The following is a 70,101-nucleotide window of genomic DNA, read 5'->3' on the forward strand; positions in this document are numbered from 1 at the left end:
CACCTGAAATACTAGTCGAACCATTTAGAGTAGCAACTCCTACTAGTAAGACAATCGAAACACATAGAGTGCACCGACAGTGTAAAATCTGTATCCATGAGCACCTATTCCAAGCAGAATTGATACAACTGAACATGGTAGAATTCGACATCATCTTAGGAATGGATTGGTTAGCAAGAAACAATGCGATGGTAGATTGCAAGGAAAAGAGTGTTAGGCTCCGAACCCCGAGCCAAAAAGAAGTCGTGTATCATGGCAAATCCAAGGAACGGAAGTCACTTCTTTCCGCATCCCAAGCATGGAAAGCCATGAAATCTGGAGAAGATATCTATCTAGCAATGGTTAATGTAGTGAAGGAGGAGATTGAACTTAAACCAGAGGACATCCCTATCGTGCGAGAATTCCAAGACGTCTTTCCAGAGGAACTACCAGGGACAATCCCGGATCGTGAAATTGAGTTCGAAATCAACTTAGTGCCGGAAGCGGCACCCATCTCCAAGGCACCGTACAGAATGGCACCAGCTGAACTTAAGGAGCTAAAGGAGCAACTTCAAGAATTGCTAGACAAAAAGCAGATTCGACCAAGTGCGTCTCCATGGGGAGCTCCAGTACTTTTTGTCAAGAAGAAAGATGGGAGCATGAGGCTGTGCATTGACTATAGAGAATTGAATAAGATCACTATCAAGAACAAATACCCTCTTCCGAGAATAGACGACCTGTTTGATCAGCTTAAGGGAGCCACAGTGTTTTCCAAATTGGATTTGAGAACGGGCTACCACCAATTGAAGGTCAGGACTGGAGACATCCCAAAGACGGCCTTTCGGACAAGGTATGGACACTACGAATTCACAGTGATGCCCTTTGGTCTGACAAACGCACCAGCAGCCTTTATGGACCTAATGAACAGAGTATTCAAGCCGTTCCTGGATCGTTTCATAGTGGTATTCATTGATGACATCCTTGTCTACTCTCCTAGCAAAGAAGATCACGAAGAGCATCTCCGCCTCACTCTACAAACTTTAAGGGAGAAAGAACTCTACGCCAAGTTCAAGAAATGCGAATTCTGGCTGAACAGTGTGTCCTTTTTAGGGCATGTGATATCGGAAGCAGGAGTATCAGTAGATCCAAAGAAAGTGGAGTCAATTCTAGATTGGCCGAAACCGGGAAACGCCACAGACATTAGAAGCTTTCTCGGACTGGCAGGCTATTACAGGAAATTCGTCGAAGGATTCTCTTCCATAGCCGTGCCATTAACAAGACTCACTCAAAAGAATTCTAAATTCATTTGGGATGGCAACTGCGAGAAAAGTTTTCAGACATTGAAAGAAAAGCTCGCGTCTACACCAGTGTTAGTCTTGCCCACTGAAGATAAGGATTTCACCATCTACAGTGACGCATCGAAGGAAGGGTTGGGATGTGTACTCATGCAAGAAGGAAGAGTGATTGCCTATGCATCAAGGCAGTTGAAGCCGTATGAACGAAATTATCCCACTCACGACCTCGAACTGGCAGCAGTCGTCTTTGCTTTGAAGATATGGAGACATTATCTCTATGGCTCCAAGTGCGAAATCTTCACAGATCACCAGAGCCTCAAATACTTGTTCACCCAAAAGGAATTAAATATGAGGCAAAGACGATGGATTGAGCTGTTGAAGGATTACGACTTGACTATAAGCTACCATCCAGGTAAGGCAAACAAGGTGGCTGATGCTTTGAGTCGGAGGAATATGAGTAAGGTTACCTTAGCTGCACTCTCCGCTCAACCATGTCTGCGAGAAATCGTCAAGTTGAACCAGGATCGAGACCCAGTTCTAGTAAAACTTAAGGAACATGAACAAGCTAGAGAAGCAAAGTCTCAAGATACTCAGATCGACGACAAAGGAGTCCTTTGGATGAAAGGACGATTGTGCGTACCGGACATCGATCACCTTCGACAAGAAGTAATGTCAGAAAGCACATAAGTCGAAATTTTCAGTCCATCCTGGCAGTACCAAGATGTACAGAGACCTAAAGAAGAATTTCTGGTGGAGCGGAATGAAAAAAGATGTTGCGATATTTGTTTCCAAATGTCTTGTGTGCCAACAGGTCAAAGCAGAGCACCAAAGACCTGGAGGACTTCTTCAACCTCTAGAGATTCCAGAATGGAAATGGGAACATATCTCCATGGACTTTGTGGTCGGGTTACCAAAGTCTAGACAAAGCCATGATGGCATCTGGGTAATCGTAGATAGACTCACAAAATCTGCGCATTTCTTACCAGTCCGCATGAACTACAATTTGGACAAGCTAGCCACATTGTACATGAACAATATCGTACGATTACATGGAGTTCCAGCCAGCATATTGTCAGACAGAGACCCGAGGTTTGTATCTCGTTTTTGGAAGAGTTTTCAACAAGCCATGGGAACTAAGGTCACCCTCAGTACGGCCTATCATCCTCAGACCGATGGCCAAACAGAGAGGACAATTCAAACTTTAGAAGACATGCTGAGAGCATGTGCTCTAGACTTTAGCGGTAATTGGAGTGAACATTTGCCTTTGATTGAGTTTGCTTACAACAATAGTTATCATAGCAGCATCGGAATGGCGCCGTATGAAGCTCTGTATGGGCGAAAATGCCGGTCACCACTATATTGGGATGAAGTAGGAGAAAAGGCCATCACTGGACCCGAATTGATCCAAGAAACAGTGGATAAAATCGCTATAATCAAGGAGAGACTTAAAGTGGCACAAGATCGACAGAAAAGTTGGGCTGATTTGAAAAGAAGACAAGTGGAATTCATAGCGGGAGATAAAGCATACTTGAAAGTATCACCAATGAAAGGTGTGGTTCGATTCAACAAACCCGGGAAACTGAACCCTAGATATGTTGGACCTTTTGAAATCCTGGAGAAAGTGGGAACACTCGCTTACAGACTGGCACTCCCACCGAGTATGTCTAGAATCCATAATGTCTTCCATGTTTCACAACTAAGAAGATATGTTTCAGACCCAAGCCACATCCTTGAAGCTGAACCACTCTTAGTCGAGGGAAACTTGAATGAAGGCCTTACATATAAAGAAGTCCCGATCAGAATCGTGGATGCAAAGGACCAAGTACTAAGGAGACGAACTATTCCCTACGTCAAGGTACAATGGTCTAATCATACCGAAAGAGAGGCCACTTGGGAACTCGAAGAGAAAATAAAAGATCTATATCCCTACCTATTTGAAGGGCAAGTTAGTCTAAGTTTCGAGGACGAAACTTAAAATAAGGAGGGGAGAATGTGAAGACCGTGCAAATGGAAGGCACCAATTTTGGGAGAAATTCTTGCAACCGTTACCTTGCAATTTAAGGAAATCAAAAATCACTCCATTGCAAGCACAAGTCTGGGACGTAAACTTGAACCAAGAAAAGGGCCACATTCAACTTGGAAGAGGGAAGTGTAATCACCGTTGACTAAGCTATCAGCAGAAATCTTGGAGTGATAGGAGCTTGCCTTGGAGCTGATCATTCAAGCCTATAAATATAGGTGAACCGAAGGGATACTACATACTGTAAGCTCCATCCCCGTACCTACAGAATTCGGTAATATAGCTGCTGGAAAAATAGCTTTCTCGAGTCAATTTCTTGGCCAAATTCGAAGTCTTGTATTAGTGTTTCGATGCCCAGTTGCTATCTTTGTTAATACCCCAGCCGTAACCGAGTTCCTGCTCATTCTTTCGAGCCAAGTTGCTGCCCGAAGTTGGTCCAGAAATAGCCGAGGATTTTGATCAAACAAGCCATCCAAAATCTCGAGAATTCCGCAACGGTTCGAAGCAAAGTTGCTGCCCTTCTTCCAGACTTAGTTTCGGTCCATTTCCAAAGGTGATAACAACCTATCTCGATCAAGATTCAAGCCGGAATTCAGCCCCAAGTTCGAAGCTTTGCCGCAGCGGTTTGAATTATTGATTTTCCCCACTTCCGAAGCCTTCCACAGCAAGTGTTTGTCCCTGGTCCAGTAGCCATTTGGAGCCACAAAATCTTCCCCACAAGCTCATCATTTCTCGGTCATCTTAATTGGAGTGGAGCCAACCGAGAGTGAGACTAGGAGCCAACCATATTTCTCGGTCATCTTATTGATTTCCTACACCCTCTATCACGTTTTAAGCCAAACAAAATCGGTAAGTGGGTTTCTTTTATTTGTTTTATAAAAATTTGCACAAATATGATTATTTTAAGCAATTATTAGTATTGATAAATATGATTCATTATTTAATTGTTTTAAGGTAGATTTTTGAAAATATATAGTATTATATAAAAGATTTGGGCACAATAAACCCTTTTATTTTTGTGAGCATGATATATGTAGGAAATAATTTAAATACAACTTTAAAAATTCGATCGGCATAATTTATTCATTTCCACTCGGTATAAAATCCCTTGAACTATTCGTTATCGGTTATAATATTTGAAAGCATGTTGAATTATTTAAATGCACTGAAATGATTTGATTTAGAAATGGTAAAGGAAATTCCGAACTTTGATATGCTTTGTTTAGGCCCTGATGCGGTGGGTTATAATAACCGTTCCTTTGGCCTCGCCCCTTAGAGGAGTAACATATAGGGGACTGATCAGTAAAAACCATAGAAAATGAGATGATTTTCAGTGCTATATTCGTATTTTTGGTTATTATTTGATTCAACATGCTTCATAATCAAATTACGATAATTTAATTGTATGTATATCCTCGATATTTGTTATGCACGATCGGCCCCCATTTACTGAGTATTTCCCCAAAATACTCACCCCTTACATTCCCACCCAGATAAGAACGAGGAACAAATCGAGGGTGAAGAGCAAGATTACTTTTGGGGATGGTGATGAAGCAGATCCCATTTGAGACTAGTCGAATTTATTCTGTCTTTAATTTTATTATCATGTATTCCGCTTCCGCATTTTATTTCTATCGCATTGTAAAGACGATTATTTGTTATGAAAAAGACTGGTTATTTTGATTTACTACGAGGCTTGTTGTTTTGCAATTATGTGATTGTGAGACAACGCCGGTGTCAACTAACCCCGGTCTCGGGGCGTGACACAATGAAAATACAAGCATGATAAATGTTTTGGATTTCAAGATACGAACACACAAGTACAGGCTTAAGTATAAAATAAATCAAATGATGAGAAAAGTTTGAAATGGTCTATTTAAATTTATAGTTATATACATCCAAACAAGGTTAGTTGAGTTCAGCTACCTTAAGGCATTTCGTTTATCTAGTAATTCACATTTATTCTTTTTTCGATCGCAAAACTTTTAATATTATTGAGATTAAGAAATATCTTTGGTTATAAAATCTAAAAACCAAAAAGAAAAATCCTCGAGATTCCAAACAAAAGAAGTTAGGTGAGAAATAGCAAAAGATGCCACTGAATCTGCAATAGTTTTCGTCTTGCGCAGAATGTGGTTTAAAATGATTTCGCCACATTTATTCTTATATATGTGAGTTTCATTGTTTTATGTGCGTATGAAAATAATGATAATTGGATAAATCTTAAGATAATACCCTAATTGTAACAAAAATCATAATAAAAATAATAATAATAATAATAATAGTAATGATAAATATTGGAGTAATAACAACACGTGTGTTGTTCATAATTATTATAACAAAAATAATAACAATAAGAATATATTTTTTAAGAATCAATTTTTGTTCATCCACGTGCAGTAGATGAGGGCAGACTGAAGATAAACTGTCGAGTATTACAGAAACTTGAACCTCTTTATTTTTTTCTGTGCGAACCTCGAATATATCTTGTTCTGAATCTTTTACATATTTCATTGAATAAATTTATCTTATCAAAATATATGTGATAAACATATACTTATTGCGTAATACATAGGTGAATTTTATCTATTCAGTAGTTGGATTGAAGTGTAGATTTTCATTGATTTCAAGGCTTGGCCTGCCGAACTTCTTGGCCGGCATAGGAACAGCACCAGCATCCGTAATAGCCATAATAAAGACCACAGCAGCCATACACGCAACCATTAAAAAACCCAGCTCCTTCAATTCGACATATGAACAACACGTGCATTTGTAAGGGAAAAAAATTAGTTGTGAGCATATAATTTGACATGTTTTTTTGTTAGGAACAATTTTTTTTTTAATGACATGTATTTTCGTTTTTAAAGATAGGGAAAAATGACAAAATTGATCCTAGAGTAAATCTAATTGTGATATTGATCCGATTACTTGGCAAACTATCGTATCAATCCAATAATTAGCTGAGAAAACTAATATCAGTGTTTATATTTTATTCGAAAGTTTGGGATTGGCCAACAAATTTTTAAAATAAAAAAAGAAAAAATAGCTAATTTAGTAATCTACTTTGTCATGTTTGTTTTTGATCTTCTAACTCGCCAAAGTTGTGTTTACAAGCTTGAACTTTGCGTATTTTTTATATTTAGTCTTATTTCATCGGAATGAAGATATTGCACTGGAAAATGATGTGACACTGAAAAATAAAGATGTGATAACAATAAAATAATTTAAAGTAAATTAAAAGTATCGAGTAGTAGCTAAATTATTTTCAGATACTAACATATAATTTATTGGTGATCAATTATTAAAAACGGAAAAAGGATAATATATTAATCTGATAATATAGATTTTTTTAGAATAATGAGTATAATTCCGCATAAAATGTATTTAAGTTTTGGATACAATATTGAAAATTAAATTTCCTTTTTAAAATAAAAACAAAGAAAGAAATACCACAATTAAGTCCAAAAACCATATTTTTTAAATATGACATTTTTTTTAACTCGGTCAAAACATTAGTAATGATTTTTTAAAATAAGTGCTTCTAGGGGAAAAAACATTTTAATTTGATTTTTCACATGTGTTTTCTATTATATTATTATCTATAGATATCTATTAATACATAAATATTATTTATATATTAAAAATTGTATGAGTCTTTAGATTCGAGAAATAATTCAAAATTTTGATATTCAATTTTTTTATTCTAAGTTCATAGCAGTTGTCTCTCGTCATCGTCAATTTTTAACAATTTTAAAATTTCACAATATTTCTTTTGACGATATATTATCAACTATTTGTTTTATATCGTTTTCATACACACACACGCACGCACGCACGCACGCACGCACACACACAAAACTGATTATCCTTTTAATTCTTAATAATTGATCATAAATAAGTTATACTTTAGACAATGAAAATCCATTTTATTACATAATTCGTTTAATGGCTTATTTTAATTGACAAAATTGGCCGTTTGATTTTGATAATTTGAGGAAAGATTCAACTGAAAATAATAATAAAAAAAGGTGAAATTAAAATGATTGTTTTAGTTTGATTTGAGGGTGGAGTTTGCCCAAAAAATAATTTAATTGTAGAACGTACCGAAATGATTATATCAAATAGTTGGAGTTGTCAAATATCCTAACAAAATAGTATACACATTCAAAGTAAATATTCTTACGTTCATCCTTGGTAATGGGAGTCTCAGCCAATTCCCTTGCAGCTACTTCGGAGGAAAAGAGAAGAAATCTGGCAATTAAAATGCCAAGAGGTAGAAGTGCCTTCAACCACATATTCGGTTTGATTTTGAATAAGAATTGATGTAGGCATATTCAAGCCTCTGATTTATATACATAGATAACAAAATTTTGATATTATGCGTAGGCCCTTGTTTATTTGGCTGTTGGGATAATGTCTTTAATTAGCTTTGTATGCTTCTAATTTCGTTTGATTAACGAAAATAACTTGCACCTACACAAATTGTTCACTTCGCCAATTGGTGCACGCCAGCCTGTAATATTCGATATTATTTTGTTCGTTTTTTTATGACATGAGAATTTGTAGCTACTATTAATCTATTCTTATTTAATCCACTCAACCAAACGAAGCTTAAGTAAACTCTTAGTCACTCTATAGTTTTCAATCCATTTGGTGGCCCTCTAACACCACTTCTTGCAGCAGAAACTTCTAAACCTAGTACCAGAAACAAGATCAAAACTACGGAACGAAGAAATCAGATTTTTTTTTACCAATTTCAGGTTTTAAACAACGTCATTATTGATTGAAAATGGTGGTGCTATATACGATACTTCGAGTGCTTTGGTGTATGAATTGTCCTACTTTGTTTTTTTTAGGTTTCGAGTATTAACTTTATTGATTATTGGCCAACATTGAGACAAGTGTATAAAGAGGCCATCAAGATTGAGTCATAATAAATAAATGAATCATATTAAACGTGTCCTGATTATGGCTTCCACTAATTTATTTGATTGAACTATGAAATATAGGACTGTTACAAAATGTTGTATCTCAATGATCCGCTCACTTATTGTTGTGAATACTACCACAACTTAGACTCTTTATTACCACAAAATTGATCGCAAAATGTGCAGTGGGATTATAAACTAGTTGGATTATCACAAATTCAAGAAATGCGAAATCAAATAACATGCATCACAAGATAACATCATAAGGAATTATGTGGTTCGATCTATTTTTCCTGTGGATTGATTCTTTCTTGATGAGCCTGATGAGAAATAATCTTGTCTTTAACTGCCCAGCTCAGTCGGTTATATACATGCATGCTTTTTCTTGTTTTGTTCTTTGCACTCTCTGATGAGTCAGCCGGAAAATGCCTAACATATATTGGTGCTGACTGGACTTTATGCCACTTCAGCACACTGTATTGATTAACACCTCACAAATCTCCACCTTGTTATCAATCCTCATTCTACCCTAGCACATTGCTCCTCCCTCATGGCCTCATCTTCGAGGCTCTACTTATGCCTCAGCTTTTAAATTGGTTATGTTCAAGCAGTGTTGCAACTTGTCAATCGGGAGCACCTTTGTGAACATGTCCGCTGGATTATCAAGTCTGCTAATCTTCATCACTTGTATCCTTCCGGTCTCAGTTACTTCTCGAACAAAGAGTGTAGCTTAACATCTATGTGTTTTGATCGTTCAAGAAAAACTTGATATTTAGACAAGTGCACATATTCCCATCTTATATATATAAGATTATAGGTATTCCATATAATTTCCCCTTTCTTGCTTATCACATCAACCAAAAATTATGTCAGTTTGCAACACATTCTTATCATTAATGCTAGAGAATAATGTAAATGATGAGGTTTGCAACAACTTTTACAATTCAATCAGAAAATGAAGGGCATAATTAGAAGCGATCTATATATCTGCATCCGATCCAAGTCAACAAAGTTAGTCATTGTTTGTAACAATATGATCGTCGTTCCAGAAAAAATTGACCCACTCACGCAGGGACGGATCCAGGAATAGAAGTTGGGGGGCTTGAACTCAATATGATAAGTTATATATTATTAAAAAAAATTTACATTATATCGTTCAACGAAGTTGTGCTCTACGAGATTTTAAAACATAAAATTCATCAGAATTTACATCAATATGTTTAGGTAAATCTCGTTCAATATAGAGTGTCAAACAATCGGCAAGAAAGTCATCCTCCATTTTATTGCGAAGTACCGTCTTCACATGCTTCATTGCTGAAAAAGCCCGCTCAGTAGTGGCAGTAAACACAGGTAATGTCAAAACAAGATTAATGTTCCATTTTGAAATAGTTCAAGTTATAATCCTAAACAAGAATAAAATAATTATTAAACAAATAAACAAGTAATAGTCAATCAACAACTCAACAACAAAATTTCAAGAAACCACAAATCACGCACAGAGAAGCTATAAAAAACAAAATAAAAAATGTATAGCCGATTCTTACCTGGATTGTTGCCTTGCCGATGAGCAATTCGATTTCTTCGGGAGTCCGCAATTCTATTTTTGTCGCTAAAGGGCTTGGGACTAAGGAGAGAAATTTTGTAGAATTGAGGTGGGGCGGATCAGAGGATATAGGATGAATTTGGTCTCATCCTTGTAAATGGACGGGACTTGATTGGACTAAGACATTGATGTACGACGGTTTTTGAAACAACCGTCGCTATTAACAACGGTTTTTCAAAAAACAGTCGCTAATAGCGACTGTTTCAATTCAAACCGTCGCCGATCCACATCGGCGACGGCTTTATTAAAACCGTCGCAAATATTAGCGACGGTTTCTAAAAAACCGTCGCTAAAAAAAAGTGGGCGTCTCTGCACTCACGTGGCTGCTAATGTCTAGGATGGGTTGTATTAATGTTATGGAAAAAACAAGCTTTGCCCACAGAAATTTAATTTTGAAAATAATATCATTACACACACACTAACATATATATATATATATATATATATATAGTCAAAATGCAACATCTACTCGTTTTAAAATGCGGAACTATTTTTTTTAAAAGCTCTCATTGTGAAAACAAACATTTAAATAAATTGCAAACATGCAGTCCCACTTAAAAACATATTTTAAAAATCATCATAAGAAGATACCAAAAAAATATATAACGGAGTAAAAGAAAAGAGTAAAATCCTATTATCCAACAGTAAAATAGAACAGTGTATAAAATACTCGTATCCTCTCAATACATGAAATCATAAAAGTGCGGAAAATCGTAAGGTCTTTGGGTCGTGTCGCTCACAGGCCCGCTGACTCAGAGTCCAGCACCTCCAGTCTCTTCGACGTCGAACTCACCTGCACCACACACGCCTAGTGAGTCTAAAGACTCAACACACTTGTACCATAAATAACAAATACTTATACATAGCACACAACAGTGAAAAATATTATATTCAAATAACTTTCATAAACTTTAAAAGCTTAACATAAACGTGATAGAGAAGACTTCTATTGTATAGAAGACTTGAGATATGTACAAATAAGCTTTCACTAGATTCGGGAATGAAAATGGGTGGTACCTCAATTAAGCATCTATGAATTGAGGTAAACAAATAAATAAAAAACACATGTAACTGGGAATAATTCGGTTTAAAACAGAAATAGATTGTAAATTAGAGGTAAGTTAAACTAGTATGTTAAAAAAAAAAATTATTGTTATATATTTTTATAAAGTAATGTTAGATGTATATCTAAATTAACACACAAGATGACATTTTTCTTTTTCAAGGGTAATATAAAATAACAAAAATAAAATAGATTTAATTGAATTTAATGTTATTTTTGTAATTTATTATGCAAAATATAAGTCTGAGTATAACTTTAAGTATACACACACAATTTTTCATTTTCATATAAAGCTATAAAAATTATGTTGAAAATATTTGTAATTATTTGGGATAGTTTATAGTTGTTGTTCAGATTATATATGATCACTCATTTTGGAGAATAAGTTGTACGTCGAAGTCTTTTCATATAAATTTGACAGAACCTTTATATTTCCACAATTAATTTCTTCTTTTCAAATGTTTTGTAACTCGTTAACCACTGATACTTGTCTATCAAGCATATCCTCTGGTTTCTTCCACTCAAGTGGTAGATGCAACTTTTAATTGTACATATAGTTGTCGATCTGTATTATCTGGAATGAAAAATTCTGCCATCAAATTTCACAATTTCATGTGTCGAACCTTCTTTGCTAGTCATCACTTTCAAATTCAACTTATCGTTATGACACTAGTTGTTTGAATAAATTATCGATTTTAATTAAGAAAATATATTAAAATTTGTAAAAATAAAATAAGTACAAGAATACAAAAGATTCGATAGTATTTCACCCAAAGTTACGTTCACTTGACACCAATGCAAATTTTCACTATATTCAAATCAATAATACAATAAGAATTGCAAGAGTATCAAATATATGAGAATTATTTTTCTGCTCTATCTGTGTATGACCAATCGAATAAATTCTTTTTTTTTTTGAATGCGAATAGTTATTTTTTCCGGCTGAAATTGAATATTTTTTAAATAGGGAACTGATTTTAATAAGGATGATCAAATGCTATATAAAATTTTCAAAATAAGAATGAAATAACGGTAAGTATTCTTCAGATTTTTCGATTTCGAAAAATTCAATGAAAATACAAACATGATAAATGTTTTGGATTTCAAGATAAGAACACACAAGTACAGGCAAAAATTAAATATAAAATAAATCAAGTGATGAGAAAAACTTTGAAATGGTCTATTTACCTCCATTTATATTTATATAGCAAAAATTAAATATAAAATAAATCAAGTGATGAGAAAAACTTTGAAATGGTCTATTTACCTCCATTTATATTTATATATAAGCATCCAAACATTGGTAAGTTGAGTTCAACTACCCTTAAGGCATTGCGTTTATCCAACGATTCAATTTTTTTTTTACGCAAAACTTGTAATATTATTGAGATTAAGAAATATAATTGGTTACAAGATTTACAAACCAATAAAAAAAAATCTCCGGGCTTCCAAACAAAAGAAGTTGAGTGAGAAAAAGCAAAAGATGTCAGTGAATCTGCAACAGCGTTTGCCGTACGTCGAATGTGGTTTAAAGTGGTTTCACCACATTTATTCTTATATATATGAGTTTCATTGTTTTTCCGTGCATACGAAAATAATGATAGTTGGTTAAATCTTAAGATAATACCCTAATGCCAACAACAATCATAATAATAGTAATAGTAATGATAACGGTATGAGTAATGATAACTGTGTGATGTTTATAATTATTATAAGAAAAATAATACAAATAAGAATATATTTTTTAAGAATCAATTTGTGGCCATCCATAATAGATGAGGGTAAACTCAAGATAAATTGTTAAGTATTACAGAAACTTGAACCTCCTTATTTTTTTTCTATGCGAACCTCGAATATATCTTGTTCTGAATCTTTTACATATTTCATTGAATGAATTCTGTCATGTATCTTATCAAAAGATATGTGATAAACATATACTTAATGCGTACGTAGTACATATGTGAATTTATCCATTCAATAGTCGGATTGAAGTGTAGATTTTCATTGATTTCAAGGCTGGGCCTGCCGACCTTCTTGGCCGGCATAGGAACAGCACCAGCATCCGTAATAGCCATAACCACAGCGACCAAACCAACCACCTCCAATTCGACATATGAACAGCACGTGCATTTGTTAAAAAAAAAAAATAGTTGTGAGCATAAGATTTGACGTGTTTTTTTGTTAGGAACAATTTTTTGTTAAAAAAAATTGACATGTATTTTTTTTTAAATAGGGAAAAATAACAAAATTGATTCTGGAGTAAATCTAATTGTTATATTGATCCGATTACTTGGCAAACTGCCGTATCAATCCAATAATTAGCCAATAAAAATAATATCATTCTTTATATTTTGGCCAACAAATTTTTAAAATAAAAAAGAAAAAATAGCTAATTTAATCATCTATGGTGTCATGCTTATTTTTTGATCTTCTAACTCGCCAAAGTTGTGTATTAATCCCTGAACTTTGTGTATTTTTTATTTTTATTCTTATTTCACCGGAATGAAGATATGACATCGGAAAATGTTGATGTGACACTAGAAAATACAGACATAACATCAATAAAAAAATTTAAAAGTAAATAAAATAATAGATTAGTAATTAAATTATTTTCAGATACTAACATATAATTTATTTGTTATCAATTATTAAAAACTGAAAAAGATAATATATTAATTTGGTAATATAGATTTTTTTAGAATAATGACTATAATTCAGCATAAAATATTTTTTATTTTTGGATACGATATTGAAAATTAAATTTCTTTTTAAAATAAAAACAAAGAAATAAATACCACAATTAAGTCCAAAAACCATATTTTTAAAATATGATTTTTTTTTTTAACTCGGTCTAAACCTTATTAATGATTTTTTAAACTAAGTGCTTCTAGGGAAAAAAAACATTTTAATTTGATTTTTCACATGTGTTTCTATTATATTATTATCTATTGATATCTATTAATAGATAAATTTCATTTATATATTAAATATTATATGAATCATTAGATTCGAGAAATAATTCAAAATTTTGATATTCAATTTTTTTATTCTAAGTTCATAGCAATTGTCTCTCGTCATCGTCAATATTTAACAATTTTAAAATTTCACAATATTTCTTTTGACGATATATTATCAAAATCAAAACGGCCAATTTTGTCAATTAAAATAAACCATTAAACGAATTATGAATTTTCATTGTATAAACTATAAAGAATAACTTATTTGTGATCAATTATTTAAAAATTAAAAGGATAATCAGTTTGTGTGAGTTCAAGATACAAGATACACCAACCGCAACACACACCCTCACAAGAACATATTGTTCACTCTTGAAGAATCACTTGTTGATTGTAAAACCCTGGATTTTGTCGTATCGTGATCTCATCATATTAATATTAGATTAAAATTTGATTATACTAAGATGATATAATCTTGGATGTTAATATTTAAATCATTCAGAATATAAGATATTTTTGGGTATCAATCTAATGATTTATTAAGGAATTTCGAAAATTCCTGTGCAAGCAATCCTAGCTATTCGCGTTTTTTTTTCTTCAAGAATTCAAGGTAAGTGGGCTGTTTTAAATGTGAAATTTTCGGTTTTTTTCGGTCAAGCACCGTCGTTTGTCTATGCGTTTTTATGAAAAGTTGGTACGTTTAAAAAATTTATGCTCTGTGAGGATTCCTTGAAAATGGGTGGAATTCCAACATATGGCCCTTGGCGGTGGGATAGAACCGTTTTATGGCCCTGCCCCCTTAGAGGATTAAAACTTAGGGACTGACGTCAGTAAACCGTTGAAAGGTGAAAAATCGCAGTGTTATCACGTTATGAAATTGATTATGAAAAGCATGCTATGTTGTGATTCGAAATTGTTATAAAATTTTATGTGGTATTCAAATTTCCCCCACTTGCTGAGTATTCCCAAAATACTCACCCCTTACACCCTTCCCCAGATAAATCCGAAGAACAGGTAGAGGAAGAAGAATCTGAGCAATTTTGGAGCTGGTGATTTATTTAATTTTCGGCATTGGTAGAAAAGGGATTTTTTTGAATTTTAGTGTTCTAAATTTTATGTAAGACGTTTCCGCAAATTTATTTTATTTCAGTTGTAAAGACAGTTGTTTTTTTGAGAAATTATGAATAATAAACTGGTTTTCGGTTTATACTATGCTACGAGGCTGGTTGTTTAAATTGTGTGATTGTTAAACAACGTCGGTGTCAAATCCCGAGTTTCGGGGCGTGACATTGATAGTCGGGTATTTTTCCAGTGGATTGATTCTTTCTTGGTGAGCCTAATGAGAGATAATCTTTTTATGTCTTTAACTACTCAGCTCAGTAGGTTATATACATGCATATGTTTTTTTTGTTTTGATCTTTACAGTCAACCAGAAAACGCCTCACATATTATAGAGTGAGTCTCATGTGAGACCGTCTCATGGGTCATAATCCGTGAGACAGGTCAACCCTATCCATATTCACAATAAAAAGTAATACTCTTAGCATAAAAAGTAATACTTTTTCATGGGTGACCCAAATAAGAGAACCGTCCCACAAATTTGACCCGTGAGACTGTCTCACACAAGTTTTTGCCCATATTATATTGGTGCTGACTGGTTTTGATGTCACTCTACCACACTGGATTGATTAACACCTCACACTTATAATTATGTTCGTTGTTGCAAGAAACATTATAGGTGGAATTTGAGATTATACGGGAGGAAAATACTTTAATCAAGGTGTAATACTCTTGTCCTATATTAAAAAAAAAAAAAAAAAGTTTATAATGAGATAAAATTGACTCATAAATCAATTTAGACTAACTATTTTCGTAAAATAATGACGGATTCGAAGTAGTTGTTATAAGGGTTCACGTGTTTGTGTGGGTCTGGGCCCGGAGCGTTATAGAAGGTGTTACGAAGTAATGAATTAACTAAATTAAATTGAGATTTCAAACATAATATCTAGATGCAATAGAGACATCATGTCATCTCAATTAATCACGCGATTCACATCAAAGCTCCAGTAAAGAATTAGTTTTAATGGATTTATCTAGTTTTTTCTCTCGTGAAAAGCGAAATCAATCTTTTTATTTGAGAGAGGGAATGAATATAAAACTGATGATGCTAAAAAATTCTCGTATCTAAGGTTCGGTCTGGCGAGCTAAATTCACCAAATGATAGTATCCGACCGTGTAGAAATCCCCTTGTCGGGATGTAGCAGAACTGAATCCTGCGTAGATGAACAAACGTTAGATGGCGTCGGAAGTGTTTACGACGTGGCTTCTCCAATGCTTAAGTCAGTCCAAAAAGCAAACTTAAGTAATGAAAATATATTAGTGTTTGTGTAAAACAATGAGTGAATGAAATGAAGGGTGGTACTTGGTATGTCTAGAGCAGGGAAAGGCAAGTGGGGAAAACTCTAAGTAGAGTAAATTAACTTAAATAAGGGATTTGGTCTGATCTTATCTCATCTTTGGTAATTTGTAGTTTGAATGATATAACTCTATTTTTTTGGGATTATGGCAGAGGACTTTGCCCACCGCCTTATGGCCATGAGTTTAAATCCGGATCCACTTAGGTCAGCTGTTCGGACATGCCGTGTTGAACTCCTCCACAATCGCCATACTGAGGAGTGATTCTCGAGCCAAGGAGAATTGAGCTCAGGTTGGGTACAAGTCGATTTTACCATTTTCAAGTCAGGTAGGATTTCCGGAGGTTTCAAAAACCATGAAAAAATTATCAAATTTAGAAGAGCATAAAACATGAAATGTGTTAAAATATGAGTTAAGAGACCAAGTAAAAATTAATAACCTTTGGCCAAAATCGGAGTAGTTCTCCTACTCGACTTCACATTATTTATCATCTTCAAAGATTGACCTAATTTTGTCACACTTTCGGCGGTCAATTCCAATAATTAATTCGTTGATGATTTATATAAATTTATTGAGTGAAAATAAAACTATACTTTTTATTTAGATTGCGTAAAAGGATATATATATATTGGAAAATATTTAATTCGTAGATGATTTATATAAATTTATTGTGTTGAAAAAAAAACTATACTTATTATTTAGATTGCTTAAAAGTACCGAAAACAGCTTACTTTCCGGGCAGACCGGGACGATTGATGGTTTGTTCTCAACTTAAAATAATTTAAAAATTAATGTTTCACTAGACGGAGCGTTCTAAAAAGGCAGAAAGTGATATCGGTTTATTTGGTGGGAACGAATGATTTTCGAAATATTTAATATTATAATATCTGAAAGTGAATTATGCTTTAATTTGGATATTGGGGGTTTTATAATTTGAATTTCTGGCCCTACCCGAGCCGACTCGACCGAGCCGGCTGAGCCGAGCCGAATATGCCATTTTTCATACCCAAAGGATTGCCAGTAAACAAAAATGGACTAAAAATTATTACGTGCCATTGGTTGTCAAGTTCACATTTAGTTTGCAACCTAAACTTTGGATGGGTTAAGGTATCCCATTCGGATCAAGTAGTTTCTTGATGACACATATTAGGCGAGCCCCTAGCCGAGCTGGCTGAGCCTACCGAAGATGGCTTTTTTCATATTAGTCAGCAAAAATTTTGGTAAAGTGTACACACCAGATCTTGATTAAAAATAATCTTACATGCCGTCATGTAACACGGATTCCGGAAGAACTTTGTATGGGTTAAGTATCCCATTCGGATCAAGTAGTTTCTTGATGGCACACATTAACTGCACCTGCAGATGGGAAAAATCATTTCAAATATCACTAGGGGGTTAAAAATCGAGCAGACAGAAATTTAAAACTCGCACTAATGAAACCAATATAAATAAACCGATGCAACAAATGAGGAGGAGAGATATATGCTTACAGTTTCAGCAGACTTGCTGTAATGAATTTTACTCGCTTTCATCAATCCAAGGCCATGTTCAGCACTTATGCTACCATGGTGCTTAGATGTCCATTCGTACACAAAGGGTTCGATTTTTGATAATATCTGTAATAACTGCCCATTAAAGCGAGTTATTTCAAATGGCAAAATGTACCAGGGAAAAGGTCATTACAGTCTCAGTGTATTGTTCGGCTGAAATATTAAGATGTAAGTTGCCATCCCCAAGGTGGCCATAAGCTACAACATTTGCTGCAGAACCTGGAAAACAGAACACGCGACTTGGTGAAAGCACAAAGATTATTTTAAGATTCTCCAACTGACAGCTGCTACGATAGTGTATTTTTGTGTTCATCATCACAAAAAGGTATTTCAGTCCAGTTTGCGAGAAATGCGTGAAAAATTCTGAATGATTTAAGATCGTGTGATTACCAAGACGCACCCGCATTTCCTCAACAAGAGCGTACATTTTTTCTGGAGGCAGAGACAAATCATATTTATATACAGCCCCAGCCTTCATCAAAGCTTCGGGTACTCCCTGTAAACTTAAAGGATTTAATGTGATTATTCTTTAAGAAAAGAAATAATATGGTTATTTGGTGCTGCTTTTAAACTGATCGCTACTGACTTTAGATATTTATTTCAGATATTAGGCCTATGTTCAGTGACACCACAAAAGGGAAAGAAAAAGAAATACCTCACGAATAGCCCAAAATGACGATGTTTGATTTATATCTTGTGCTAGAGCGCCATCTATTATCAATTCACTTTCCATGGAATGAAGAAGGAATGCTTCTAGCTTCTCTCTGATCATGCAGGGAAAAATGGTAAAAATACAAGAAAGAGTGGTTCATCGACAGAAAAAAAAAAAACCGAGTAGTATCACAATAGAAAGTGGCACAAGTATATGATGGTGGTACCTTAAAGCTGACAATGAGCTTCACTATCTTTTACAATTACCAGCGATCAAGGGCGTGTGTTATAAAATCAGATCTAATATTATGAAGACTATGGTATATCTTTGATATGATTTGACTGTTATAGAAGTGTTTCCACTATATTTACTTATTATATTTCGTCTGTATAATATGTTATGGATTGAAATCTACCATGAACCCTTTCTTGTTTTGCAGCAGTCTTCACTATTTTTTCTATATTCAAACTGATATAGGATGAATTATTTCATGCCCAAGCACTAATACTGTTGGGCCAGAAATGGAAACCCAAGAGAAGAGGCCCACATTTTTTACTAAGTTTATCAAAGAAGAGCCAAGAAACACGCGAGGCAGGGGAGTAATTCATTATGGATGGGAGTAGGAATAAAAGGAGGGGAAGATGTGGGTAGAGGGATATATCAGAATCTTGTTGAGTGTTTTTCTAGCTTTGCTAAGGGGGCAAGGAGGATCTTCCTTCTAGAGTGAGAGAGGAGAGTATATTCTTTTTCTTATTTCAGAAAACTATCAATACTCTTACAGCTTATATTCTTGCTGTGTTTGATTCATATCTTTTATTGTTCTTGATTGCTATATTTTTTGTCGCTTCACAAACATTCTAAATGGTTGTTTAAAATCTATGGGGACAAAAAATAAAAAGCACGGTTACTGTTCATGTTACTATTCACAGGAACAGTAACCACGATAATATCTACCTATGGGAAAATTTGCATAACTAAAAAAGAAATCAAGCTAATGGTTCCCAAGGGCCCATCTATGGTAATCAAGATTTGATTTTGTAATAAAAAAATTATATTATGTCACAACATGAAAGATTGATACTTGCAAGTACATAGAAGTTACTTGTCATGAGATTCCGTGCTGCCTGTGGTTTCAATCAGAATATAAAAGTTGTGAGCTGAGGAAGGCAGTGGGTCACGTAGACCGTCTAAATGCTTCAAAACCTGTCAGCCAGAGCCCCAGTGTAAGCTATGCAACATTAGGAACTACCGCTTTCACCAAAACAAATTTGTTGGTAGCCAGGAATAAAGTCAACGATGACACCAAGCAAAACTTACAAACATCATCACAACCATTAGAGCTGTAAACTAACAAAATTGAATTTTGTAACCAATTAGAGCTGTCTACTCGGTTCATAATCTTTCTTGTGTGCTTCATTTAATTTTGACAAAAAAAATGTTCACATGTTTCAACTGAAGAACATTTAAATTCACGACCAACAATATTTATTCTTAATAAGCTTAAAAATGATTAGCCACTGATCCATGTCGAACGGCCTGAAGATATGCCACTCTTCCATTAAAATAGGATCTTCTCATGGTTTATCACTATCTAATTCATTCTTCCAGTATTGATTGTTTCTTCCGGCATATCCTCATCACTCGTGCGGTAACAAGTTGTTTTTCCACTATGGATTGGTGTTGTGTGCACTTTGTAATGCATGAGGAGACGAGATGGAAGGGAAAAGAGCCAGTTGATCAACATAGGGCTTCTAAGAACTTATACAGAGTTTTTCTTTGCAAAAAAAGGTCTATTTATTATGAATTTTTTTTATCCAATCAACCAAGTGCAAAGCCGGTTTAACTACAGTCTGACAACAAAACACATAATATCCACAAACTTAAATTAAATTGAAATATATTAGTCTACGCAAAAAGGAGCCTTACGCCCTTACCAGATTCATAGCATTTATATCCAAAAATTCAAATGCAGATAGAATTTCCCCAAGCTTCCTCTTGGCTTCGGACAAAAGGATCTGAAGGAACAGAAAATAACCAAACCAGTCGGTGTAAACTCCTCACAATATCATCACAAATAAGGATTTGCTAAAATGCCACATGTGTTAGAGGATAATAGTGGAGAAAAATAGCCAAAATGGTCATGTAATTGTTCATTTTGTGTTTTGGTCCTGTAAGTATTCAATTTTGCATTTTGGTCCGGTAATTAGATTGTGTTTTAGTTTTATCAATTTTTTATGGAATGCTGATTTGGTGCCGGACACGTCTCTCATTTCTCGGTGACATGTCAGCATTTTCTAGTGTCATTTCAGCATTACCCGGCTTCGCGTCAGCACTCCGACAAAAAAAGACTATAAACCAAAACATACCTAAATCAAGGACCAAATCCAAATACTCGGAGGACCAAAACACAAATTGGGAAAAAATTATAATTTGAGAAACCAATCATCTAAAAGTGGATGAAGGTGTGGATAAAAATGCTGATTTAAAATGAACAAACACGAAGTAAATGTACATGGCAATCAACATATATATGAAATCACAAATCACCGAGAAGAAAACAAGTATGCAAAGAAATTTCTATCGAATTTATGGAAGCTTAGAGACCTCAGATTAGTAAGGTTCCAAAGCAAACAGAATTTACCAGACAGCTAGCGTAATCTTTGCAAGCAAGGAATGCAACATTTACTGATGACAACTTTGCTGGGGTAAGTATAGAAACCTTTGTTACAATTCCCAAAGACCCCTCACACCCTATGAAAAACAGGTAGCAGCCACAGTTAGCCAAAAATAGTTCATGCATGTCACCATGACATAAAAAAAAAACAACTCTTTCAGAGTGCATTCACCGATGAATAAATGCTTCAAGTCATAGCCAGTGTTGTCTTTGCGTAAAGTTCCAAGCATATCGAGCACAGTACCATTTGCTAAAACAGCTTCAAGGCCTGTAAATCAGCAAAATGTAGAGTTCATGACTGCAGAAAAACAGAAATAGATCTATACAAGCTCCAAACCGGACAAGAAGTCTCTACATAGCAGCAACTTTGAATGTAAACAGGCTTAAAAATAAATATAGAAGCAGTTTTGAGCACAATCCAAAAGGTGAAGAAAAGAGTAAGTCAATAAAAGATGGCCAAGAAGAAGATGACGAAATTAAAGTTGTGGCAAACCAACTTCTTTGATGTGAGGCAGTCGGTTTTCTGTAATTTCAGTGTTAGGCTTGAGTCGTACCAGATGCATGTGCATGGAGATGAAAAAGACTAGGCAGCATACTCACCAGCTAGAATTGTACAACACGGCTAAAAGGCTTCAAAAGTCGCAATGGGGGATTCGGCGGAATTTGGCAGGTTTTTCAATGAATAAATTAGAAAAAATGGATTAGGCCAGGATTTAATATTAAGTGTTGAATATTGATTGTATTATCTTATTAGTAGTTACAATAGGAATATTTATCTTTATCTCTTGTCTTTTAAAATTTAATTAGAATAGATTACATCACTTTATTTAGGAAGGTTTGGTAGGATAATTTTATATATCTTTGCATTGTATATTCTTCATTTGATAAGGAATAAGATTTGTGTTTCCTTCTCCTTTTTTTGCCATATTTCTCTATTAACCACATGGTATCATACTCATCAGAGATGAAAGTTTCTTTAAAGTCCCGGCCTCTTAGAATGACAGTTGGATGTGAGGCTAAAGTAGTTGAAGTACATTGTCAAATCTACAACTTGAAGAATAATAAGAAAAATAACTAGCAATGCACTAACTGACTAATAATAAGAAAACCAAGAGTTAAGTCAAGTTCACAGGACTCATCTATTCTCTTAACAACATTCATTTCAATAGGTTATATATAAAAGAAAGAAGAAATGAACATGGAAAGAGGGAGATAATAACCAATAGTTCCTCCACGGCTCCACCTCCGACATACCTAGAACTCATTTCTTGAACACCCAAATAATGCCTTTATTCGATAAATATTCAATCATGGATGCAACTGGAGGGCATCCCGTTCAATTTACTCTTCCACGGGAAGGCATCCCTTTCCATTTAAGTGCCTAGCGTTATTTTGGCACCGTTATTCTTCTCTTTAAAAAAATCCCTTCATTACTATTGCAACCCAAGACGACTGAGGTGAGTGGAGTGGAGAAGGAACAACAAAATGGATCTTGTTTGAGCTTGAACATTTAAAAGCAAAACGAATAAATTATGATGTCAAATTCCTGAAAATCTAATGGGGTTAAATGTTGTTTAAATTAAACCAGTCCAAGTTCATTGCCTTTCCAATTCAAAAGATCCAGTTCGTCAAGTCCAAATCCAGTGCATAATTAATTACTCTTTGTAAATTTATTCAACTGAGTAGTTGTCTCGAATTGGTTCTTAGAAGAATTTATATGGAAGCACCATCCCTAATTTCAGAATTTCTTCTTGTAAATAGAAACTACGAAAGTTGACTGTAAAAATCCATTTGGAATTAAAGAAACATAACTCGACCCAGTTCATGTCTTATCTCAGAAGATTCTACAGTTATCAAAATACCAAACCACCCATCCACAAACAATTATTATTAAACAGAGGATATTGACAAAAAAGATGGAAAAAACTCACCAAGAACACTTCCATGAAGTGAACCAAACCGGATAAGCCTCAGTCCTCCAGCATTCGTTGCAATATTCCCTCCAATTTGGCAGCTTCCTTTGGCACCTAAATCCAGTGGCATAATAAATCTGAAACAAAAGCATAAATTATAGGAAATTAGGAATTGCAATCGAGCGTAAAAAAACTCATATGTATGAGTTTAACGTTTTCAAAGAAATTAGGAAGAATGATATATGCTTCGGTCATTCTCTATTTCTCTAGTAAGAACAGGCCCACAAGATGCTACATTACTTCTAAGCCACTTCCAGCCCAAGAATATTGAAATTCACCACATAATTATATTTTGCCGTATTATGCTTAAAAATATTAACCAGTGCTCCTTGCTGCTCAATACTGAAAAGACAACACTATCCACTGGAGATTGGTCCTTTGTGCTATTCATCATATATTAGTAATTGAACTATGAATCAGTATTATATGTTGCTCATCTACTTTGAAAGTAATTACTATTTACTATACACCGTGTACTGCAACTTGGTATTGCTCATCTTCAACGTTGCTGCAACTTCGTATTGCTCATCCTGTACGTTGAGATGCATATGAGAGTAAAAGAATTGTGACACGAAACATTGGAGAAAGGAGAACCGAAAATAGGAGTTAAGAAGATGCAAGGTGGTCAAGTGTCCCAACTATCCTACCAAAAAAACAAGAATTTTTAAAAGACAAATTTGACGTGTCAACTATGGATCATTGATTGGACAATACAACCACAGGACCAACATGTAGATATGGTTAATCAACTGCAATCAACGTTTTCTACTCTTTTCCCTGGAGGTAACAATGGCCCACAACAAATACAAAGGCAAATTTGCTGCATCTCCGAGCATTTTCCCAACTATATTGTAAACATGTTTAGCCTTTATGATAGGAAGTCCTCCTCGGAGACTATATATTAAAGTTTCTGTCACTCCACAGATCTGAGCAGCAGTGAACTTCAGATCTGGCTTAAGCTATGTTCAAGACAATCCGGACACTGCAACATTGCATGGTAAAAACACCACTTCAATTTTGAATTAGAACATCACTATCAAATGATGATTTCAAACCTGTTACTGGGTTACCAACACAGTTTCTTTCATATTTTTTGGAAATACTAAATGAAGGCTAGATGGTTAGCGCAACACATAAATCTAAAAAACACGAACTTTTTTTGGTGGCCACTGCTGAAACTTAAGGAGGTGGTGCAGCATCTTAAGGATCATCTCTATTTTTTTTCTCTCATCAATACCCTAAAGCTTTGATACCATGTAGAAAAATATATTAGTATAAAAACAAGTGTTTATTATCACTTCGAACTTGATACGTAAATGATAAACATGTGTCTTCTATCTTAGATATATGTGTCTTCTATCTTAAATTATCTAACTAAATCAAAATATTATATATTCCACATTAGAATGATATAATCCCTCAACACTTATCAAAAAGTGATAGTAAATAGTAATGAGCGGATTTTGATATATTATTAGTTAGCGTGTTTTTGATAGGTTGCGAGAATAGTTAGTTCTTCAAAGTCGACTAATCAGTCAAGAAATTAAAAGGTAGATTTAATTAACTTGTAACTATTGTATTAACAAGGCGTCTGAACTCATGGGGGGAGATTACGTTGAAATCTATGGGAGTATGTAGGTTGCAAGTATATTGAGTTTGTTGTTTTATCGGGAGGCTCATTTTCAGGGAGATTAAATTTATTTTTTTATCAAATATGATGACATTAATGCATAAATATGTCCATTAAGAGTTGGGAGTGTTACATTTTGAGAAGTAGAACAAAGAACAGAAAAGTACCCTTGATTATCCAGAAAAGATATCAGGTTTTCCAGAATGCATCCAGCTTCACAAACCAGTATACCACTAGTCTTCAGCATTAATGAAACCGAGTCAAAACTTCATAAGCAATTTACTGAATATAAAAAATGTACTATGAAAGTAACCAAAGTTTCTTTAAATTTTATCATTTCAAGAAGAAGGGGCACCGATTAAAATTTTCCAAACAAAAAGATGGGGCGATGATGATAGGACTGACTACGCACAAAGGATAAAGCAATCCTCGGGATCATTAAATTTATAAAAATTAGGAGCTTTGTTGTCAAATGCACTAAAAGTGCTAAGCATAAATGCCTACTCATCTAGGAATGTGATAGGCACAACAATGTATTAACCAAAAACTCGATGGTTCTTTTATTTTCGAAAGGAATAATCTCTTAGCCGTGGCAACCATTACCTTGTCAAATGAAAGGATATTATTCATGAAACCGACATTGACAATCACCTGAGCATAAATAGGATACACAATTAAATAAAGTCATTACAGCATAGAAATAATTCTAACAACAAAAATGCTAACAATAAAACTTCACACCAACACACATTAGCCAAAGATAGCAGATTTTGTACCCAACATGTCACTTTGGAATGTTGTACAGACTACAGTTTAAAAAGCTTGACTCAACTATTGTCTCAAAGCAATAATTGCCCTGCTAAAAACATTTATCTTTGGACTGTTGTACGGTTTAAAAAATTGGGGATGGGGTCACGTATCCGATTCGCGTGATTGCATGGAGTGCAATTATTGGAAATAGATTTTTGGAAGCAATAATTACCCTTAGTAGGAGAACGATCAAAACATGGTGTTTGATCATGTATGTTTAAAATATTGGAATTGCGTTGTTACAACTAGCTATTACTTTTGCAAAAGTGACAAGAGTTCGATCCTACACTCTGAATAAAATTATGGATGAGATATTGACTTCTATTCTGATCTTGTTTTTGGTTGGTTTCTTCGATGTTTCTTTTCACAAATTGAATTTCCAACCATTTTTGCTGAGTCATGTTAGCTTCTAATTTTGCAAACATTAGTTTGATCAATTTATCTACTACTAATATGTCTAATCCTCGCTACATGTCAATATCTTCCCCCTAACATTCATCATCCCTTGGGCTGATAATCTTAATAATAAGCAATTGGTTTGATTTCTTTGAGAGTGACTAAAGCTTCGACCTATAAAAGAAAGATAACAGTCCACTCGAATGGTCTTTTATCAAAAGGAGAAAAAGTAATATGCTAATACCTCATCAAAAACAGGTACACTTCCTCCCACTAGACCTGTATTTCCTCCTTGTGGTACAACAGCCAAGCATCTGGAATTACAGTATTTAAGAATCTGAGAAACCTATACAGAGGAAGATGGACAACAATCACTGGAAGAGGAGAACATCCTCAAGAAAGTAAACCAATTTCGCAAACTACATAGATATTCAGTAAATTCACAAGAAATAAATAAGTAGAAAAAAGAAAAATAATTCATCAGAGATATGTATAAGAAAGTGACTCATCAAAGCGCAAGGAATTGCTTATATCACATTCAGCATCGGAGGAAAATACTTCATCTTTAATTAAAGAGTTATTCTTCCTCCTTCCTCAACAAGGAATAGAATATCGTCAAACTGTAGTTTGAAACCAAGAAAAAATGACAAAAAGAGAATTTATTCATAAATTATGACAATATAAGTATATCAACAATCCATAAACCAAAGTACCCACACAGTGGCTCTAGCACCTAATTTCCCAGAAAAAACAATTAATCAATAATCCACGCTTCTCTAATACAAATTAAAACTACACACATTTAACTGTGACCTATCATGTGTGCTGTAGTTTCAACTAATAACATAATCAGTCTTTGTCATACAATGAAACTTAAATCATGAATTCAAATTACACAGAAATAATAAGCAGATAATCCAGGAGGGTGAAGCAAAACTCAAAAAATTCAGGCTCAGAACTTTTGAACTGAATATAATAAGGAATATCACTTGATTGAAGAATTGACAACAACCTCCTCCGCGCTTTTAGGTTTGAGCATTAGCTTACTTGAGCCTTTGTATTTCCGCATCCAATCTGTGTTTGCCTCATCCAACTTCTCCTCTTCCTGAACCACACCTCTATCCCCTACTATCTTCTTGAAATAATTTATATCGTCACTATTAATAACTGAAAAGGACTTGTTTCTTTGAGGTATCGAGACCTTGGAAGAAAACTTGCGATTTTCAATTCTGCAACCAGTACCATTAGATCTTTGCAAATGTATTGGAACATCATTAACAGAAACTCCGAAGATGCTATGACCCATCAAAAAATACGGTTTGTGATTGCAAGCATCTCGCTTGAACACGTGATAGGCGCTGGTCCAAGTCAAATTACTAACAAGACCTGCAATCAATCAAGGCGTAATCGGCCTAACAAAAATGAATCAGAAATACCTTTTTTTCAAAAACCATGCTAATGATAGCATACTCTGGTTTTGTATGTTTCTACACAGGGCAGTAGGAAACCATCTGAACTGCTGATCACCTTAGGCAACCCCACAGGTTATAAATCTAGGCAAACCCTTTTAACTATGTCACAATTCTAGAAATAAATTTGAGCACAAACACAACGCAGACGCAAGAAAACCAACTATAACTTACTGTGGATGGGTGGAAAAACAGTGAATCGACCCGACATGTTTAAAGCTATTATATCACAATAATGTAAAAAAAAAATCTAATTTTATTGATGAAACCATTGTCGCCCTAGGCAATCATGCAAGAAATACGAGTAACAATGAGATGAGAATTTGGCACTTGAGTAGGATGAATGAATCGAATAGAAGAATTTACGGTTCGTTCGACGATCAAACAAGTTGGCTGAAGAGTGCCTGAGAAAACGGTAACTCGATCTCCACTTCTCCATTGCCAAAAATTCCTCACTGGCTCAGTGGTCGGGGACGGGAGTTGGCGATTTAATAAGCAATATCCCGGTGATTCAGTCAGTACACCATAATCATTGTCGGAGATTACCAACATTTTATATTTGTAATTATTTTGTTAATATTTGTAACATTATTGGGTATTACCTGTTAATCATGAAAATGATTATGTAATTATAAAAAAATATTTATGATTTTTTTAGATAAGTTTGTAAATTTCTGAATTTTGTATAATAATTTAGCAATTATATTAAATATATATGTTTGTAATTTATTTATAGGACGATGGTAGTATTGGTCTTGTTTTAGTTAGAAATTTGATTATTGTACTCAAAATAATTAATCACGTTCTTAACTCATATTGATGTCAATATTTAGATTGTACATTTATCGATGAATCGAATCCAGTCAAAGCTCGTCTCAAATATTTTTTAAGAGTCGAAAAACTCGAAATATATAGATAATATTTTTTCAAAAAACTCTTATTTAAATCTATGATTCGTCGATATCATAAATTAATACTTCTATTAAAGTACAAGCGTAACAAAGTCAATTTAGTTAATATAATAAATATTATTTAATCACAAAAATTCACGTGAGATGGTCTCATGGGTCTATTTTTTTAAACGGATATTCTATATGGATTATCCATGAAAAAATAATATTTTTTATGTCAAGTATATTAATTTTTATGGTAAATATTAACAGTTATTTTTATTATAATATAAATATGTAATTTATTTAATTTAAAGAATATGATGCAACATCCAGGCGGAGTGGATTCATTCAAGAACACAGCCGCGGCGCCCGTTTCCTATTCGGGCTAAAGCCTAATCCAATCAAGCAACCTTTCAAGATTTCTCCTTTCATTCATGGCGTCTTCTTCTTCCCTAACGTCTACTATGTCTTCGGTTTTGAGTCAACACCACTGTATAAATCTCCAGAAGCGATGCTCAATTATCACCCTCAGGTTTCTCACTTCCTGCCCACGAAGTTGTTCGCCGGTTGTCTCCGCCGACCGGTTTTCCCGTAGACGCCGGGACCCCTGTGCATTATCTATCAGATTCGCCAGAAGTTTCTGGAAGACTACGATACCCGGAGGGCGCAAGCATTCAGAAATTTCAAGTCTGCACCATTTTATGCCAAATGCTGCTGCAGCTGTTGTAGACGTTGGCGCTTCCGATACTCAGCTTGAGTAAGTAAGCGCGAATCTATTTTTATGTGATTTGGCTTGATTTAGCTTAATATAGACGCAAAAAACAATGAAACCGAATTTTGAAATTAAATTAATTTAGTGGCCGTGTGAAACAAGGAGTGCTGAAAATGCAAAGAAACGAACAAAATTGTGTTTTTAGCAAACAATGAAAGGCCAAGGTTGCAGCCAGCATTTCCATCTAAGATACACTCGTATTACTTATTTTGACGTGTAAGAATTTTGATTCACCTGTACATAATAAAAGTCTATTAGATTTCATAACTAAGATGAAGGTTTTTCGTTTCCCCTGGATTGAATTAATGGAAAAAGAATTAGGAAAATGGAAAAAGAAGGATGTGGATCAGCTAAATAATGGTTTGAAATCTTATCTATGGTTGGTGAGATTTACAGATTATCAATAGAATCTGTGTGCCAATTCTAGTGCTTGTCCCTATTTCTTTTAAAAGTTTCTAAGTGGCCATTTTAATTTGAATATTTACGTTACATCTTACACAAGTTTGGTGGTGATATGTCATACAGATAATGGCACTTACAACTTTTGGTTTATCTATGTTTCTCTAGCTCTGAAACTGTGTCTGATGTTCTTCAAAGAGATCGCATATACCATGAAACTTATGGATGCCAAATGAATGTCAATGATATGGAAATTGTCTTATCCATCATGAAGAATGCTGGATACGGTGAAATTGTGGAAGTCCCTGAGAGTGCAGAAATAATATTTATAAATACTTGCGCGATCAGGGATAATGCAGAACAAAAGGTGTGGCAGAGACTTAATTACTTTTGGTTTCTTAAAAGACAATGGAAGAGTAATGTTGCCACTGGGAGGTCAGAGTCCCTGCGTCCTCCAAAGGTGGTTGTGCTAGGATGTATGGCTGAAAGGTTGAAGGATAAAATATTGGATGCAGATAAGATGGTCGATGTTGTCTGCGGGCCTGATGCTTATCGGGACTTGCCACGTCTGTTAGAGGAGGTCGACTCAGGCCAGAAAGGAATAAACACTCTTCTTTCGCTAGAAGAAACTTATGCTGATATCAATCCTGTGCGTATATCAAAGAATGCAATAAGTGCATTTGTCTCTATAATGAGGGGTTGCAATAATGTGTGCTCATTTTGTATTGTTCCTTTCACCAGAGGCAGAGAGCGATCGCGCCCTGTGGAGTCCATTGTTAGAGAGGTGGCAGAGCTTTGGAAGGAAGGTGTGAAAGAAGTAACACTTCTTGGGCAAAATGTGAATAGTTATAATGACACATCTGCTGTTGAAGAGGTTGAATCTGGGATCAACTGGAAGTATAGTGATGGATTTGCTAGCACATGCAAAGTCAAGACTATGGGTTTGCGCTTCGCTGATCTGCTAGAAAGACTTGCTGTAGAATTTCCAGAGATGCGATTCAGATTCACTTCCCCCCACCCCAAAGATTTCCCTGATGAGTTGTTGTATGTTATGCGAGACAGATATAATATCTGCAAAAGCATCCATTTACCTGCACAATCTGGGAGTAGTACTGTATTAGAGAGGATGCGAAGAGGATATACCCAGGAAGCATACATTGATCTGGTAAAAAAGATAAAAACCATAATCCCTGATATTGGGATAAGCAGTGATTTCATATGTGGTAAGTTTCATCACGATCACATTCATTTTGCTCAATCCCTTTGCTGCTTTGTGGAGGATTTTTTGAATACTAAATAACTATTGCCCTTGATGGAGTTATCTGATTGTTGTGCACAATTCGGAAATTTTCCGTGAAACTTTATCTTTTATTTATGGTGGATGTGATCATTGATTTTTGTCAGACTGAGCTTTGTTATTCCCGCTTCAAGTTTTACTCTATTTAAGAATCTGTACTTGTCTGAGTTACCAGTCTTTGTTCTATATTGTTTAGCACAGTAAGTATAGCAGTTTCTGAACATGTCTATTTGCTTTGCAAATTATTCATATATTTGTTTCTAGCCTATTTACTGTCTTTCAACCTACCTGATCCACCTGCTTAGTTAAAACATGTTCTTATCATTGCTTTTGTCCTTTCCCGCTTGAATATCCTATTGCTTCTACGGTTGCATCTCTCAGATTCTGTAATTATGTGTCATTTCATCTATCCTATTTATTTTGCCTCACATTTGAGTTTATTTCATGTTGACTTGTTGATATCCCCTTGAATCGTATCACATGTCTTTGAATTACCATTAGTCTCCCTAAATAATTGAAGGTTGCTCTATGTTTGGATGTGCAATATGTTCTTGTCATTGCTTTTAGCCTTTCCTGTTTGAATTTCTTCTTGCTGCTACTTCTCTATCTCTCAAATCCTGTGATTGGAACACCATATGTCATCTATCCATTTTGTTTTGTTTTATGTTTGAGTTTATTTCTTTTTGACTTGTCATTTGAATTACCACAGGTCACCCTTAAAATTAGAAGGTTGCCTCTGAGTTTGGATGTGTCCAAATGAATCACCACCCTCGTTTATGCTACACATTTTTGTTTGTGGGCTTTTTTTTTTATTTCAAATTTGTTTTGCTGGCAACATCACTCATTATACAAATTACAATCAAATAGAGTTTGATCCTTTTGTTGGTCGTTGGCCTATAATGTTCTGTGAAATTTCCTAATTAAATCCAAGCTATAAAATACTAAATTTTTTTAATCATGTGCTTGTTGCATACCTAGGATAATTCCACTCAAATAAGGTTGCCTTATCAGGATGTGATTTGCTGTCCCCTGCTGCCACCCTCTTTCTAAAAATTTAATCCGAGGAAGGCCCGTTTTTCTTGTCGACGTGCATGCTTAAACTGACATAGTACTTGGAGATATTTAGATCATCCTTGAAATACATGAAGCCATGTTAATTTAGTTTTTACTTTGTTGCAATGCGAAACAAAGTGAGGACTACTCCCTTTTTGGCGGTTGCCATATCTTCTGAAGAATTTGCTCACTTCTGCTTCTAATGATATTACAGGTTTCTGTGGGGAAACAGAGGAGGATCACCAAGATACTCTAAGCTTAGTTCGAAGTGTTGTCTATGACATGGCATACATGTTTGCTTACAGCATGAGGGAAAAGACCCATGCCCACAGGAACTATGTTGATGATATTCCAGATTCTATTAAGCAGAGGAGGCTAACCGAACTTATTGATGCTTTCCGAGAGAGCACAGGTCAACACTACGACTCTAAGATAGGATCCATCCAACTTGTATTAGTCGAAGGGACCAACAAGAGAGCGCCTGATACAGAGCTCATTGGCAAAAGCGACAGAGGCCACAGAGTATCGTTTTCTAATATCCCTATACCAGATATGATCAAGAATGATGGGAAGCGAAATCCTGAAGTTGGTGACTTTGTGGAAGTTCGCATAACGAAATCTACAAGAGCATCTCTTCACGGAGAGGCGCTTGCGATCACTAAATTAAGCTCATTTTATGTCAGCACACATGAAGAATCTGTTGCCTGTGCTGAGAGAACCTGACTGTGGTCTGTGGTAAGAATTTTTTTCAGTTTCTTCTATCAAGTGATTCTGTGGGTAACCCTTTTCTTCAAAGTTATGTGGTCATTCATTCTTTGCATAATCATTATGTATATATTAAGGGCAGTCTGAATTCACAAGGCATAGATCAAAAATTACTTTAATAAACTCAAATTTTTTTAAAAAAAATTGAAAATCAAAATATTTTTAGTATTTGGTTATGTTATTAAAAGGGAAAAAATCAGAAAAATCTTGAACAAAATCCTGTAAGCCGCCGCAATGTTTAATTTTCTTTTGGGATTCTTTGGGGAAAGATTTTGGGAAAATATTTGGTGTAACGATTTGGGGAATATTTTGTTCTGTAACGTGGATACGACATTTTCAGGAAACATTGTTTTTGCACAAAAGCCAAACTCCTTTTCTATCCATCTATTTTAAATTTTACAATTAAATTAACATTTTTTTAAAATATTCACCACTATTTCATTAATGACAAATAGTTTTTTCCTCGAAAATTTCTCGAATTTACATGTACAGATGTATCCAATTTGTATTTAATTAATTTTTATAATATATTTAAATACTTTTTATAGTCTATTAATAATCTATTTATATATTACTTTACACAAAAATAAATTATGTGCACAATTCAACTAAAATTAAATTATGTATCAATGTCATGTATTAAATTAAATTCAGTTTTTTAAGAAAATTTATTATATTATTTTTAAATATTATTAATTTTATTTAAAAATGAAAAACAACAATCAGGTTATCCTCTAAACTAAAGTTCGAAAAAAATACACTTTAAATATTCTTATTATTTTATTTATAACAATTATATTATTCCATAATCTATTAACTTATATTTTTTTTTAATTCAATATAAGAACATCTTACGATTCAATAGGAAAATAATTTTATTCAAGGGTATTTATGAAAATTTCTACTAAAACATAAAATTAATTCTTCCAATAAACATCACACCAATCACAATATATACAATCACACTATTTTAATCACTTACACTAAACAAAATATATATTTTTACATTCCATTAATTATCTCTATATTTCATTTCTATCACACAATAATATATCATCGATTATCTTATCATGCTAACAACTTATCTATGTCATGCTAAGATGATACTTTAATTTTTTTTTTAAACGAGGATCAATCTTAGGTTATTTTCGAAGATTCAAACCTTGCATTTTGCTTTCCACTGTCTCCTTATATATATATATATATATATATATATATATATATATATATATATATATAGTTTCCTCTTGATCATTCCTACCCAAATTAAACCTTCAAACATATGTCGAATGAATAGTTAACTTTTAACGTCTGACGTTATATACAGTTCTATTTATACATATATCATGCATTCAATAAGGAAATAAACTAGTATATATGCAGTATGGATATAGACTTTCCTATTATGCTAAGTTTCTCATGCCAAAAGCACCATCATGCTTTAGGCTCTAATCAATTATAAATTAGTTCTAGTGGTACCATCATATTTTTTGCATTCTATATTGTTTCGATCCCAGTAGTGTTACTCCTTTGATATTGTGTGTAGATTCAAGTACTGACTATTGGGACAAGACAGAGTTGTGACTGGTCCGTCTGGTCGACACACTATATTAGACTGGTGGAGAATTAGTCACTATGGCAGTGTACCCGAGCCTTGTCTTGCTCGAGCCGATATTGTGTTGCATTTATCCATTGTACAGCTTTTATTATGATTACTCTTGCATTTGAATATACCGTAATCATACATTACATCCATATATCATTCGATACAATACATGTTTTTATTTCGATTTTGATCATACTCGGCTATTGTTCACCCCTTGGAGACGGTTATTGTTTTGTGCAGATGATAATCAAGAGAAGGATGCCACTAACAGTGATCATGGAGAACAAGGCAAGGAGACTAGTAATAGCATCTTTTCATATGATTGTTCGGGTCTTGAGGATGGAAATGATCCCAATATATATGGACCCGTACATTTGGGTCCCAACGATGAATCCAGTGCGTTGTTATGTAGTAAGCATTGGAGCACCTTTTTGCAAATGTCAGATTTTGTAGAAAAAAAAAAAAGAAATCAAACTTGATAGATTCATGTGTTAATATTATGAATGAAAAATTCTCGCCGTATTTTTTAAAATCATTAATTAATTATTACATAATAATTAATAGCCAAAAATTAAAGATTGGATTATATGTTGTTGAAGGAAATAAGAACACATCCCCAAACTAATTAGTGGCATGGCTCGACCGAGCTTTGCCTAATGACTTAATAGTTGTGACTGAATCAATATGATTTAAAATTTGGCTAAATGGTGGATTTTAATTTATTTAACCAACACATGGCTCAATGAATCCTTGGCATTTATACTATGATTTGGTCACAACAATATGATAACTAATAAAAATATGAATATGTATCAAGACGTATGGTTCAAAGCATGAAAAACAACTTAGTGATTCAGATTTAGGCTCGAAACCATCAAATTAAAGCAAAAACAAAATAAATTCTAGTGTTTGTTTTAAGTTTACGAATGATTATGAGTAAATCTAGTGCAATCCTCTATCAAAACATCGACTCAAATCTCTCACTACTTGTTAAAATGTTGAAAAGTATGTTGTGATCGAGTGACATAAAACTTATAGGCATAGTTTGGTACACATGATAAGATAAACATGTGATATATAATATAAGGATAAATAAGATGTAGGATATTATATTTAATGTTTGGTATGATTTTAATAAGAGTGATTAAATTTATATATTAGATTGTAATGACAAAATTAACCTTATCATATAAATTTTATAATTTCAAAGTTGTTGCTTTAGTTCATATTTTTTATCTGTTCATGTGCCGATAGTACTTGCATGATTTATTTAATTTTACCTAATTTTATATATTATATAATATGATAATTGAGCCCTTGATTTTGTGAGTCAAGTCAAATATCAATTTTTAAGATTAATCGAGTGATACTAATAATTTTATTGAGATTTATAAAAATTATTTATATAATTATCTCGAATTCATTTATATAATTATCATATTATATAATATATAAAAATAAATAAAATATCTATTTGATTTTAATTTCTACCTACTAGCATAGATTTATAAAAAATCATTTATAAAATTAAGAATAATTAAGTCATTTGTAGTGCATTTTATCATTAAATTAAAATTATCACACCTTCTATTAGGGATATTTTATCCTTCTAAAAAATTATTTATCAAGGGCCATGACATTATCATGAGCTTTTTAAAAATGTACCAAACATGGGATAAGGAAGATTATTTATCAATCCCTTTCTTATCCCATGTACCAAACAATGCCATAGAGTTTGATATGTGCTATGAATTTGATTTACATGACATTTATGTAGAGCATTTGATAAATGTCGATGCATGAGAAAATCCCTTCTGTATTTCCCTTGTTAAACGACAATTTCTAATCTGCATCTTCAATAATTCATGAAATGCATCCGAGACAGATGGTATTGTAAATCCATGTTTAATAATCATTTTCAAATCAGAATTTTCCATTTAAATGAAATTCAACCATCCAAGCACAGCCGAAAAAAACTTAAATAAAAAGATGGAAATTTCAAAAGCCATATATTTGAAGATTTTTCAAACAAGCAGAGTGACTACTACTAGGAGTTTCAAATCCTCTTCCCAGCTTAAAATGTGTAGGAAATTATAGAGATGTATCAAGCAGTTGCAGCTTCCTTCTTTTCCTCTTCAATTCGTTGCAACTCGATCAATCTTTCTGCCCAAGCTCTGTCTCTCGCTACGGCAGCCATCTTCCGCTCCACCCGTTTCATGAGTTTTTTCTTTGTAGCCTCTTGCAACTGAGCTTTGCGTTTCCTTTTTTCAGACTGCATGGGGACAAAATATAGATTTTCATCCGAACTGGGCACAACCAGTCAAGACCACTAGAACAGTGAAGAATTTGGCACACCTTATACCAGAATAGCACAAACCAAAACTAAGGACAGCATTGTAGCTGCAATGAGAATCTCGAAGAATACAAAAACTTCTATAAAATCTAAGGGCAGCATAGCAGCAGCAATTAGAATCTCGAAGAATACAAAAAGTTTTATACAGTCTGATAGTTAATTACTAGTTCCGAAAAAGAGATGGGGAAGTAAAATAAGTTATTGTGCATCCGGAGAAGGACAAGAAATTCAAATGTGCAACTCTCGATAGTATCTCATATATAAGTCAACACTTTGTACTCGAACTCAAGTTAAAATGTTGAAACATGGGGCTTAGTTCATTTGGCTCTTTTACGCCCATTCTCGACTCCAGCTCGATAAGCATACAACAAATTGCACTATGCACACCTACTCGATGAAGGCAAGCCCGAAACATTTTGCATTTTTTTATATAGTATGTGTACTAGAATATATCATACATGTTCAGAATTGTAAATTGATTACACCATCATATTCAGCTCACGTGCTGCTTCGTTTCAAGTCAAACATGCAAAAACTAATGTTCAAGTAAATTCTTACTCGAGGTCAACTTGCAAGGCAGCTCAACTCAACAAGAGACCCTAAATCATGCATAGGTTCAGAGTTGTTTCAAGATGATCGCAAACCAAACTCACATGATTCTTTAATTGCCGAACATAATGCAGACACAAACAAAATTGACATCAGTTCTATATGATATTTTCTAATGAAACAAAAGTTTTCTGTGCTACAGCCGATGTTTGTTGGCAAGCAACAATTGTCTCTAATGTACTATATGACAAGACAATCCAATTCCAACACTTGAACCACTACATAAGAGTCACATTACAATCACCCTGTAACTTTTGTTCCAGGAACACACACTCTTTTGTAGTTGTTATAAGTGCCTGAGCCATGCAATTCGATTTCAATGAGTTCTAAATTAGTTTAACTATTCAAAGGGGTTTAGATAAGACAACAAATCCACCCATTATCTTCTTGATATTGTGTCAACTCCAGAACCTAGATAAGGACATCCCAATACTTTTCAGGATACGATGCAGTGCATTTCGATAGCCAGAAGTTTAATCCTAAACCTACTTAGAAAAATCAACAGAAACGAAATGAAGGAAGAGTAAGAAGAACAAGAATTTATACACAGAAATACCATTATAAATGCACGACGCTGTTTGATTCTCTTCTTCTCGTTCCTTCTCTTCACACTTCCCTGATTCGGTTGGTTGGGAAGTATCGGTTCTCCAGGCACGCATTTCACCCACGCATATGGCCCTAACAAATTTTCCCCAGTAACAAATTATCGATTGCATTTTACTATTAATTCACATTTGTTCCCGTCGTAAAAGACTAAGAACATAAAAGGAGGTTAAAAGCTTCGTTAATTTCGAACCTGGGGGCTTCAAGCTCGCTCTTTTGCGTCGAGGTTTATCCATGGGTCTGCGCTTGGGATACCGGGTATCGGTGAGGCTGTGGAAAGCGGAGGACGGTGGAATCCACGGGAGACTGCGGCGGAGGGGGAAGAATATGAGGCGGAGCTCCGGCGATGAGGTGGTGGAGAAGTTTGATTGGGAGATGCGTGAGGCGGGTGAGAGGATTCGGGTTACGGGTCGGATCATGGCTCTTAGGGCTCCAAAACCCATAGCTCTGAGCTGAATTTCTCGCGCCTGTGAGGAGCTCGACTTCGACGGCTTAAATGAGAATGTTGATGTTAGATGAAGTTCAACGTCGGCGTAGGTGGTGTATTTTTTTTGGCAAATTTTGAACTAAATTTAAATATATTTAAATTTATTTCGAGTACAAATTATTTTATTAAATAGTTTATAAATTTTAATTAATTATTAATATATCATATAATTATATTCTAAGCATTTATTTTTTTACTAATAATTTTTATAATTTGCAATTATGTTAGAATATTTCAGAAAAAGCTTTAATTCGAGCTTGAGTTGGAATGTAAGTCTAGCTTCAAATTTTTCTCCATATTCGATTTTATTTAATTTGTTTATACCTTGAGCCGATGATAGTTGCACTTTTTAATAATTAAAAGTATGATATGTTTATGCAATGCATGGACAAGTAAATCCATTCAAATCTTTCAATCCGAATGCGATCTAAAGTAATATGAAATTAAACAAGGAAACATGAAACGATCTATTCATAGAGATCAATTGCTTCAATCAACAGCTATGAGCTAACAACAGAAAATTAATAAATAAATTCCATCCTGTGCAAACAATAAATTCTCCTAGCAAAATGAGACAACTTTCAATGCTTTAGCACGACAGGAATGTGTTACAATTCGGTTCGTAAAAGGTTCTGGTCAAGCAGCTGCAGCTCCTAATTGGTGCATGTGGATTCAACATCTTCGAGAGTGACTGGTTGATGCAGCTACATTCACGAAGATGACCGTTTTACATCATGACTCAACTAGCAGAAAATTACTGCCCAGAAGAAGAAGAATATCGTCAACAAATCAACAGGGAACTTACCGCTTGTGCAATGGGAAACCAGTGAAGGGCACGCAAAAAAGCGTCTTCTTTTGAGGGAACGGCATCATGATTCCAGATTGTTAAATTTTCAAACGTAGCACATGTCTTCCAGCAGTTTGAACTTGAACTGTTTGCATTTTTATCAGAACTCTTCTTCCCCAAGATAGACCCTAAAAATTGAGTAAATTAAATCAAATCGCATAAAAACAGTACAGTTCAACAGGCTCCGCGCTTAAATATAAAAAAAGTAATATTGCTTTGGTCATCATTGTTTAGTGTCCCTGCAGATGGAGGATCAGCATTTGCTGCTTGAACAAAAAACAATAGAATGAAATCCAAAATGAGTGATTATACAAGTACCAGAATAGCCCTGGGGAAGGGAAATGGTGGTGCCATGCAATTTCCTTCCTCTAAAATAGGCCTCTTCCACTCTTAGACCATCCACCTCCATTTCTGCAAGTCATCCAATCTCAAAATCAGGAAACAAGGCAGGTGTTGTGCGCAGTGCATCAGTGTCAAGATTATACCTCCAGAGGGTTTGGGCTTGAAGTAGTGAGAAACAGATGTGGCGCCATTGTACTTGATGCAGCAGGGCAGCTGATGCATCTTCCCCGTCAGGTCCATCACAATCTTCCCATCCCGTCTCAGATCAATAGTGGACCTCTCATCCCTGCTGTCCATGCGTTCAATGATAGAACTAGGTATTTCTCTAGGAAAATCCCTTTCTCCCCGCACCTTGTGACAAAATAATGATCACAGCACACATGAACTAAATGACAACATCAACACTTAATTTTTCAAGTAAAACAATATAATTAGACTGCGGTATAATGTTTTTGATAAAAAAAAAAAAACCAAATTCGGTCATTCTTATCCTACTTAATGACTTGTGACTAAAAATTATGTCATAATGATGTAAAAGTACTCAAAAAATAATGTATGATTAAAGTTTGTGGGTTTATGTAAAATCCAAGTGACAGGCGAATTTTGTAATCGCAGTTTGATTTGTATTTTTTTTCCAGCTACATCACTATTGGAATATAGTCCAAAAAGTAGCTTATGCAAGTCTGATAATAACAGGACTAAAACATTGAAGAACAGATGTGCTTGAAAACACTAACTGAAGTTAGATATGATACAAAAAGTTCTCGTCACTTGTACTCTTTGAATCAGTTCACAATACTAAAGAAGTAGCCGTAATTTATAGAAATAGAAACAATTCATGAAGTACACATTTGGAAATCAGGCTTTTCATAGCATAGGATCATTCGAAACAATTATAAGAAACTAAGTTAAGATATGATCTTGGATGTTATTAAGCTCATGAATGAAAACCTGGATTTAAGATTATTCTTTTACTTTCCAATATATCCAAAATAGTAGATGTCGCAGCATCCTATTAAGAGGTGAAATCAAAATTGGAGTAAGTTAATAATCCATATAATAAAGTTTAATAAGAATAAAGTCTCAAATTTAAAAAAAAAAAAAAAGAAGAAGAAAGAAAGACATTATTTGGTTCCTAATGATTTTTACGTGAAACATAACAAATAACACAAGATTTAGTAGCATCATCTTTTTTAATATTGAAACAAATAATAGACACTTAAACATGGAACCTGAACATTCATGCAAGAGTAATACCATAACATTTTAAATAATCAATCAAATTCATCAAGCATATCAATGTACCATTTAACCGAAAGGAAGCTAATAATACGACTACGTTGAATAATTGAAATATGCAGAATTTAAAGTAAAACAATGTTACAGAATGATGCAATAGCACATAGAGTAAAATAGTTTTTTTTTAATTACTACTGAAATACACCATGATTTATGCTTTAAACCATCATTCCAAATCATTCTGATACAGAAATAAGGAATTATACTTCAAACAAAAGAATAGTGTCGGAGACAAATAAAAATTTAACCAAGAAGATAAGATCAAGATAGTTACCCTCATAATTATGTTTCCACTTTCCACCAAAACCAATACCCAAAAAATTTAAAATTGAGGAAAAGACAAAACATCGTATAATAATTTAACAATTTCATACTTAGCATCATGTGAGAAAAGAAATGAACCAAAGTATAAATTTAACTCACAATTATAGATGATCAACGTATCTCTCTATAAGGTTCAACTTCATCAGGAAATGCCAAGTCCAGTTTCTGAAATTGATGTCTTTGCAGCCGCATTAGATACGAAGCATTACAAAGTACATAACTTGAGAATGAAACAAAAAGTTATTAAACTAGACTGATGCATAGTTGTATGGAAGAATAAAATTGCAAGTCAAAATCAAGAAAGGGTAGAACGAATTATACTGTATCCATGTTTCTAAGATGTTAGTAAATGAGCAAAACAATACTATTGCAAGATAAATACAATTCAATTGGAAGCTTTCTTTTGTCTAATCACAGCATCCTTATCCTCGTTAATTTAAACCTAATCATAAGACCATGTCATCAGCTTTATTTATCCAAGATACATGATCTATATGAAAATTCACGAAACCCATGAAATTCATGAACCATTCGAATACTAATTCTTGCTAAAAGCAAACCAGTTTACCCAAACATCCATTTGAACAGAAATAAGAAAAATAGCAAAACCGAAACGCGATTCTCGTACCTTGCAAGCTTCGAAATGGAAAATTAGACGGATTAATTCCCCTTAGCTTCCTCCAATTTTCCCTCCAGTGTTGGAACTAGGATGGGTATGGGTATGGGTAGGGTTGAACCTAATTGTACCCATATTCGATTATTTCATTTGGATTTATTCCATTTTGAAAATTATTTAAATTGATAGGTAAAATATAATATATTATTTTTTTAATTAAACTTTAAAATATAAGCTTAAATAACTTAAAAAATAACAATACTAAAACTTAACAAAAATATTCTTAATTCAGTAAATATCATCTCATAAAATATATAATCTAAATAAAATAAAATTATTAATTTAATAAATTTATAGTTTTTTGTCAGTTTGTTTTTTACAAATTTAATTTGAAATCGAACTATATAAAATTCGATCTTAATATTTATATCCGAATTTTAAAATTCGATTTTTGTTTCGGTTTAGTTTTCGGTTTCTTCAGTTTTGATTTACGGTTTTTTTCGTTTTAAAAAAAATTTGAACACCCATAGATCCATCTAATAATTTTAATTTTTTTTACATGTCTAATTTTTACCTTTTAAATAAACTAATACCAAATTTTGAACAAATTAGTTTTGGGCATTGAAGGTTATAAAATTTAGAAATTAGAGAAGAAAAAACATTTGCAAAACACACACGTTCTTTGATCTCTCAAAAAACAAAACATTATTTCTTTGATTCAATGTAATTTGCACTTTGCAGAAATACATAAATGCAATCAAAAACCAAATTTGACTCTCTCTCTTTTTCCACACTTTTTTTCTATTTTTAATCAAAAATATTTTTTACTCCAAAACACACATGTTCTTAGGTTTCTTAACAAATAAAACATTTATTTCTTTTATTCAATGTAATTTACAGAATACATAAATAAAATCAAAAACCAAATTTGATTATTTTTTTCCAAACACACATATTTCTATTTTTTACTCCAAAACACACATGTTCTTTGGTTTCTTAACTAATAAAACATTTATTTATCCAATAAACAGAAGCTAAAATAACATAAACAAAACCAAAAATCATATACACAATATGAATACCAAATCTAATTCTCGATTTAGGAACATGGTTCCAAGAGAATATTACAAGTTTACGATCATATGCGCCACCAAGAGCTATAGACTCATGTTCATGAAAAACAAAAATACATAACCAATTCTTATTAAGCCCATGTTACCTAAATATTACTCCCCCTTGCAGGAAATTTAATGATATTTACAAAGAAACACAATTATTGCAACACTCTTATATGAATTAAACAATAAAAATACTGCATTTCATGGGAGCATGGATCAGATCCCTGCAGGCCATCCACCTTTCCTTGGATCACTGACAGCCGTTAGTACTCCACGAATGACATTGTCGCTTCTCATTTTCCGACCCGAGTTCGCTGTTTTGTTTAGATTTTGAACCACAAGCTGACAGATTGCCCCTCCTGTTTTTGCCTTCAGTTGATGACCTCTGTCTCTCAAGAAATGCTTGTTCTCTTCAGAAAGTTCGATGTGCTCGCCATCCACGACGGTCCAATTCTCGTAAGACACTATGTTTGGAATCAGCTGGATGAAAAATATTTAACTAAATTCTTAATTTGATAAATGCTTCCTAAAATTTAGGATTAAAATTTGGAATACGGCAGTACCCTGTGGTAAACTCTTGCACTCTGCACAGCCGCTAAAGGTTCCATTCCTAAGATAAAATGGTTGATGAAAACCTGCACAACTGCAGGTATTATGTCCAAGCCACCGCTGCCGCCAAGGACCCCTACCAACTGATCATCCTATAAATGTTTACAAATAAATTGCATTAGCACATACAACAGAGTCTCATTACATTAAAGTGCTTCATCTAATTCTACATACAAAATCTACTATGAATTGCCAAAATTTGAAAATTTATTTGGTGAAAGTACTAATTTCAAGCAGCCAAATTACATAAAATCAACCAACAACAAATTTTTGGGTCCACTCCTGATCATGGCTGAAAAATAGTTCGAAAACATGGTCTAATATACCTTACCTTGAGGACAATGATGGGTGTCATGGAAGATAACGGCCTCTTGTTTGGTGCAATAAAATTAGTTGGGGCCGGAGGCAGCTTGTCAGGGGATATGTCAGTCGGTATAGAGAAATCATCCATTTCATTGTTGAAAATGATGCCAGTACGAGGAGAGAGCACACCGCCTCCAAATGCATAATTCACTGTGGTTGTCATGGACACGGCATTTCGATCTGAATCCACCACACAGAAGTGGCTTGTTCCATGATCCCTGAGTTGGCTCCACCTAAAGTAACAAATAATTTTAGAATCATTTTAATATCAAAAAATGATGTCCGATTGAGTGAAGGATGCAAAAAGGAAAAACCTGTGCATATAATACTCAGGAGGGAATGTGGTATTGTCAAATATCTTTTCTTTAATTATCTTTGCGAAAGAAGGAGAAAGCATGTCAGACACGATATCACTGATACTGACAAATTTGGGATCTCCAAGATTCATTCGAATAGCAAACATGTGTTTCAATGCTTCAATAAGACGATGCAAGCCCAGAGCACCCTTCATAGCATCTCGACGAGTTCCATAACTATCTAAGATATTCAGAACCTATAATTCATCAATCATCAAATAGTAATCAAATATAGACATCTTCAGATCCAGTTATAAGGTTCAAATAGAGCATAACACCCACCAAAGAAAGGCCAACTGTTCCACTCGAAGGAGGAGCCATTCCAAATATCTTGTATCCCATAACATTTACAGCCACCGCATCAATGACATTTACTTGGTACTTTCTCAAGTCTTCCATCGTCAATATCCCACCAGCATTCCTCACATCTTCAATCAATTGTTCACCAACCGTTCCGTTATAGAAAACCTTGGGCCCTTGTTTGGCTATTGCCTCTAAGCTGTTACCAAGCTCTACATTGTAGCAGATTTGGCCAACTTTTAATAGTTCACCACGTGGTGCATAGACTTTTCGTAAGCCAGGATCAACCATTATCTTGTCCACATTTTTAGCAATGCTTGCACCAAGGTATGGTCCAACTGTAAACCCATTTCTCGCAAGTTTAATCGCAGGTTCGAACAAAATCCTCCAAGGCAACCGGCCAAATTTCAACCAAGCTACGTGAAGCCCAGCTAACTCGCCGGGAACACCCATGGACAGAGCTCCTTGATACTTTGCTACTGCATTGTTCTCATACATGTCCTATGCAATGTAAATGAAACTCATCAGTATCAAGCTGCCATGGATGAAACCTTACACACTATATACCAATTCACAGTAGTTCCCATTAAAGATGTACTAAAATAACTTTCTTTATAGTCGTCAACTTTTCGTAATGTAGAAAATAAGGAAAAACAGAACCAGTGAAGGGGGAGGGGTTCAAACTAGTCAGAGCTTTAGAAAATTTTCAACGTCATACGTGTGCTAATGAAATTTTGATCTTGAACTTGAGGCACTCATTGTGCTAGTTTATAGTTGATTTGATTGAAAATACTGGAAAAATAATGGCATCACACATTATGTTATGAATAGAACGTTAAATAAAAAAAATTCACAAACGGTGACAAATTTGATTTAATTTTTCATTCTTTTAGCATTTAATTGATATAAAATATACTATATATATTCCATGCATAAAAGATAATAATTACCATTAAAATCTCAATTCATAAGCTTATGAATAATCACGTGCTGGGTCAGCAGCACATTAGACCCCTACCTGTGAGGCAGCTTCTGGAGCAGTTTCTCTCATGTCAATTGCAAGGGCACCAGATGATGACGAGGATCGAACAACCATAAAACCGCCGCCTCCGATTCCACTAGACATTGGACTAACAACTCCAAGGCAGATTGCTGTTGCAACAGCAGCATCGACCGCATGACCACCTTTTTCGAGCATCGACACACCAATTTCCGAGCAACGACCATCATCAGCAGCGACGACTGCTAGCTGAGACTCAAAGACGTCACTTTTGTTGAACTGCAGTCTCCCGTTCAACCTGTGATCATCTTTTCCAGACCAAAGGCTCAACTCTCCTCTAAGAGCAATGCCTGGAATCGAATATACAGCAAATCAACTTGGTAATTCATCTGATTATGATCTAGATTAATGGGCTTCATTTCTCATCCCCCATTTTCCAAATTGCACGTAGAAGAAATAAATACATACAAGAACCAGCATTCAACACAATTTTGCTCATGTAGATCAAATAATAATTGGTCTCAGCTGTAAGACAAAGGATAAATAGCACGCGTTTATCTCATAACTAAAATTCAATTGACTGACGGGTGAAACATTAGAATATTACTCAGTCAACTTATCGTTTATTCAACAAGAATAAGAATTACATCGTATCGATCTAAAAAATCCAGTTATAATATCTAAACAAAAGCAAACTTTTTCAAGGGAAAAAATGAAAAGAAATAAGAACTCACATGATATGGCTAAAAGAACAAGAACGACACATAAAGCTGAGTTGTTCCTATTTCTGTTGTGATTCAGAAGCGAAGCCTGGAAGTCCTGCTGCCCCATGGAATATACTTTTTGCGCCTCTCTTTTCTTCTGTCGTCTGTTTGTGTACAGTTAGGTGAGACAGAGGAAAAGAAAGGCAGAATATTTTGTGATTGCGAGTTATGGAGTGTAGAACAAGAAGTGTGTCTGTCATCTTCCTTTGGGGCCTAGCGTACCGTATTTGGATTCTTTGGCCAAATAATGCATGGGAATAAAAAGTCAAGTAAATTTTTTAAAAAAATATTTTTATTTTTTAAAGATACGGTATTTATAAAGGGTAAAATCAGATATCCAATTGTCAGAAATACTGAAAAAATTCGCTATTGGACAGAAAATTTTGAAAATGTGGTAAATATTCCCGAAAGTTTTATTAGTTGTTCAATCTCCTCTCTGTCTTTCTTTCTTTCTTTTTCTTCCCTCCAATTACGAATTTTTTTCAGTATTTCTGACAATTGGTGTTAAATGTCCCAACTCGATTAGATAATTAACCTTTGAGTGGCATATATTGGCTTGGACAATCCTCCCCCCTTGAGCTAGTTTTTGGGGTTGAGTTAGGTCCAAGTTCCAATCTTTAACATGGTATCAGAGCCCGGGTTTCACCGTTATGTGTTGGATTGCCTATAATTAGGCCACCCGTTCTGCCCATAATTGGGTCATTTGTAAACTCCACGCTCCAGATGTTCATTCCTGGGCGTGAGAGGGGTGTGTTAAATGTCTCACATCAGTTAGATAATTAACCTTTGAGTGACATATATTAGCTTGGACAATCATCCACCCTTAAGCTAACTTTTGGGGTTGAGTTAGGTCCAAATTTCAATCTTAACAATTGAGTATCTGATTTAGCTGTTCAATATTGGGTATCTGATTTAGTTGTTCAATCTCCTCTCTCTCTTTCTTTCTTTTTCTTCCCTCCAAAATAGACGTCGTGGCAAATTACAAATTCTAAGACACACCAGCCACTTGCTTTTTTTTCCTTGGGTAAAGTCAGGGCAGTAACGCAAGTACATTGTACCTGGTCTAGTTTTTCGTAATGGAAACCAAAACGGAAAAGACGACCAAAACTTGCTATTTTAAAAACCATGGTTTAAACTTTAATGAAGTGCTGTTGGTCATATCTAGCATTATCATCATGTGTGGAAATTCTATTTTTAATTAAAAATATGACTTATCTTGACTTTCACTCTCCTATTAATAGGTTACAAAAAAATTAAATTAATAATATTAGGACCATAAAATTTCATTGATTCAGAGAATTATTAATTCTATCAGTTAATCGATAAATTAATAACGTATTATTTTAAAATGTTTTTTATTCAACGAACATAAATTTAATCGCATTAAAATTCATTAAATTTCACCGATACATGCATCATATTCTTTGAATTAATATATAAAAAATTGATCATACATATATATTTACAGAAATAAATAAGTGATATTCATTTTTTAATAATTAAATAATATTCATTGTATTGACAAATCAAATCAAATTCACTGTAAAAACAAAAACAATAATAAATTTAAATTTGATTAAAAAAACAAACAACAATATAATCATATTTTACTAAATTGTCCTAATTGTGTTTATAAAATTATTAATTTATAATATTTATGATACCATAGTTTTATACAAGTGTTTTCTGAAAAATTATTATCTTATTAATTTAGTATTTTGGCCCAAGTCTGGATAAAGAAATCAGAGAGATTATTATTTTATCGAGTATTAAATCATAAAGATTTTACTTTATAATGACTATAGTTAATATTCATTAGTCCATTTTTACCTGGATTCTAGCTAATGCCGTGGATGCCTCAGTTGCTTTCTGTTCCGATTCAAATTCTCTTTCACTAGCAGTCTAAATAATTATTGAAAATAAATATTTCAAAGATAATACAAGGCAACTGATTACTGATATTTGGAAGCAATGAGAAAGAAGTCAGAGCACAAAAATGAATGCAGAAGAAACACATCCAAGGAAGAAGAGCAGATGAATTTCCATGCACTAACCAGCTTGAAAGCGTTATACTCGGCATGCTCTTCTTCAGCTCTCCGTTCAGAGGCAGGCAGTTCCTGACTCAAAGCCTGATGTTGCATGAACCTTAACGCCATTAGAACTCTACTACAACCAGTCTCCTTACACCATTAAATGATCAATAACATCATTTTCAGATACGTGTGAATCTCTAAAACTCACTTTATACCTTACTAATTCATTTATAAAGTATATTGAATCTTGTTTTGTTGCTAAAAATCAGCTCAAGAGGTTCAAAACTAGCTATAATACTAAACAAATTGACATTTTGACATGTGAATTCTATTCAATTTCAGCTTCACTACTCTTCGTTATTTTATGCATAACTCCCTTAATACTCGACCACGATTGGATCATAACACTAACTCAGCGGAGAACATTTTCAACACTTGTAAGTGTTTTGGTCATGTTCCATGCTTAAAATGGGCCGCAGACCTAGTACGTAAAACAGAGCAGCAAAGATCAAAAACTCACAACAAATAGCATATAACTCCAAATCAGTTCCATTTTTTTTCACTTCTTCATATTTCACTAAACTTGAACGCAGTATTCTCCACTGAATTTCTTAAGCTATGACATATTCCAGAACCATCTAAAAGGGCAGCACAAAATTTATGTCAAGAAGCCGAAATCACATTCCATTGCTAAATTCAACTTAAACCTCACCATGTTACCAAAGAATTATCGAGCTGATTTCGTTTCTGGGAACTTATGCCACTTAAATATATATTCAACAGCTCAAACCAAAATGTAATCCATAGAAACAAATACTATCCAAAGTTTCACTGAACTAGCCTCCTAAACCTTCAAATTCTAAATAGCACTAGCACAATCCAGTGAACTATCCATTCTCATCAATCTATTTATTCATGTAATAAAATACATAATCATCATCATCATTACACGCTCAAGAGATGAATATAAATTCGTCAAGTAAATGCAAAATTCGACCCATCCCAGTCAATGAATTCAAATTGGCCAACACAAACATCCCCAAATTTTTATTTTCGCAAATAACGTCGTAATCCATTGAATGAATTCAATTGTGTGTGGTGTGCTGCCCCAATCCACCACTTTAGCCAGAAATTTAAGACCAGGCAGAAATACAATCATTTCTGTAAAACAAATAAAAAAAGGAATAAAACGAAACAACAGCCATCGTTCCTCACCTTGTGTATCCCGAACGGAGATCTGGGCGGATCAAACAAGAAACAACACCACGATTTCAGCCCTTTTTTTCTCGCGCCTCTCTCTTTTCCTTTTTTCGTCTGTTTGAAGAGAAAGAGGGAGAAAGGGACTGGGACGGAGTTATGGCGTGTGGGAGAGCACAAAGAAGAGTGAGCTAACGTCCTACGGAGGATATTAGCGTATGATTTTTAGCCTTTTTTTTCCAAGTCAGCGTAGCATGATTGGTAGTGTAATAAAACGTGCAAGAATTATATATATATATATATATATATACATTATATTTTTTTCCAGTTTTTACCCTTATATCAAAGGCAGAGGTATATGTGGGGTTGGGTTGGGCTCCAGCTCCACCTAAATTTTTTTTTTGAAAATAATTATGTTTTATTTTAAAAAAAAATTTATTAGCCCCATTAATTTTTATTTATTTTTCATTTTTTGCTACATAGTTATCAAAAAAAAAAGAACAAACATGGTAAATGGTTGGAATAATAATAATAATATTACTAATAATAATAATAATAATAATATACAAAATAAAAATATATATCTTATAACCTTACGTCCTAAGACTCCTAACCCCTCAATTCCCAAATCCCATTCTCGGTTCTCCTATTCACTCACGCCTCCAAGCTCCAGTGCCCAGTGGTCTAATAATCCAGTCTCAGGTTCCACTCTCGATTCTCAAGGGCCAACCAACACAAGAAAGGTATTTATCAATTCTCAAATCCAAATTTCCTGTTTTTTTAAATTTGATTGTGAGGTGGGAGTTTTGAAAATATTTAATCTACTGGACGAGCATTTTCAGCAATATAATGAAACTTGTTAAAACAGGAAACTTGTTAAAACAGCTCTCCCTGTTTTAACTCTCCCTGTTTTAATTCTCCCTGTTTCTACATCAACAACGGAACGAGCATTTTCAGCAATGAAACTTGTTAAAACAGCTCTTCGTAACAAGATGGAAGCAGAGTTTTTCGGAGATTCTATGGTAATCTACATCGAACGAGATTTGGTTGAAAAAATTGATAACGATTTAATAATTAATGAGTTTTATTCTAAGAAGAATCGAAGAGCACAACTTCAGTAGCGTTTTAACTCCATATTTTTGAAGGTATTAAATATTAAATACTCTTGTTCTATGTTTTCATTAATTCAATGTTTACATATTTTTATTTGAATTTTTTAGTTAATTATTTATTTTATGAAATGCAGATGGGACGGAGTCAGCCCCATGTAATTTTGAATCCTGACTCCGCCCCTGCCTTATATGATAGTTGGCAAGAACTTGTGTAAAATGATCTCACGGGTCGTATTTGTGAGACGGATCTTTTATTTGGGTAATCAATGAAAAATATTATTTTTATGCTAAGAATATTACTTTTTGTTGTGAATATCGAATATGGGTTGGGTTGACCCGTCTCACAGATTAAGATCCGTGAGACGGTCTCGCATGAGACTCACTCATTATACTAATATTACACTTTTTTTTTATTTTTTTAAATTTCAACATACACTTTTATTTTAATTTTTTTTATTTCAATCATTCAAATTTTAATTTAGTCCCTCCATAATTTGTCAAATTTCACTTTAGTCCATCGATAATGATAAAAAAGATTGTGCACACGCGTTACATGTGCAGAGTAACTAGTATATAATATATATATATATATATATATAAAAGCACGAATAAATTTTTTTGGGCAAATTTCGGTCGGTCCCGGTCAAAAAAAATAAAAACACGCGTCTTACGTTGCTTTCTCCAACAAATCAAGCGATTGTGCTGTCAAGAGGAGGGCGCTTGTATAGGGGTTATTGCAACCGGTTTTCTTTTTCTCTTCGTTCTTCTTCGACTCCATCTGGGTGACATTGTTTTCTGCCAATCGTACTCTACTCGCATGGGCATTAGTTATAGCCGAGACGAACTCTTTAATGTCTGAGCTTGGTTCGTTTAAAATCGAGCCGAGCTCGAGATTTATTTAATGAATATATCCATGGCTCACGAGCTTATTCAAGCCTTTTATCGAGCCTAAACAAACTTAATAAATATGAATTATACATTTAAATTTTCATTAAATTAATCAAAAAATAAATTATATATTTAAAGAAAAATATACTATTCTTGTTAAAATTTGTAAATTTATTATAATAAATATATTTAATAGATTTTTCTATATATTCATAAATAATATGCACAATCAATCAATCAATCAAATATCAAAACTATTATTTTTTTTATCTAAAAGATTACTCATGAACTTACCAATGAACATGTTCACGAGCTAACGAGCCGAATACTATAAAACTTGAATTTTGTTTAATTATCTTAACGAACCTCGTTAAACGAGATCGAACGAACTTTTATCGAACCATGTTTCAAATACTCACAGATGATTTGGATAGTTTACGTCCCTGTACGCAAACTCGTGCAATCAGGAAACCTCAGGTCGCTCATATTCCGCATGCCGCTTGCAACCAACAGCTCCAGATTCAAGATTCTACCCAAGAGCTACAAACAGAGTGTTATACTATTAATCCTCAATTAAAGCTTCACCCACGGTGCGAAGATGCCAACTAATGAGCGAAAAGTAGAGGAGTACGAGGAAGAAGGGTGTGCTTTAGCTTTCATCGGATTCAGAAATCGGGGAGGCGTTTCATTACTTGGATTCGGTAGATGATGCAGAAGGTGGGACGCTCGGCAGTTCGTTCACTCTGCTACATACGAGGCGCCCCAATACTCATGGCGGGCTCCATCCCGGCATAACACCTCCACGCTCCAACCTGTATCAAATAAATTTCCTGAAATTTAGGTGCTTGTTCCTTGGCTTTCTGAATTTCTGGAATGGATTTTGTGGTTTATATGATTATGAGCTATTCTTGAAACATCAAGTGATTGGAATTTTTTATTTTTTAAAATTTGTAGTGATTGAGGGGGAGCTTTAAGGTTCAGTTTTATCTAACAAAAAAATGGTTTACCTCATAATATTTCTCATTTCTTTTTCAGCCCACGTTTTAACTGTTTCTCTAGGATTGTGCTTGCAGTATCCATATCTGAACCTTATGCTAAGCCTCTTGCTTTGTTAGTTTCTACTTTATTGTTGATATCTCTTGGTGGATTAGCGCTTTTTGAAGTTACTGATGACCATTTAGCTGCTTGCCTGCTTCCCTTTGGCTTTCTTGGCCTTATGTAGCTGACTCAGGGAATCATGCAAATTCCAAAGGCAAAGGTTCTCGGCTTGTTTTTGTTTCCATTAGTTTTGGTGGGATGCTTATATTTGCAATGATGCTTGGCCTTGTTTCTGATGCTATTTCTGAGAAGTTTGACTCACTCAGGAAAGGAAAAAGTGAAGCCGTGGAGCAAATTCACACTCTCATCCTTGGGTGGAGTGATAAGTTGGTGTGTATACCCACTCTCTGAAATGTTGTACAACAAAATAATTTTTTTTAATTTTTATAGGCATCCTGTTGTTCAATTTTTGTTATATCTTGTTGCTAGAGTGCCATGAGTGGCAAGCTCTATTGTATTGAAAGAGACCATTGTTAAATCAACTTGTCATAGCCAATGAGAGTTTGGATGGAGGAATAGTGGTTGTTATGGATGAACAAGACAGAGAAGATATGGAGCTTGACATTTGCTAAGATGAAATTTCAGTTTAGAGAACATCAGTGATATGCAGAAGTGGAGGCCCTCTTATGTTAGTTGACTCGAAAAAAGGGTGCTATTTCTTGTTTTTCTTCCATAGCTTACTCATATTTCGCTTATTTTTGGACTCATACTTAATTTGATATCCAAGAATTTACGAATTCAACTGACAATGGCTATTTGAAATCTATGGTTGTATGTACATGTGTGTGTGTGTGTGGCTGTTTTGACTATTGATCATATAATGGTCGAGTTTATTAATCAAGCTAGGTGTAAGAGATTTCCTTGGTATCTGTTTCTAAAGCCGTGCTATAATTGTCCTCGCCGAAGATGTAAATGCTGACCAGGTGAGGGCGATTGAGGATTGAACACACATCGATACTGCTTGTTTAACGTATGATACCTATTTGAAGTTTCTTACTTACGGATGCAGAGTGATGCTCGGGCACTAAGAACAGTATCAAGCCTGACAGGTGTGAAAGAAGTACTGAGGGCACACATAGTGGTAGAACTTAGTGATCTTGATAATGAAGTCTTAGTTAAATTCTTTGGTGGAGATCTTGCTCAAACCATTGTGGCACATGATGTAATTGGTTGGCTGATGATTCAATGTGCTCTACAGTTTGTTGATGTTTTGATGACGAAATCGAGTCGAGATATAGCCCGTTTGTCGTTTGGGAAAAAAATAGCTGATATTCAATAAATTAAAGATATTTTAATGGTAGTTTAAATGTGAGATTAAACCTCCTAGGCCTTAAATCTATTATACACAAACATGTGCAACTTAAATGCATGGCTTAACTATGGATTTTGCCTGTAATGTCTACACTTACAAAAATATTTTCGACCTAATCTCTTATCGAAACACCTATCTACACGTTATAAATTACAGTTGTTCTATTGTTTATCACAAGTTTCATTCCATTGATATAGTTCCTCTATTGTTTATAACAAGTTTCATTCCATTGATATATAGCATAAACAACTGATGATTAAATTTTTTAGGACGTTACATGTGGCAGAAACATACCAAATCATGTGATTACTATGCCTTTTAATTTAAAATAACAAATTGTGATTTGACAGCTATCAATATCTGCAAGTGAATAACCTACTTGTATTGAAGTTAACAACAGTTGTCACAATATTTATCGTAACTTATATATTGTTTTAACTTATTCAGATACTATATAAAAAGTCACTTACCTTCTTCTATTTTACCTTACATATATTTACATGATTGGTAAAAAAAACTTGAAAGTCGGTGTACTTAACGCTTCTAATATAGGTACATGTGGCGTAGGCATAGATCATGTGTATAATATTATTATTGTTTGAACACTTTGGTACACATTATAGGATAAACATGTGATAAATAATATAATGATAAGTTAAGGATAAATAAGATATATGATTTTATATTTAATGTTTGGTATGATTTTAATAAGAGTGATTAAATTTATATATTAGATTGTAATGGCAAAATTAACCTTATCATAATAAATTTTATAATTTCAAAGTTGTTGCTTGAGTTCATATTTTTAATTTGTTCATGCGTCGATAGTGCTTGCATGATTTATTTATTTTTACCTAATTTTATATATTATATAATACGATAATTGAGCCATTGATTTTGTGATTCAAGTCCAACATTAATTTTTAAGGTTAATCGAATGATACTAATAATTTTATTGAGATTTATAAAATTTATTTATATAATTATTTCGAATTCATTTATATAATTATCATATTATATAATATATAAAAATAAATAAAAATATTTATTTGATTTTAATTTCTACCTACTAGCATAGATTTAGAAAAATCATTTATAAATTGTGGGTAATTAAGTCATTTGTAGTGTATTTTATCATTAAATTAAAATTATCACACCTAATAGAAGGGACATTTTATCCTTCTAAAAAATTATTTATCGAGGTCTCGTGATATTATCATGGTCTTTTTAAAAAGGTACCAAAAATGAGATAAGGAGTATTTATCAGTCCCTCCATTATCCCATGTATCAAACTATGCCTTATAGTATACTTACATTGTAGCTCAACTATAAATCTTATATATAATACTATTATTATCTTAACATTGTTATCTATTGAAAAATAATCCTAAAATATTTCTCAAAAGTAATAACAATATAAATAGGTTAAAGAAATATTTAATTGTATTACTTAGATTTAAATTGTAAGTCACTACACATTTAATTAATTAATTAATAAAATCATATATAACATTGTAGTGAAACCATCAACTCTGGAAGCTATCTTAAATAATTACATTTACTGTTGATGATATCTAAGTTTTATCAAGTTTTCTACGATTCTTATTAATTTTTCTAAACATAAAATACCAGTTAATATAACTTAGGCTACAGAATATATTAACCGATATATATAAGGAAATATTAAAGTACACTATTAGATAATATGATTTCAAATTAACATGTTTTTTTCTTCTAAAATACTTTGTTTATCTTATTTACATAACATAAATATCTTTCTTCCCTCTACTCATAACTAATTACTATTGCATTTATTGTATAAACATTTATATAATTTTACTAATTTTAGCTTGATCTAAAATTCGTAAACTGTTATCAATCTTTTTAAAATATCCAATTTTAAAAATGATTATATTCTCACTAGTCTAAAAAAAAGATATGAACAATGTATATGCGGCAAAATCAAATTGTACATCAAGTTAATAATGAAATTGTTATCTTATTTGTGTATTATCCAACATGCTTAACTATTTATTTCACGCTTCTTACTCTTACTTAGCTAAATCAATTTTTCGATAAATTAACAAACTTTTCGCATAATACCGTGTATATATATGTGTGTGTGTGTGTGTGCGCGCGCGCGTGCGTGTAGTTGTGCAACTTTCCCAACTTCAAATATGAGAAGTATACAAATTAAATAACTCTATACATTTCCATATGAGTAATATCATATTAAAATTTTCAGATCAAAAAACTACCTTGGATACTTATATATTATTACTATATATATATATATATATATATATATATATATATATATATAATTCAATTCTTTCAATCGTTCTAATTAATGTTTCTTATCCCATAAGAAGATCGGTTAATATTCTTTAAAATATAGTCCATATTTATCTCTATATATAAGTAAACAAAAACTGATCAACCAGATGATGTAGCTTCATATTTACACTTTTTTTCCCTCTAAAACACTTTGCTTTCCTAAAATACATGACAATAATATCTTATTTCCACTCTATTCATACCTAATTATTGTTGCATTATTTATGTAAATTTTTTATATAGTTCTGTTATTTGTAGCTTCGGAATGTTATACATCATTTTCTTATTAATCATATAGGTATTGTCATTTTTATATAAATGTTCATTTCATTGACATGTGACATTATCACATGATGAGTAGATTTTTTTGGACATCACAGATGGCTAAAATACACCAAATGTTGTGGTGACGAAGGTTTCTAAATATAGATTATAAATTTTAATTTACCACCTATCAACAGGTACATATGACAAACCTACTTTTATTGAAGTCGAAAAGAATGACCACGACATTTATTATAAATTATATATGACTCAACACATTTCATATAAATATATGAAAATTCACTTAGCACCCTCTACCTTACCTTATATATACTGATATTTTTAATTACCCGAGTCTTAACATACTTGTCGTGTTATAATTTCTCAATACTCATCTTTTGCTAATTACAAATCCAGTATATAAACCAAATTCAATGGCAAACAATCTTTATAGTACATGTATCGATTGTAAACAATATCACTATAACTACCTATTTCAGAAAGAAGTTGAAGATCTAATAATAAGATTTACTCCAACCCAGTGTGGGCCATCGTCTTATGAAGAGAGTACATCAATCGCCTCCCTATTAATTTTTTTATTACATATTATTGACATGTGCTTTCTTCTTAATATGATCGTTCCATACAATTTCTATTTATATAATTTAATTTCATTTATTAGTCTCTCATTGTAGTCATCTATTCAAATGTCTTGCGAATTAAATCAACTCTCATGTTTAAATATCTGAAAAACTCGAAATTACAAAATTTATAACTACGTAGACTAAATTATCAGGTAAAAAAAATCTTATATATATTGATATCTTTTTCTATATTAACAAGTTTTCAAATTTCTTTTAGTACACTAAGGTTTTAAGTGCTCTTATCGATTGTTTAGTTACTCATATTACAGTTAATATTTAAGTTAAAGTTATCATATTCGTAAATCTATTAGCGTCGACAATGTCATTAAGTATGAAACCCTTACAACCACTACTATGAATTAAATATGAATACTTTATTTTTGAATTTATAATAACTTATTTATGGAGTAGATACCCGATTAAATTTTAAGTCGAGTCATATACTTTATGTCCAATTTGAGGCATGTTATTAAACTTCTCTCTTTTGAACACCAAATCATGAATCATTTTCCTAACTATTTAACTTTTATAAATTCTATGTACTTTCATTTTTTTAGGCACAATTCCCACTTGAAATAATAATCGTTTGATTACGAATAAAAAAAAAATAAAAAATTACTATACTCATAATACTTATAGCTTTTAAAATTAGATTATTAAATAAAACCTACACAAATATGAATACGTAGTTAGTTCTTATGAAAAAAAATATAAATGATCATATGTTGGACTACAAACCTGGGTAAGACACCTCAAGAATTGAGATGCCCATACCTAATATATATATAAATTATCAAAAATCAAGAAAATCATGACCATGACTGACATAAATGAATGTGATATTATCATTACACACGGTCGGATCATATTTTGTAATAAAAATATAGCAAACTAATACTGAAATTAATAAAAATCAAAAATCAAAATAACAGAAAAATAAAAATATCAAAAATACAATCTTCTGAGAACTTTATTTATGATTTTTATTGTAACGTTCCGAAAATCTGAAAGTCCACGTGAACCACGTGCATGTAAATTATTAATTTTCTTTGGTATTTTATTAAATTCTTTTAAACCATTAAATTCATGTTTATTTTATTAATTTGTGTTTAATTATTTTATGCATTTTATGCATAATTCATGCATGATAGAATATAATTCACGAAATTCTTGCATTAGGATTTTTAGGTGCATTTCACGATCGAAGAGGAACGGAGATCGGAGAATTTTCAGGAAAATTATTTTATTATATAATTAATTTTTATTAATTAAAATAAGGTGTTTTAAAGGTATTTTTCAAAATAGAATTTTTATGGGTATTTTTACCATCATGATTTTAATTTTTATCGGTACGCAAATTTTATCAATTCGGGGGACTTTTTAAGGTTTCGGCTAATATTTTCAAAGACTTACCAACATGCAATATTTTTCGGGAGCATGTTCGAATTTAACGAGCCAACTTTTAAGCCCATCGGGCTTAAATATTCTTTTAAACCTTTAATTGTCAAGATGAGATGACATTAACCTTTTCAATTATTATATCATCAAACCTAATCACCCCTTCACCTCCCGTAACCCCCCACAGCCGACACTCACCCCTTTTCATTCAAAATCCTCTCAGTTTCATCATATTCCAGCTGAAAGCTTCGGTCATCTCCTTTCTTGCAAGAAGATCATTCGGCGTTGCATGGTTGCTTCATTCTTCAACCGTCTTGCGTTTGCACATCATAAGGCACGCTTTGTATTATCTCTTGCTGCATCATAAACGTTTTTATATGCTGGAGAGTGCATTCATGCATGACAATTCCGATCTAGCTTAGTTCATGAAGAAATTTCGGTTTTTACGTACGTTCTTGCACTTTCTTGATTGCTACTCACTAATTCCTTAATTTTGTTGCAAGGGGGCTGTCGTGTGTCATGTTGAGGGGTTCCTTATGCCAAGGTTATGCTGTCATATGGTTGGGTCTGAGTTGTAAGGGAGGTACGCTATGAATGGTTAAGATAGAATGGAGTTTGTATCGGTTTTGGGGTAGAGCGTGTGCCAAGGACAGATCCAGCAACACAAGAACTGATCTGAGCCATGGATTAGATCCTTGAGGATCTGAGACAAGGCCTGAAAGGGGCTCGATACTTGCTGGAAGGTGGGATCGATCGGGTGAAGGGTAGGATCGATAGGTGCTTTTGGGGGCTTCTCGGTTATTTTTTTATTATTGAGGCTAGAGGCGTGCATGGGGGCAGTGGTTTGGTTCTGATAGGGGCTTGGGGTCTGTTCTAGGTCCTCGTTAGGTTGTCTAATGGCTGGTGCAAATGGATAGCTTGAGGCGTGAGTTGGAAGAGGAAATAAATGCATGAGGTGGTGAACTAGGATAGGACCGATTGTTGGGCAAGTTCTGGAAATTCAGCCGTGTGTTTGGGGGGCCTACTATCATTGTTTTAGGACTAAGTGTTTTAAGTTATGACAAAAGGTTGGGAATTTGGTAGAGTTTCGAGTCTGAAAGGAATTTTATTCCTTGATTTATTCCTTGATATATTTTCCTTATCAATTACTTTCTTTTTGATAATATCCTTAGTATTTTTGCCTTTCTGGAGTATGATTTCGTGTGGACTCAAAAGACTCAAGATATTATCTATAAGATATATTATCCTTATTTTCAATAGAGTTTGTTTCCTAATGAAATTGGTTTCCATGTTTAATAGGAAAAAGGATGAAGTGGATATAAATAAGAGGAGAAGATACTGATCTCAGTGCTTTTGTTTTTTGGAGTGAGAGACGAATTGATACGCACAGACGTTTTCCGAGAATAGCAAATCTCGTGTCGTTGAAAGTTTGTTGCTGTGAAGTGCTGACAACATCTGAAGACAACACCTAATCACTGTTTTGATTAGAGTGTTGAGTTTTGAAGATTTTTCACTTCTCAGTTGATGCATCCCATATTGTTTTGATTATACAGTTTGTTAGAGGTTTAGGATGCATGTTGTTACTCACCTTTTTAAGGGAGTTGTTTTATTCTTTCACTAGTATTGGTTTTTGTAAACTTATAAGTTTTTCTAGTGAATTATTTTGCCCTAAGGCACTGCACAAGTATTTTATACTTGTGCATAATTAACTGACTCGTCTCTCGTATTACTATTGTTCCAGTTACATGTTAGTGTGTTAAAAGTATAATTTCCGCTGCATGTTGTCGTGGGTGTTACAACACCTACGCACAACACCTACATTCTGATACACACAACATTCACCCTCATCACGTTCACACTGTGGAAACTAAACTTTCAGAGTCGATTCGGGTTAAAACCGGAACCTCGGCCTAAATTTTAAAACGAATCGGTTAAGTTGTAATATGGGCTCGAGTTTACGTCTAGGAACGCTTATAAATATGTTTTGGAATATTTTAAGGAGTTTGGTAAGCTTCGGGTCAATTTTAGAGGTCCAGGGTTGAAACGATATTTTCGGGTTTCCAGGGGCAAAATGATCATTTTGCACCCAGGGTGAAATTTTGGTCAAGACAGCGCCCTGAGCACAAATATATGATATTTTGAATGATTATGCATCATTTTTACGATTTTTACGCAATTACGATAAATACGTTGCCTGCTTGTTTTAAAGAAAAAGTTACGCATATGCATATTTTTATTAAATGATGATATTTTTGAATGATGGGAATTGGTTGTGACTGACGATATATATGTATACGATGACATGAGATATGATGAGCTGAGGCCCGGGCTCAGTGGGCGGGTAATGCTGTCGCTGATGTCCCCCGCCGCCGGGTACCACGGTTTTTATAGATGGATCCATCGATAGAGCTGATACGATAGAGCTGATACGAAAGTCACAACTAATTAACTGAATTCAATTAAAAGAAAATATTTAAGTTTATGATGACACGATGAGCTGTTTTGACACGTATATGATTATATGAGATGACATGAGTTGACACGACACGTTTACGTTATGCTTTTAAGTTCATGAAAGACATGTTGAGTATGATATTTTTCACTGTCGTGTGTTATGTATATGTACTTGTTATTAACAGTACAGGTGTGTTGAGTCTTTAGACTCACTAGGCGTGTGTGATGCAGGTGAGCTTGTTATTGAGAGGACTGGAGGTGCTGAACACTGAGTCGACAGACCTGGTGGGGTGACACGACCCGAGGACCACATGTTTTCCGCATTTTGTTTTTATGAGATTTGAGATGATATGAACATTTTTATACGCTGGTTTTGATACGCTGATGATTTTCACAATTTTTACTCGTTTATGTTTACGCATTATTTTTATTGTCAAATACTTGATACATTTTTAAATGTTATTTCGAAAATGCGAGCTTTCATTTTTTAAAAAAAAATATTTCCACGCTTTTAAAATTAGTAGATGTTTCATTTATATTCTATTTTTAAGAATACTAAAAAATTATTATTTGATAGATAAAATTTTAAAATAGATAAATATTCATTTCTCCCGAAAAAAGAGGTGAAATTTATTGTTAATTTTTTTTAAAAAAATTCTTTTAATAATTTGTTTTTTTATACATTTTTTTTTTTACAGTTGTTGTGGATCAGGAAATGAATCCTTTTTTCCCACTTCGAATAAGATACTGAGCAAAAACTTATGTGAGACGGTCTCAAGAGTCGTATTTTGTTAGACATATCTCTTATTTGGGTAATCAATTAAAAAAGTATTACTTTTTATTGTAAATATCGTATGGTTGACTCGTTCACAGATAAAAATTTATGAAACCGTCTCATAAAATGCTTAGTCAAGATACGTGGCAAATGACACATTAATGAGACATCATCCACGGACTTACTTTTTTGACTGCTTATATGATTTGGGTTGAATGTCTCTTATCAATGCAATAGTGGGAGTAGTCTTTATTTTATCTACATAAATATTTTTCGAGTGAGTCTCATGTGAGACCGTCTCACGGATCATAATGTGTGAGACGGGTCAACCCTACCCATATTCACAATAAAAAGTAATACTCTTAGCATAAAAAGTAATACTTTTTAATGGGCGACCCAAATAAGATATATGTCTCACAAATACAACCCGTGAGACTGTCTCACACAAGTTTTTGCCATATTTTTCATACGTATTAATATAACATGTCAATTGATAATATAAATTAAAAATACATCTTATATAGTTTTATTTGCCTCAGTGTCTTTTTGGACGAAAATAGAATGTTTAATTGTATCAATTCTTCTTGTGAAAAGTTTAAAGGCATAAAACTCTATAAAAATATTAATCTCTAGAATCCCGTGATTATGAAACCTTTCTGAAAGAAGAAAGAACTACATGAATGCGCATAGTATTAACAATCCTGTCGGGCTGGGGTGAGGGGCGCCTAAGGTGAGCGATTTCACCTTTTGGAACAATAATGGGTGACAGGCTGACAGCTTATTTTGTGTATGCAAATTTAGTTTCTTGATGGATGAAATTTTGTTTGGAAAAAAGAGAAATTGATAGGTCTGCATAATTATATATACATATTTGGCAAAGCCTGTTGGCGATGCCATATACCACAGAACATGCACCTAAAAATACGGTATCGCTCCTTTGATGTTTTCTGGGTCGATCGGGCTGGTCTCCATGTATTGTTCAGGCTTTCATTCTCCTCTGCCAAAATACATAAAAAGTGTTCATTAATTCCTTCCATTTTATCCCGAATATTTGCTTTCTGTATTTGTCTTATGCAAAAATTTATGTGAGACGGTCTCACGGCTCGTATTTGTGAGGACATGTCTCTTATTTGGGTCAATTATGAAAAAGTATTACTTTTTATGCTAAAAATATTACTTTTTTATTGTGAATATGAGTAGAGTTGACTAGTCTCACAGATTAAGATCCGTGAGACGGTCTCATATGAAAACCACTATATGTCTTATATATTGGATGCTGATAAGTACCGTACGTGCATGCATGCATCTATACATAAATTATGTAATAAAAAAAAGATTTTTTTGGAAAATTTGATTTTAATAATATATGTTGGTCACACATATGATGCATATAAGCAGGTTATTAACATTGAAAATATAATATTATAATTTTATCATTACGATGGCTATAATTAATTAAGTTTAATTGTGATAGAGTTTGTCCGGTAAAAAGCTTTCGGGTCAAACCACATTATTATTTTGTTTACTTTGTCTTTTTTCTTATCCTTTATTTTTTTCTGTTGTATCGTTCCATTCATGATTCCAATCATAAATTTGCAGTATTTTTCTCATTTTAATTTATTCTTTTTTTTTTGGAATGAAAACGTGATATCAGAAAGCGTTATTATTTTCTTATGCCACATCATCATATTTTGGTATCACGTCGATATTTTCCGGCGTTATACATCCTTCAATTTTTTAACATCAAAATATAATCTAATAACATTTTAGACGCCATATTTTTAAAAATCATGTATAAAACCTCCTACTAGAAGGTGTCTGAGGCTAATTCATCCTTCAATTTTTTAAAAGTCATATATTTTCACCTCTATGTTATACTGAATCATACACATTAACCCTTATGCTAAGAGGTTTTATACCCGATTTTAAAAACACGATGTCTAATATGCTATTACTTTTAGGTAAATTTTTCTAATATGCTATTACTTTTAGGTAATTTTTTTTTTTTTACCTAAATCTTAGGTAAAAACACGAGCACTATCTTAGAAATTTTTTTTTTCTTATTCCCAATAAATATATATAAAACTCATGTCTAAGTAACTATTGGCAGTCCAACATATCACGGTGGATCTTGACTCTGATGTTGTATTAAGACTAGTATTTAACCCGTGCGATGCACGGGATGATCGCACGGGATGATATTATTAAAAATTAGTGAAAAATGAATATATATTTAAATTGAAAAATAATATAATTATAAAAATAAAAATAAATATTTTTTTTTTTGATAATTTTAAAAAACTTTCTTAAATACAACGCATGTCGATTAATTTTTTTGGCTTATAATCACTATCATATATCAAAATTTTAGATTGTCTTAGCCTAAAGCAATGACGTGATGTTTATCATGTTTAGTGTATTGATGTAGACCACCAACCTTAATACATATTTAATTCTTTAATTTTCGAAAAGTTATATATATTATTATTTTTTAACATGTGATAGAAAATATTTTTAAATCACATTCAATAAAATTAATGAGAAATAATTTTTTTAAAAATTCAGTAATTTCGTCTAAATCCATATTCATAAACAATTTTGTGACATGTCACGTGTTTGACACATTTGAATTATAACAATAATTGTTTCATCAACATCTTTATTCAAATGAGTTGTAATTTTATCTACAAAATATCTTCATAATATACATAACAGCCTATTATTCTTAAATAAAATGAAATATGCGATTATAAATAAATTATGTATAAACAAGAAAAGTTATTTTATTAACATTTACTATGTGTATTCCAAAACAATGCCAATAAATTTTATAATGTGTCTCCTAATAAAATGTGTACGTTCTTTAGAATTGATTTAATCATTTCCATTACCGGACATTTTGTACTATCATGTATCTGTGAACTTTGTATTATAGAAGAAAATTGTCACATTAGTAAATACGTAATAATTAAAATTTTGTACAAATGGAAGAATAATATTTTTACTTCTCGCTCATGAAAGTCATTTTCAAACTTAATGTCTCATTGTTTCCATATGTAGGTATTTCATAACAACGACTAAATTTAAATTTAAACGGACATTACATCTTGGAAGGATTCAACTCAGATATAATGCTGAAAAGATGAGTCATTTCAGAATTCAATTTTGGAGTAGATAAATTTAATAAGATAAATATAATAAAATTGGTTTTTAATATAATATGCAATATTGCATTATTTATAATTTAAAATTCAAATAAGAAATCTCAAGGGAAAAAATTATGCATGGGATGCTTTTGGCAGAAATATATCATATATTAACTATTTGAAATTATGAAAATCTCGAATTACATGCATTGGGTGTCAACATTTCTGATTATTGAGGGTAGTATACATGTTTATTGAGGGTAATTTAATGTCCATTTGAAACTCTTTTGAATCTATCTCTTTAATTTCCTCGGGCTATCTTATTTGAATGTTTAAGAAGACAATTCAAGATATACAATATACATATGGTTTTGGAAGAAAACTACAATACATTAATTCTTTGAAATTAAGGTAATCTCGAAATAATATGCATTTGAGATAAAAAAAAATTTATGATTATTAAATGGTAATTTAATGTCCATTGGAAAACCTTGTTGTAGTGATAACTTTTAATACTCAACCAATTTTATTTTAAAAAAATTAAATTAACTAATTAAATATTGTATTTCTTTTTTAGTAAGTAATTTGGACAGAAAATTACTTAAAATAGCAAAATGTATTTTTGAATGATTTGCCTCATGAGTGATACTGAACATTGCAATAATTTGTATTTTAAATTTATTTATACAATTTTAATTAAATTGATTGATATAATCAATGCAAAAATTTTAATGTAGTTTATGTTTTCAATAGAGATTAGTTTCAATTTAAATAAAAAACATATAATACATAAATTACATTTGAATTTATATAAAAATTAATTAAATTCAAAATTGAATTAAATGAATTGATATAATCGATGCAAACAATAATTGAAATGATCATTTATTGCGGTACACATATTTCAATATGCATAATATATATTTCCTTTTTTAGAATTGACATTTTGACGGTAAAATTATTAGTTTTGACAAAAACTCTACTTTTATATATATATATATATATATATATATATATATATATATATATATATATATATATATATATATATATATATATATATAGATTGGGATTTGAATCTAACTTAACTCCAAAAACTCGCTCGAGGAGATATGATTGTGTCAATCTATATATAGAATTAACTATCAAATATTTTATCTCTCTCATGTATCAGTTTTAAAATTGAGCTTTTTTTATTATACACCATGAGCTTGGAAACGAAACAGGGTTGCGCTAGATGTTGTTGAATTCAAATTTTACATAGCATATCGTCACTTGAATCATAACGAATACTCATACTTCATAATCATAACATTTCATCACATATCATACTCGTATATCATACTTGTTTAACATACTTATATAGCACTGAAAGTCATCTCATTTCCATGGTTTCCTGATATCAGTCTCCTATATGTTAATCCTCTAAGGAGTGAGGCCATGTCCAATATGTTAATCCTCTATGGAGTGAGGCCGTACAACGGTTACCATCCCACCGTATAAGGGTCATAGTTCGGAAATCATTTCCCATATCCAATCGAATCCTAACAGTGCCTTGAACATAATAACTTGACAAATCTTGAAGAAAATATATCATGAACAAGGAATTATGCTCGAACGAATTTCAAAACTGAAGGGAGATTCGTACACAAACTATAATTTCTTTAAACACAAGCCCACTTCAAAGAACAAGTGTGGCGAACAAAATCTCAATTACGAAAGAATATATACATAACAAAAGCCCACTTACGAAGAACAAGTGTGCAAATTATAGTATAACAAAAACCCACTTACCTTGAATCTTGATGAGAAAAATGTGTAAACTCCGGTGGCTAGACTGCAGCAGCGCTTCCCTGTGCTCGAAAATCCTAAGGAACTAGGGGAGGGAAACTCGAAAATATGGAGTAAAAATGGTGTGATTTTCGAGACACTGAGCCCTCTTATTTATAGGAGTTGGCTGCTATCCTGATCGTGTATCAAATCGCGTTTAAAATCAAATCTCCATCTAAATCGTGATCAAATCTACATTTAATCTTTATCCTAAATTTCGAAATCTATGTATAATTTCCAGGGATAATTTTCAAAATTATGCCTTGCCCAGTCTGTGAAATTTCGACTTTTGTGTCTAATTCCCAATATTCGGTAGATTTTTGACTTCCTAAAATAATAAAAATTATATTTCCTAAATCCCACAAATTTACCTACTTAAATCCGAAATTTAGTGGTATTTTTTTCACAAATAAGATTTGGATTATTTTCCTAAAATCTTCGTAGTTGAACTTTTAAATATTTCCCAAGACTGCATTTATCGCGCAGACTGCTCTAAATCTAATGATATTTTCGAAAATCCCTAATAAAATCCTTCCGATATTTCGAAAATCCCATGGTATATTCTCAAGATTTTCAGTTCCAAGATTGGGTTATCTTCTTGCTTAAATCTCTATCCAGGTATTTCTGTACATCTCAAATTCAGAAAAATATACACGATATTATTCAAATTCTTGAGTTTAACATGATATTGTTCAATCTAAAATTTCAAATACTATCACGATCAAGAATTGAAATCTTGGATTTTACAGCAGTGATGGCTCATTTGACGATTCAGAGACCTCTTCAGCTTGAGATGCAAAGGTTTGATCTTGAGACTTATCCTAGAGGTAGAGTTCCCCGTCTATCTACCTTGACCATTCAGTCCTGTCTTCTTGACCGTATTCGCAGCGGTCAGTTAGAAGATGAGCAACTGGAACAGTGGAAGAAGAGAGATGAAGCCAAGGGCAGTGTCTTGTATACAGTCAGCGACGGTATTGTGAGGTACCGAAACAGGATATGGGTTCTTAGCAGTGATTCTATCCGAACAGACATCTTATTAGAGGCCCATATGTCGCCGTACTCTATTCACCCTGGGAGTACAAAGATGTACAAAGATCTGCAGTTGTTGTATTGGTGGCCTGGTATGAAGAAAGACATCAGACGATTTGTATCCGAGTGTCTGACTTGCCAGTTAGTGAAGGCCGAGCATCAGATACCAGCAGGTTTGCTCAAGCCTCTTCCTATTCCCGAGTGGAAGTGGGAGAACATTACCATGGATTTTGTGACTGGATTGCCGAAGTCAGCCAGGGGATCGAATGCTATTTGGGTGATTGTAGATCGTCTTACCAAATCAGCGCACTTCTTGCCTATTAAGACGACTTTCACCATGGTTCAGTATGCAGAGTTGTATAACCGGGAGATAGTCCGACTTCACGGTGTTCCAGTTTCGATCGTATCTGACAGAGATCCTAGATTCACTTCCTCCTTTTGGAAGAGTTTACATTCGACCGTGGGTACGAAGTTGCTGTTTAGCACAGCTTTCCATCCGCAGACAGATGGACAGTCAGAGTGAGTCATTCAGATTTTGGAGGATCTTCTCCGTGCTTGCGTCATTGATTTCTCTGGGAGTTGGGAGTCGAACTTACCATTGGTAGAGTTCACCTATAACAACAGCTTCTAGTCGTCTATTGGTATGGCACCGTATGAAGCACTGTATGGCCGTAAGTGTAGATCTCCTGTTCATTGGGATGAATTAGGAGAGAGAGCAAAATTAGGTCCAGAGATTATTCAGCAGGCTGCCGATGTAGTAGTCAAGATCCGTGATAGGATGAGGACTGCTCAGAGTCGACAGAAAAACTATGCAGATCAGAGAAGGAGAGACCTAGAGTTCGCAATGGGCGACCATGTCTTTGTGAAGATAGCACTTATGAAAGGTGTTATGCGGTTCGGGAAGAAAGGAAAACTTAGTCCGAGATTTATTGGACCATTTGAGATCCTTGACAGAGTTGGGACGCTAGCTTATCGTGTGGCTCTTCCGCCGAATCTGGCCGGAGTACACAATGTGTTCCACGTCTCCATCCTGAGGAAGTATATGGCAAATCATTCGCATGTGCTGAATTTTGAGCTGTTGCAACTTACTCCGAACCTGTCTTATGAGGAGAGACCAGTGCAGATCTTAGACAGACAGGAGAAGAAACTTCGGAACAAGTTGGTTAAGCGAGTCAAAGTCAAATGGCTTAACCATTCAGAGGAGGAAGCTACGTGGGAGTCCGAGCCAGAGATGAGAGATCGTTACCCCGAGTTATTCGGTGAGTTCTAATTTCGAGGACGAAATTTCTTTTAAGGGGGAAAGGATTGTAGAACCCGTAACTCAGTCTACGTTAAGCCATGCATAATTCTAGTATTTTAAATTAAATTGACTTCATTGCAAGAATATTTAAATGCTTTTCTTTGAAGTTAATTATTTTAGCCAGCAGTTTAATTTTATTCTTTCAGTTATTTCAGTGAGGCCGGACTGGAGTTAGAGTTTAGAGATAAATTTAAGATTTAGAAAACATTTCCAGGATTTATTATTTAGCTAGCAAGTAAGTTAATTTAAGTTAAAAAGGAGGTTTGAGGATTTAATTTAATTACTTGAGGTGAATAGGAAATGAGTTCATTTAAGTTCCAATAATTAAGGGTTTAATTCACTAAATTAATTAAAGGATTAGTAAGGCTTTTAAGGGTTATTAATTCACTAGATAATTAATTTTTTCCCTTCCTTTTATTTGGTAAATTATCGGCCCCTTCTTTTATTTTAAAAGATTTTACTAGTTGACGATTCATTTCTTAATTATCCTTTCCTTAAAAATTTCTAGGTAAATATTCTCCTAACTTTTAAATCCCTACCAATTAATTAATTAAGCACTATTTCTCCCTTGCACCTAGACACCATGATCGACCCTATGCACACCAATATCCCCTCAAAATCTTTGATATTATTCTTGTTTCCTATCTAGCAAATAAACTAGGATAGAAAGATTATTCTCCTCCCTTTATCTTGCAATCTTCCCATATATTTTCCCTAGCCTTCCTCCTCATCAGTGGAGTGGAAGTTGATCCGAGTAAGGTAGAGGCAGTGAAAGAGTGGCCAGTGCCGAAGAGTGTCACCGAGATCCGCAGTTTCTTGGGACTAGCTGGCTATTATCGCAAGTTCATTCAGGGGTTCTCATCTATAGCGGTACCCATGACCGCCTTGACAAAGAAGAATGCAAAGTTTGTATGGGGACCCGAGTGTCAAGACAGTTTTGACAAGTTGAAGCAAGCCTTGATATCCGCGCCGGTGTTATCTATGCCATCGGGGCAAGGGGAGTATGTTCTTTACACCGACGCTTCTAAGCTTGGTTTGGGTGCAGTTCTGATGCAAAACGACCGAGTTATTGCCTATGCATCGCGACAGTTGAAG

General features: G+C 33.5%; 5 protein-coding genes and 1 long non-coding RNA gene across 25 annotated transcripts; 2 read left to right on the forward strand and 4 right to left on the reverse strand.

Moving 5' to 3' along the window:
- Positions 1–17,291: 17,291 nt before the first annotated feature.
- LOC140820446 (D-2-hydroxyglutarate dehydrogenase, mitochondrial) lies at positions 17,292–27,975 on the reverse strand. Of its 6 annotated transcripts, none has more exons than XR_012115533.1 (15): positions 27,745–27,975; positions 26,958–27,331; positions 26,190–26,291; positions 25,343–25,390; positions 24,907–24,977; positions 23,068–23,186; positions 21,309–21,404; positions 21,104–21,213; positions 20,397–20,477; positions 19,565–19,665; positions 18,466–18,574; positions 18,211–18,306; positions 17,944–18,029; positions 17,751–17,876; positions 17,292–17,616 (listed from the first exon to the last, which is right to left on the reverse strand). XR_012115533.1 is itself a non-coding variant. In XM_073180867.1 (15 exons), exons 1-15 carry the CDS (start codon positions 27,851–27,853, stop codon positions 17,518–17,520), a joined length of 1,701 nt encoding a protein of 566 aa, XP_073036968.1. In that variant the 5' UTR covers positions 27,854–27,975; the 3' UTR covers positions 17,292–17,517. The 6 variants fall into 6 exon arrangements, 5 of the variants coding, with proteins under 5 accessions (XP_073036968.1, XP_073036908.1, XP_073036860.1 ...); XM_073180867.1 differs by having other exon boundaries at positions 18,201–18,306; positions 27,781–27,975; XM_073180807.1 differs by having other exon boundaries at positions 18,201–18,306; positions 26,190–26,259; positions 26,935–27,331.
- Positions 27,976–28,633: 658 nt separating this feature from the next.
- LOC140820724 (CDK5RAP1-like protein) lies at positions 28,634–34,669 on the forward strand. Of its 3 annotated transcripts, none has more exons than XM_073181132.1 (4): positions 28,634–29,064; positions 29,647–30,701; positions 32,043–32,579; positions 34,457–34,669. In XM_073181132.1, exons 1-3 carry the CDS (start codon positions 28,742–28,744, stop codon positions 32,549–32,551), a joined length of 1,887 nt encoding a protein of 628 aa, XP_073037233.1. In that variant the 5' UTR covers positions 28,634–28,741; the 3' UTR covers positions 32,552–32,579; positions 34,457–34,669. The 3 variants fall into 3 exon arrangements, with proteins under 3 accessions (XP_073037233.1, XP_073037300.1, XP_073037188.1); XM_073181199.1 differs by having other exon boundaries at positions 32,043–32,563; positions 34,440–34,669; XM_073181087.1 differs by lacking the exon at positions 34,457–34,669 and having other exon boundaries at positions 32,043–32,651.
- Positions 34,670–36,088: 1,419 nt separating this feature from the next.
- Positions 36,089–38,304, reverse strand: LOC140820884 (uncharacterized). Its single transcript, XM_073181279.1, has 3 exons — positions 37,958–38,304; positions 37,718–37,839; positions 36,089–36,471 (listed from the first exon to the last, which is right to left on the reverse strand). Exons 1-3 carry the CDS (start codon positions 38,205–38,207, stop codon positions 36,304–36,306), a joined length of 540 nt encoding a protein of 179 aa, XP_073037380.1. The 5' UTR covers positions 38,208–38,304; the 3' UTR covers positions 36,089–36,303.
- A 340-nt stretch (positions 38,305–38,644) lies between these two features.
- Positions 38,645–49,540, reverse strand: LOC140821360 (uncharacterized protein C12B10.15c). Of its 6 annotated transcripts, none has more exons than XM_073182023.1 (7): positions 41,692–41,799; positions 41,163–41,228; positions 40,392–40,452; positions 39,584–39,791; positions 39,417–39,509; positions 39,057–39,226; positions 38,645–38,955 (listed from the first exon to the last, which is right to left on the reverse strand). In XM_073182023.1, exons 4-7 carry the CDS (start codon positions 39,735–39,737, stop codon positions 38,905–38,907), a joined length of 468 nt encoding a protein of 155 aa, XP_073038124.1. In that variant the 5' UTR covers positions 39,738–39,791; positions 40,392–40,452; positions 41,163–41,228; positions 41,692–41,799; the 3' UTR covers positions 38,645–38,904. The 6 variants fall into 6 exon arrangements, with proteins under 6 accessions (XP_073038124.1, XP_073038191.1, XP_073037963.1 ...); XM_073182090.1 differs by having other exon boundaries at positions 41,163–41,283; XM_073181862.1 differs by lacking the exon at positions 40,392–40,452.
- LOC140820959 (glutathione hydrolase 3) lies at positions 42,746–49,578 on the reverse strand. Of its 8 annotated transcripts, none has more exons than XM_073181368.1 (10): positions 49,438–49,576; positions 48,244–48,318; positions 48,020–48,091; positions 46,160–46,293; positions 45,444–45,775; positions 44,408–44,926; positions 44,084–44,322; positions 43,738–44,002; positions 43,361–43,498; positions 42,746–43,277 (listed from the first exon to the last, which is right to left on the reverse strand). In XM_073181368.1, exons 4-10 carry the CDS (start codon positions 46,254–46,256, stop codon positions 43,014–43,016), a joined length of 1,854 nt encoding a protein of 617 aa, XP_073037469.1. In that variant the 5' UTR covers positions 46,257–46,293; positions 48,020–48,091; positions 48,244–48,318; positions 49,438–49,576; the 3' UTR covers positions 42,746–43,013. The 8 variants fall into 8 exon arrangements, with proteins under 8 accessions (XP_073037469.1, XP_073037753.1, XP_073037587.1 ...); XM_073181652.1 differs by having other exon boundaries at positions 46,160–46,283; positions 49,438–49,570; XM_073181486.1 differs by having other exon boundaries at positions 49,414–49,548.
- A 3,132-nt stretch (positions 49,579–52,710) lies between these two features.
- On the forward strand, positions 52,711–53,709 carry LOC140810395 (uncharacterized). The gene is made up of 3 exons (XR_012113254.1): positions 52,711–52,847; positions 52,947–53,440; positions 53,527–53,709. It is a non-coding gene; the product is annotated as an uncharacterized lncRNA (long non-coding RNA).
- The last annotated feature ends 16,392 nt before the right edge of the window (positions 53,710–70,101 follow it).

This window comes from Primulina eburnea, chromosome 1, assembly GCF_022965805.1.
Source record: "Primulina eburnea isolate SZY01 chromosome 1, ASM2296580v1, whole genome shotgun sequence".
In the NCBI taxonomy this organism is placed as follows: domain Eukaryota; kingdom Viridiplantae; phylum Streptophyta; class Magnoliopsida; order Lamiales; family Gesneriaceae; genus Primulina; species Primulina eburnea.

Bases quoted from the DNA above. Each gene is read 5' to 3' on its own strand.
- LOC140820446 (XM_073180759.1), bottom strand. From the start codon at position 27,853: ATGGAGAAGTGGAGATCGAGTTACCGTTTTCTCAGGCACTCTTCAGCC. The intron at 18,030-18,200 runs GTAATCACACGA...TCTGTTTTCCAG, and splicing joins GGAAATGCGGGTGCGTCTTG to GTTCTGCAGCAAATGTTGTA. The intron at 17,877-17,943 runs GTAATGACCTTT...CAGTTATTACAG, and splicing joins CCGAACAATACACTGAGACT to ATATTATCAAAAATCGAACC.
- LOC140820724 (XM_073181132.1), top strand. From the start codon at position 28,742: ATGGCGTCTTCTTCTTCCCTAACGTCTACTATGTCTTCGGTTTTGAGT. The intron at 29,065-29,646 runs GTAAGTAAGCGC...ATGTTTCTCTAG, and splicing joins GCTTCCGATACTCAGCTTGA to CTCTGAAACTGTGTCTGATG. The intron at 30,702-32,042 runs GTAAGTTTCATC...ATGATATTACAG, and splicing joins AAGCAGTGATTTCATATGTG to GTTTCTGTGGGGAAACAGAG.
- LOC140820884 (XM_073181279.1), bottom strand. From the start codon at position 38,207: ATGGGTTTTGGAGCCCTAAGAGCCATGATCCGACCCGTAACCCGAATC. The intron at 37,840-37,957 runs GTTCGAAATTAA...AAAATTTGTTAG, and splicing joins AGCGAGCTTGAAGCCCCCAG to GGCCATATGCGTGGGTGAAA. The intron at 36,472-37,717 runs GTATTTCTGTGT...GTCCCCATGCAG, and splicing joins AGCGTCGTGCATTTATAATG to TCTGAAAAAAGGAAACGCAA.
- LOC140821360 (XM_073182165.1), bottom strand. From the start codon at position 39,737: ATGGACAGCAGGGATGAGAGGTCCACTATTGATCTGAGACGGGATGGG. The intron at 39,510-39,583 runs GTATAATCTTGA...GATGACTTGCAG, and splicing joins CAAGCCCAAACCCTCTGGAG to AAATGGAGGTGGATGGTCTA. The intron at 38,956-39,056 runs GTAAGTTCCCTG...TCGTGAATGTAG, and splicing joins GGTTTCCCATTGCACAAGCG to CTGCATCAACCAGTCACTCT.
- LOC140820959 (XM_073181437.1), bottom strand. From the start codon at position 46,256: ATGGGGCAGCAGGACTTCCAGGCTTCGCTTCTGAATCACAACAGAAAT. The intron at 45,776-46,159 runs GTGAGTTCTTAT...ATTCGATTCCAG, and splicing joins TGTTCTTTTAGCCATATCAT to GCATTGCTCTTAGAGGAGAG. The intron at 44,003-44,083 runs GTTTTTCCTTTT...TTGTTACTTTAG, and splicing joins CCTGAGTATTATATGCACAG to GTGGAGCCAACTCAGGGATC.